Here is a 72089-nt window from a genome sequence, read left to right as displayed (position 1 = left end):
CGACATTGCAAGTCCTATAAAAATAACAGTGAATGATAAAAGCGGTTAAAAGATAAAATTGGCACATAAGTTCACATTTGTATAAAATCAGATAATCAAGCCGAATATAACAGTTGAGCGACCGTGCTAGAACCATGGAACTCGGGAATGCCTAACACCTTCTCCCGGGTTAACAGAATTCCTTATCTAGATTTCTGGTACGCAGACTGTAATATGGAGTCATTCTTTTCCTCGATTCGGGATTAAAATTGGTGACTTGGGACACCCTAAAATCTCCCAAGTGGCGACTCTGAAATAAATAAACCAATCCCGTTTCGATTGTCCTTTAATTGGAAAAAACTCCCTTGCACCCTAGCGGGTGCGGAAAAAGGAGGTGTGACAGCTCTGGCGATTCCGCTGGGGATCCGAGCACCCAGAACCACTGGTTCAGGGTTAAGAATTCGAGCTTAGAATAATTGTTATTATTTGGCTTTATTTATTATCTGATTTTTACATATTTGAGCCTAATGTGCTAAATGTTGCTTTTACCGCTTTGATATTATTTGAACTGTATATAAATTGTGCCGAAACCTTTCTCTTCTTACCTCCGGGGATGTGCTTACTGGTTGAGACTCCCTATTTTGTTAGTGTCATACCCTGAATAAAAGAGGCTCGGAAAGTTTCTAAGCCGCTGACCTTTTGGTTCCCGGAAAGGAGCTCCTTCCTCAGCTCGAGTTGTCCGCTCGGGTACACTGTCTAGAACACCGACCCAGGTTTTTGAACATAGAATAACGTGACTTCATGCCGGATCCCTAGTAGGAACGCTTATTTGCATCACGTTGCATTTGACTCAGCGGACTCAACACAGGGGTTGGGTCCGTCTAGGACTAGCGACCTGATATGAAAAGGCCATCCTGATGCATCCTATTTGTTTTCCGTGCATTTATTTGTCTCGTACCCGCATGCTGACCGGTGTTTGAATATTATGAATTTTGTGAAATTGAAAAAAGGGAAATAACGGTTAAGGAATTGATTGTTTATTTTTGAAAAAAACCAATACCCAAATACTGTCAAAACTCTGCCGAAATTTTGAGAAAATGAAAAAAAAACGTCTTATTAGTTTGTTTTATTAAAAGCAAAGGGGAAATAGAAAAAAGAATCGTTGTTCTGTTTTGTTTTTCAGAAAAAATATAGAAATACATAGTTCGTCTTGTTATAAAAATAAAAATCAAAAAGAGTTTTATTTTTAAAATGTTTTTTTTTATGAAAATTCAAAAAATAATAATAATAATAAAAAAGAGTCTTTCATTATTTGTCACAAATATATACATGTATATATATATATATATATATATATATATATATATATATATATATATATATATATATCCAAAAGTTTTTATTTCCAAAAAATATATATATGTCTTTATTTGTTACAAAAATGTTTGTCTTGCCAAAAAATCTAGAAAAGTTTTTAGACTCCCAATTTTAAAAAAAAAAACAAAAAAAATCCAAAAATAGTTTCCATTATTAACTTCTTTAGAAAGTCTTTAAATTAATTTTTTTTAAAAAAAATGTATAATAAGAAGAAAAAAAATCCGAAAATATTTTGATTCTTCTTTCAAAATTGAAAAGAAAATTCAAAATTCAAAAAAAAACATTTTTAGAAGCATTTCTTTTATTAAAGGTATAATTCCGAAAAATATTTTCTTCTTCCTTTAGAATGAGAAAAAAAAACAAATGGAAATGAGAGAAAAAAAATATCTTAGAAGTCTTTCTTTTAAAAAAAGGGAAAATCAATCAAAAATCCAAAAAAAAATAAAATACTTCATTTCTCCTTTTAAAGTAGTTCTTTCACAAATTCAAAAAAAAAAGAGAAGTTAGTTCATCTACTTATTCTTGATTACCCGAACTACGCGGGTTTGATTCTCACCGGATGTGAGATACGTAGGCAACCCTCATCGGGTCCAACCCCACCTTTTGCTAAAAAGCCAAAAATAAATATATATAAAAAAAAAACAACATGTCAATGATTTTAATTTTGTCGTAAATAAGTCAAGCGATGTAACTTCCCCCTTTTACAAAAAAAAAATAGCAAAAACAAATATGTCAAATTTTAATTGTCATAAAGAAGTCGGGTGCCGCTGTTTTATCAAGACATAGCCGAATGTTTCCGAAAGGGGCGCCGGAAGGCTGACTTTGCATAAACAGCCACCTTTTGGTCATTTTTAAGACTTGGTCCAGTCGACCCACATAGCCTTAAAAATCTTCGTCCCCGAGGCATTGAAAGGTCGTGTTTGCAATGTTGAATTTTCTATTTTTGAAAAATGATAAAAGAGTCATAAACAAGTCCGGGTGATGCCGCTTATGTCAAAAATAGCCAAATGTTCCCGAAAGGAACTCCGGAAGGCTGCCTTGGTGCAGACCGCCACCTCGTTTTTTTTCTCACACAACCTTAAATATCTTCGTTCATGAAGTGCTGAGAGGTCGTGTTCAGAAATCCTTTTGAGAAAAATCACATATTTTTGTTTTTATCAGAATAAGTTTCGTTTGTTAAAATCTTATTAATAAATGTGCAGAATGAGCACGACTCCAAATGAACCCTTTTCAATCATGAATAAAATCCCCCTCCAATTGCGGCTCTGGTGGAATGATTTAGGCAAAGAAGGACATGACGAAATCAAGAAGTATCTGAAAGGCCTCACGAGTTTGTTGGATATCAGGCCAAGGGGAGATATCATAAGGGCACTAGTCCCCCACTGGGATCCTGCGCACAATGTTTTCCATTTCTCGGACTTTGAACTTACCCCAACTTTAGAAGAAATAGCAGGGTATATCGGCAGCGCTGAGACTCCTTTGAGGCACAAATATCTGATTGCTCCAAGAGCTGTAGCAATACACCGGTTTCTGGACTCCTTAAAGATAGTCAGAATAATTCATAACCCTGACTTGGCAAAAGGTTTTTGCAGCATGAGTTTCATATATCAAAGATATGGTCACATAAGAGGATTCGACAAGCCAGAAAACCAGTTGTGCAGCAAAAGTAATCGTCAAAAGTGGGGAAGAACATCGACGGATTGCTTTCATGATAACTTTCTTAGGACTCTTAGTATTCCCAAGAAAAGACGGGAATATTGATATAAAGATAGCAGGGGTCGTCAGTACGTTGCTCACACAGAGAGATAGTACGTTGGCGCCCATGATAGTATCTGATATGTTCCGGGCTCTCACGTCTTGCAAAGCCGGAGGAAGCTTTTTCGAGGGTTGCAATTTGTTGTTACAAATGTGGATGACCGAACACCTATGTCACCGAGCCCAGTTTCTGAGCCATGGATCCGCTGAAAAGACCTGCATAGAGGAGTTCTATACCAGAGTTAATGAGACCTACCTACCGGAAGGAGTCACAGCATGGACCTCATATTTCCGTACCCTCGACGCCAGTCAAATACAGTGGGCGCTAGGATGGTTACCGATCGACGAAGTCATATACATGCCAGCAGCCAGGCCCCATTTTCTCTTAATGGGACTTAAGAGCATTCAACCATACGCGCCGCATCGGGTTTTAAGGCAACTTGGGAGGTGTCAGATAGTGCCGAAAGACGAGGATCTAAGCACCCAGGTGATTGAGATCAGTCCCGACGGCCAGTTTCCTGAAGCAAGGGTTCGCCAAATTTGGAGCCAATGTCAATACTTAGAAGCAAATACTTGTGTAATGAATCGGGCAAAAGGGGAAGTTTCGCCCGGGTATCAGGCCTGGTACAAAGGGGAGACATCATCTGGAAGGCCGACCAAAAGACCTCACCTGCAAGAATTTGCCAAATCTTCACAAGAGCAGTGGGGCTGATTGGCCAAAGAGCGGGAATATCTTGCCGAAACAGGCAAACTGAAGCAACAGGTTCAAGATATGAGGTTTGAATGCCAATTACAGTCTGCTGCCCACAAGGGAGAAAAGAACAGATTAATCAGAGAAGGCGAGATCCTCAAAGCTCAGATCCGGAGGATGAAAAAGGAGGCTGATAACCAGCTGAGAAGCCGGGCGGATAAAAGATTGATACCGGGGTTAAAGGATCAGGTTGCGGAATGCCAGGAAGATTTGGAAAGAGCCAAGGCTAGCACAGCAAGATTGCGGACCAAGTGGGCAAAGGGTACAATGGCCCGGAGGCAGCGCCTGCAACAAGTCATAAGGGATTATGAACTGAGCATCGGGACATTAAGGGAAACGAATTCCACTCTTCAAGAGAGGATCTTCAAGCAAACACGAGATGCCCAAGCCGACAGAAGGCGATGTTACGATGCAATGACCAGAATGGAAAGACAAATGGAGATGTTCCAGGATCAACTTGCCAACAATGCGCAAACACTAGGATTGAAGAACCGACATATAAGGCAGTTGTTCGCAGAAAGGGACAACATTCGAGGAAGGATCGACGAGATTGGGCATTACATCTACATGAGATGCCTGGCATGCGAGCAAATGCCTCGGAAGACCCTCCTTGTTTCCATCATGGGTTGCGTCCACCGAATCATGAATGAGTTGAAAAGCCTGCAGAGGGACCTCACACCAAGGGCCGCGGAAAGGCCGAATGATGCCTCGCGGGCCCCTAAGTTGGAAAATTAATCTTTGGTGGAGTCTTGTTTATTTGGCTTTGTTGCTTTTCCATATGTTGTTTTCTTTTCTTTTAGTCAAAACGGGTTAAGAACTGTGGAGTCTGTACTATTGCTATTCCTTGCTTGAAGTAATTTGTAATAGCAAAATTTTGAGAATGAATTTAATGATTTCACAAGAATTTTGTGTTTCTTTACTTTAAGGCAAAACTACGCCTGGTCTGATTCGCGCGGGGACGTGATACGTAGGCAATCCCCATAAGATTCGACCGCTTTTAATAAAGAAAGAAAAGAAAATATAAAAATAAAATAAAATAAAAACAAGAAAAGGGGATAAATGAGCAAACCGGGATGACGCATGTTGTTTAAAGCAAAGCATGTAGAAACGGTTAACTGCCTAGGAGCATTGCATCCTCTATGTGTTGAGATTAAATCCGTTAAACTCTAACGCTAACGAAGTTTGTTGTTGTCTGATAAAGACAGTTAGTTGTTAAAGAATTCTGGCAACACACCCTTACCAAACCAGATCCAAAGGACCGGTAGCAATAAGCATGACTACTTCAGAGAATAGTAACGAGGAAGAAAGGCCGATGAGTCAGTTGTTAAAAGAAGCGATGGAAAAGATTGAAAGGATGGGACTAGAGATGAATGCAATGCAGCTAGCTTTAGCCAAAGCACAAAGAGTCCTGAGCCATTGGGGCGCATGCCGGAATACCCTCATTCCGGCCCTTCCACAAGCCTCCCGAATCCCCGTTATCATCAAGAAAGAAGCCCTCATGATTCCCAAGCTCCACCACCCCATCAACCTCTCCCAACACCAAATATTCCCACTTTTGTGGGACCCCCATCAGCCACCTTGCAAAGAACGACCAGTGAGCCATTATTTCAGGCCCACGATACGCAGTACTACCCCCCTGAGCCTACATTCCATGCCCCCGAGCCCCAGACCTACAATCCGCACTTGGAGGTACCGGCAGAGATTGAAAAGCCGGTTAAAGCCCCTGAACAGGATGAGGTATTGAGAAAGTTCAAAAGCCTGGAGCAGTCCTTCAGGAACCTGCACGGTTTGGGCAACCAAGTCAGCGTAGCTTACAAAGATCTATGCCCTTTCCCGGACGTCCAACTCCCGGCTGGGTTCAAGATGCCTAAGTTTGATTTATATGAAGGGCACGGCGATCCCATGGCACATTTGCGGGGATTCTGTAGCAAAATGAGAGGGGCAGGCGTCAAAGATGAGCTGCTGATAGCTTATTTCGGCCAAAGTCTGAGCGGATCTGCACTAGAATGGTATACCAGGCAGGATTCCAGTAGGTGGTACACTTGGGATGATCTGGCGCAGGCTTTCGCAGGTCATTTCCAGTACAATCTCGAGATAGTCCCTGACCGTCTCACATTGTTGAGGACTGGGAAGAAACTCGGGGAAAGTTTTCGCGAGTTCGGTTTCCGCTGGAGAGAGCAAGCGGCCAGAGTCGATCCTCCCATGAGAGAGGGAGAGATGGTGGACTATTTCTTACAAACATTGGATCCAACCTACTTTGGTCACTTGGTGACAACGGTTGGAAAATCCTTCAACGAGGTGGTCAAGATAGGGGTCATGATAGAAGAGGGTCTGAGGTCTGACAAAATCCTGAACTACTCGGCACTCAAGGCAACGACCCAGGCTATCCAGAACGGCACGGGAGGTGCGCTGAGAAGAAAGAAAGAAAAAGTTGCCTCGATCGAGGCAGGCAGTTGGTCCGGATCTGGCAGGCCACACTACAACCAACCCAGACCTCACAGGACAAACTACCCATACAACCCACCACATCACTACTATCCACCCCAAGAACCGCATTTCACCGTCCATCAATCCCAGACATACGCCTAACCTCCGGTTCGCCCACAATGGCGTGCGCCGGCTCCCCACACTACATACCCAGCTCCACATAATACCTACCCACCACCACAAAATACTTACCCTCCACCCAAAGCACACAGGAACCCTCCAAGGACAGGTTTTCGAGGGAGTCAAGCGGCTAAAAATGATAGGCTACAGAAACATAGGGCTTTTACTGAGCTGGGAGAGTCCTATACTGCCGTATTCCACAAGTTGAAACGATTGGGTTTGGTAAGTCCTGTCGAACCTAGAGAGCAAAACCCCCCTTCTCAAAATGTGAACAGGACGATAAGTTGTGAATATTGCTCAGGGATGCTGGGACATGAAACTGAAAAATGTTGGAGATTGAAGCAGGCGATACAAGACCTTATTGATACTAACAAAATTGAGGTCCAGACACTGGAGGTTCCCAACATCAACCAGAACCCACTGCCAGCACACCACGAGACTCACATGATTGAGTTGGTGTATGAGGGAGGAGAGTTGAGAAAACCCTCACAGACAGTGATGATGATTCAAGCCGCCCCGAAAGAAGAATCAGCCAGTGGGGGAACGAGGGTACAGTCGCAGAGGGAAGGCGTCAAGCCAGTAGTGATATTGGGGAAGAGCCCGTCCGCCATAACAAGCAAACCCGAGCCAAACAAGTTGGCAATATTAGGGACTCCGCCCACACCTACGGTTGCGTTGAAGGGGGTATACAGAGAATTGGTCACTATAAAGCCTGTAGTCCAGCTGCCAATGATTTATAGCAAGGCTGTGCCTTGGAAATACGAGAAGGCGGTAGTGATGTACAAAGGAAAACAGGTGGAGGAAGTTAGTTGTGAAGCACAGGGGCTGACTCGATCAGGTCGGTGTTTTGCTCCGGCGGAGCTGAGAAGAACCAACCCGGCTGCAACCAAGAAACCTGTATCTGAAGAAGAGGCTGAGGAGTTCCTGAGAAAGATGAAGGTACAGGACTACTCCATGGTCGAACAGCTGAGGAAGACACCGGCCCAGATCTCGCTGCTGTCATTACTGATCCATTCTGAGGAGCATCGTCGGGCCCTGATGAAGATATTGAATGAAGCTCATGTGCCCAACGAGATTTCTATAAACCACCTGGAAACCATTGCCAACAAGATTTTCGAGGTGAACAGGGTAACATTCTCAGATGATGACCTGCCGATGGAAGGTACAGAGCATAATAAAGCTTTTTACCTAACTGTCAAATGTGAAAACTCGGTAGTTACTCGGGCATTGGTGGATAACGGTTCAAGTGCCAATATCTGCCCATTATCCACTCTGAACCAGTTAAAGGTCGATCACGGAAGAATTCACAAGAATAGCATCTGCGTCCGAGGATTCGACGGAAATGGAACAGCCACGGTAGGGGATGTTGTACTTGAATTGACCATCGGTCCAGTCCTATTCACCATGGAATTCCAGGTGCTAGATGCCACAGTATCTTATAACCTTCTGTTAGGACGACCATGGATTCATGCAGCCAAAGCAGTGCCCTCCACCCTACATCAGATGGTGAAGTTCGAGTGGGAAAGGCAAGAGGTCGTGCTACACGGCGAGGACACGGCGTGCACCATGGGTGGCGCCATTGTACCTTTCATAGAGACCGATGATGACAAAGGTCCTTGGGTCTACCAGATTTTCGATACAGTGTCGGCAAACAAAATTTTTGAAGGAGAAATCATCCCGCACCCTAGGGTAGCTGCCGCGACAGTCATGATGGTCTCGGAAATGCTGGGTAATGGATTTGTGCCGGGAAGAGGCCTGGGAGTCGAGCTTCAGGGGATTGTCCAACCTGTCACCCTGCCTAAAAATCTGGAAACTTTCGGATTGGGGTTCAAACCAACCGCAGCAGATAGGAAGCAAGCGCGAAAAATGAAGAAGAGGTTCTGGTTTCTGCCCAAACCGGTGCCACGTCTCTCAAGGTCCTTTGTCAGAGCCAGTGCCAAGGGGTCGCCAGTCCCGAAGATCCTAGGACCATTGATTGGTATGGATGGGGACCTGAATCAGAGTTTCGAGAGGCTATTCGCTGATGTCAGTATGGTAGAAGCTGGAGAAGGTTCCAGCAGAGCAGAGATACAGTTGGGCCTAAGGCCAAAACCAACAACTGGACGGTTACTCCTCTTCCTGTCCGAGGGGAGTCTTGGTAGTAGGCTTTGATTTATGTTTTGTTTGTTTTGTTTTGTTCGGATTATTCGAGGGTGTAATCCAAATTTTTACTTTTGTTTTGTAAAAGTGTGAACCCTTTTATCCCGCAAGTTTAATAAAGTTCTCTCCTTTTGCCCATTTTAATTTTGTTTGTTCTTTTTCTTTCTGAACAGTTCTCTTTTTACTGGTTCTAATGACACGGCATGCACAACGGATCGTCGACCTAGTCTAATAAATCAATCTGAATCCGACTTAATGACATAAGAGGTCGTTTGCGACGATGAATCTGAAAATGACGAAGATAAAGCCTTCGAAGAGATAAACCGAGAACTGCGCCAAATTGAAGAAAAACCCAAACCTAACCTAAATGACACTGAGGCTGTGAATCTAGGGGACGCTGATAATGTCCGAGAAACCAAAATCAGCATCCATATTGAGCCGAATGACAGGGAAGAATTGATCAAAACCCTCATGGAATTCAAAGATGTTTTTGCATGGTCATATGATGATATGCCAGGATTAAGCACCAACTTAGTGGTTCACAAATTGCCCACTGACCCGGCATACCCTCCGGTCAAGCAAAAGCTAAGGAAATTTAAAACATAAATGAGTGTAAAGATCAAAGAAGAGGTGATTAAGCAGTTGCAGGCGAAGGTCATTCGGGTCACTCGATATCCCGAGTGGTTGGCCAATGTGGTACCAGTTCCAAAGAAGGACGGGAAAATCAGGGTGTGCGTCGACTACCGCAACCTCAACAAAGCCAGTCCCAAGGACAACTTTCCATTACCCAACATCCATATCTTGATCGATAATTGCGCTGGGCGCGAGATCGGATCATTTGTGGATTGCTATGCGGGTTATCATCAGATCCTAATGGACGAAGGAGATGCGGAAAAGACAGCATTTATCACGCCATGGGGAACTTACTGCTATCGGGTAATGCCGTTCGGACTAAAAAATGCCGGGGCAACGTACATGCGAGCGATGACTGCTGTGTTTCACGACATAATACACAAAGAAATTGAGGTGTACGTCGATGATGTGATCATAAAGTCTTGGCGTCAGGAAGACCATATAGCAGACCTAAGGAGATTCTTCCAAAGACTCCGAAGGTATGATATCAAGCTTAACCCGGCCAAATGCGCATTCGGGGTTCCATCAGGAAAGTTGTTAGGATTCATCGTCAGTCGACGGGGGATTGAGTTAGACCCATCCAAAATCGAATCCATCCGAGATCTGCCACCGCCAAAGAACAAAACAGAGGTAATGAGTTTGCTGGGTAGACTCAATTACATCAGCAGGTTCATCACTCAACTCACGGCAACTTGTGAGCCCATATTTCGGTTGCTGAGAAAAGATGCTGCGGTAAGTTGGACGGCAGAGTGTCAAGGGGCTTTCGACCAAATCAAAGGGTATCTGTCTAATCCACCCATATTGGTCCCGCCTCAGCCAGGGAAGCCTTTAATTCTTTATCTGACGGTCCTGGAAAATTCTTTTGGTTGTGTACTGGGGCAACATGATGACACAGGAAGGAAGAAGCAGGCCATCTACTATCTTAGCAAGAAATTCACAGTATATGAAGTCAAGTACACTCAACTCGAGAAAACATGTTGCGCCCTAACTTGGGTAGCTCAGAAGTTGAAACACTACCTGTCCTCGTACCTACTTATCTAATATCCCGTTTGGACCCATTGAAGTATATCTTTCAGAAACCTATGCCCACATGGAGGTTGGCAAAATGGCAAATTTTGCTCACAGAGTTCGATATCGTCTATGTGACGAGGACAGCCATGAAAGCCTAGGCGCTGGCCGATCATTTGGCAGAGAATCCTGTTGATGAAAAATACGAGCCTTTAAGAACGTATTTCCCCGACGAAGAGGTAATGCATACAAATGAGCTGGAGTTACCCGAGGAACCGGGTTGGAAGCTTTTCTTTGATGGAGCTGCAAATGCGAAAGGGGTTGGAATAGGAGCAGTACTCATTTCTGAAACGGGACGCCATTATCCTGTTACGGCTCAACTACGCTTCTATTGCACCAATAATATGGCCGAGTATGAAGCTTGCATTTTAGGTCTACGATTGGCTGCGGACATGGATGTCCAAGACGTCTTGGTCTTGGGAGACTCGGACCTCTTGGTACATCAGATTCAGGGTGAATGGGAAACACGGGACTTGAAACTCATACCTTATCGACAATGCTTGCACGATCTGAGCAAGCAATTTCGATCGGTAAAATTCAAACATATCCCGAGAGTTCATAACGAGGTTGCGGATGCATTGGCCACCTTAGCATCAATGTTGCACCACCCTGACAAAATGTATGTTGATCCTCTGCACATCCAGGTCCGTGATCAGCACGCTTATTGCAACGCCGTAGAAGAGGAAGCAGATGGCGAGCCCTGGTTTCATGATATCAAAGAATACCTCCGAATGGGGATATATCCGGAACAGGCCACTGGAGACCAAAAAAGAGCCCTTCGGCGTTTGTCAAATGGTTTCTTCCTCAGCGCAGGAGTGCTATACAAAAGGACCCCAGATTTGGGATTGTTGAGATGTATAGATGTCGGTCAAGCCACGACGGTTATGGCAGAGGTACATGCTGGAGTTTGCGGGCCACATATGAGCGGATATGTATTGGCAAGGAAGATCCTTCGGGCAGGGTTTTATTGGCTCACCATGGAACATGACTGTATCACTTTCGTGAGGAAATGCCATCAGTGTTAGATACATGGAGATCGGATTCATTCTCCGCCAACAGAGTTACATACGATGTCAGCACCCTGGCCGTTTGTGGCATGAGGCATGGATGTCATTGGACCTATCGAGCCAGCAACATCCAATGGTCATAGGTTCATTCTAGTAACCATTGATTACTTCACCAAATGGGTTGAGGCTAAAACCTTCAAGTCGGTAACTAAAAAGGCAGTGGTGGATTTTGTGCACTCCCATATCATCTGCAGATTTGGGATCCCAAAAGTAATCATTACGGATAACGGTGCGAATCTTAACAGTAGCCTGATGAGAGAGGTATGCCAACAATTCAAGATTACACACCGCAATTCCACCCCATATCGTCCCAAGGCGAATGGAGCGGTCGAAGCAACCAATAAGAACATCAAGAAGATACTGCGAAAGATGGTGGAAGGGTCCAGATAATGGCACGAGAGATTACCCTTTGCTTTGTTGGGTTACCACACTGCAGTCCAGACTTCCATAGGTACAACTCCTTATTTGTTGGTGTACGGAACTGAGGCCGTAATACCGGCGGAGGTCGAAATTCCGTCCCTCCAGATTGTCGTTGAAGCCGAGATCGATGATGACGAATGGGTCAAAGCTCGATTGGAACAGTTGAGCTTGATAGACGAGAAAAGATTGGCAGCGGTGTGCCATGGTCAGCTGTATCAGAAGAGAATGGCAAGAACATATAATAAGAAGGTATGCCCCAGGAAGTTTGAAGTAGGGCAGCAGGTATTGAAGAAGATCCTCCCACACCAGGTCGAGGCAAAAGGCAAGTTCGCCCCAAATTGGCAAGGGCCTTATATCGTGACCAGAGTATTGTCCAATGGAGCTTTGTGTTTAACGGATATCGAGGGAAGATGTGTTGACATGGCTATCAATTCGGATGCAGTCAAGAGATATTATGCGTAATTTCTTTTGATTATGGCAGTTGTTGGTTCGTTCGTTTGTACTTTGTACTTATTGGATAATGAAATGACGGAGGCAATTCTTTCTTCTATCCAAACACTTTTACCCTTGTTTTCCCCTTTTGAGCTTTAAGTTATTCTTTCATACCCCTCTTTTGGAATCACTAACGGAAAAGATATGAAAAGAGAAAGAAGAAGAAGAGAAAATTTTAAGAGAAAATGAAAAAAAGAAAAAAAAAAGAAAAAGGAAAAGAAGAAGATAAAAAGCACAAAACAGCGGGAACTACGTTTGACCTGATTCCTCAAAAAGGATACGTAGGCGCCTCACGACTCGGTCATAGTGTGCATCATAGAGTACATAGTGTGCATAGTATACACAAGTATGCATGATAGGCACAGTGTGCGAACGCACATAATTCAACATAGAGTAAAAATAAAATCCCCCAAGCAAGAAAAACTGGGGCAGAGGTTATGTTTTATGGTTCCAACAAAGTTTTGATTCCAAAAGTTGTAGCGTATCACCCATCAAGTTATTTTATTTTGATAGCCTTTCTTTTAGCCCACACCGAAATCAACATCGACGTCCAAAAGACCTCCCGATCAATATCCAAGAGGCGCCAAGTCAGGCAAATAAAGCCGAGAGTAATACACTGATCCCCGGCAAAGAAGAGGAGCATAAAACGGGAAATGAATTGATCTCCAGAAGAGAGGGTCACATCGACAGCACTCCCATCCTCCGTTGAAAATATATAATAAAATGAGAGAGTCTTGGCGGTGAAAACCTTCGCAGGCACCACAAGGCGACGAAAGATGAGGGATATAAAACGAGAGAGTCTTATTGGTGAAAACCTTCACAGGCACCATAAGGCGCCGGGAGCTGAGAGAAAAGAGAGAGTCTCATTAGTGAAAACCCCTCGAAGGGCACTATGAGGCGACGCGACAGATCAACAAAAGGGATCCGCGTTCGCAGAGAAATGGACGCCCATTTATCTCCAGCAAGTAAGGTCATCTGGCAAGTTGATTGATACAAATAGACTGGGTCGGGAATCTATGGTGCACGTCATGATCACAAGGACCAGTCCTGTTGTCCAGATAAGTTTTTCTCTTTTCCTTTTTTCCACCAAGTATTGGTTCAGAAAGATTTTCTTCTTTTTTCTATTTCTTTCGTTTTTCTTTCTAAGAATTCGTGTTGAAAGAGATTTTTCAAAGTTTACTACCAGTCCAAAGTGGTCAGACGCCACAAGAAAGGGAAATCAATCCAGTGCAAGATATCCCCAGGAAATGCACTTCTATGCCTCACAATTCCGGGGGAAGTGAACTCCTGAAGGGGGGTAATTTCGGGATTAAAAGCAGACTCCCACGGCATGTCCTAAAAAGAGAAGCAGAAAGGGGGTTAAATGGAAAAACCACCCCAGCAAGCGACGTCGTCCACCAACCAGTTATTGGTGCACAGAGCAAGGAAAAGAAAAGGGAGAAATCATCCCCCAACGGAAAGATCACCGTTGCCCCACCATGATTAAAACTAATTAAGTCTTTCTGTCTGCTGCAGGAAAATAAAGGTCGATAAAGGCAGAGGAACGCGATACCAGAAAGGTCACCAAAACAGGGGCAGAAAATTTTCTGCCATTGTCAAAAATTTTCTCGGAGGAACGGGAAAACAAAATCAAATCTGTCTTAGTTTAAATAGGCGCCCACCTGTATAACGAGAGGAATAATTTTCAGTCTTAGTTTAAATAGGCGCCCACCTGTATAACGAGAGGAATAATTTTCAGTCTTAGTTTAAATAGGCGCCCACCTGTATAACGAGAGGAATAATTTTCAGTCTTAGTTTAAATAGGCGCCCACCTGTATAACGAGAGGAATATTTTCATGTCTTAGTTTAAATAGGCGCCCACCTGTATAACGAGAGGAATATTTTTCATGTCTTAGTTTAAATAGGCGCCCACCTGTATAACGAGAGGAATAATTTTCATGTCTTAGTTTAAATAGGCGCCCACCTGTATAACGAGAGGAATAAATTTCATGTCTTAGTTTAAATAGGCGCCCACCTGTATAACGAGAGGAATAATTTTCAGTCTTAGTTTAAATAGGCGCCCACCTGTATAACGAGAGGAATAATTTTCATGTCTTAGTTTAAATAGGCGCCCACCTGTATAACGAGAGGAATATTTTTATGTTTTAGTTTAAATATTTCAGGTTTTGAGAGCAGTAACCCCACTGGAAGGTAGAAGGTTACAACATGAATATCCAGCAGGGAACAATAAAAATCCCCAGTACCGGGAAGCAGAAAGCGGCAAACTCAGGCACACGAGTCAAAAGGACGCGCACCTGTATAACGAGAGGAATAATTTTCAGTCGTAGTTTAAATAGGCGCCCACCTGTATAACGAGAGGAATAATTTTCAGTCTTAGTTTAAATAGGCGCCCACCTGTATAATGAGAGGAATATTTTTCAGTCTTAGTTTAAATAGGCGCCCACCTGTATAACGAGAGGAATATTTTTCATGTCTTAGTTTAAATAGGCGCCCACCTGTATAACGAGAGGAATAATTTTCAGTCTTAGTTTAAATAGGCGCCCACCTGTATAACGAGAGGAATAATTTTCATGTCTTAGTTTAAATAGGCGCCCACCTGTATAACGAGAGGAATATTTTCATGTCTTAGTTTAAATAGGCGCCCACCTGTATAACGAGAGGAATAATTTTCATGTCTTAGTTTAAATAGGCGCCCACCTGTATAACGAGAGGAATAATTTTCAGGCGTAGTTTAAATTGGCGCCCACCTTTATAACGAGAGGAATAATTTTCATGTCTTAGTTTAAATAGGCACCCACCTGTATAACGAGAGGAATATTTTTATGTTTTAGTTTAAATATTTTAGGTTTTGAGAGCAGTAACCCCACCGGAAGGCAGAAGGTTACAACAGGAATATCCAGCAGGTAACAATAAAAATCCCCAGCGCCGGAAAGCAGAGGGCGGCAAACTCAGGCACACGAGTCAAAAGGACGCGTAAGGACGCATTTTGAAAGAAACAGCTTGTAAACATTGAGTCATGCCCAGCGTGGCAAATCTGATGAAGAGAGCCATACCGCCGAAGGAACCATTGAAAGGCTTGATGAAGAAGGTCATGTCCCCAGCGGATCAAGCAAAATGAAAACTGGTACTCAGAGGAGCAAAAGGCTCGTACCATCCCTCAAGTTCACAAAATAAAAGCATCGGAGGAAAACGCAAGCCGACAAGGAAGAAATCAGGCGTCCACCTGGAGAACAAGGATAAAGAAAAGAAATAGAAATCAGGCACCCACCTGGAGAATAAGGGAATACAATTGAAGTATTGAAGCCAAAAGCCCGCTCATATGAGAAGGGAGCACACTTAGAATCAATAAAGCAGAGGAATACAACAGGAATCCCCCGCAGGAAACAATAGGAATCCCCAGCACCGGGAAGCAGAAGGCTACAGCTAAAATCATCAGCATTCAACCAAGTTATAAATAGCAGAAGCTCGCCTCAAGAAGGCGAGTCAACATGCTGAGGTAGTCAACAAAAGCTGGACACAAAAAAGGTATCAAGGTATGCTCAAGGATATGTAGGCAGAACAAATATGGTCTGCTCAAGAACTAGCACCTACAACTAGCAAGTGGCAAGGTTCAAATCCAAAGTCTGTATGAAGCACCATTCAAGACTCAAGATCAAGTTTCAGAAGACTTAAAGATAGGAATCCTTGTAACTAGTAGCTGATAGGCTTAGTTAGTCTTTTTCAGTTTTCATTTTTGTTGTAATGACAGGACCGCGGACCGGAACCTCAACGGAACGGCACCTCGATCGGCTCTTCACCTCGGTACACTCTACCATCTCTCTCTCATTTTTCGAACTACACGTGGCCTGATTCCTGTATAACCAAGGATATGTAGGCAGCTCAGATACCAGGGCTCGGTCACATTCCCTCCATTTCCTTAGTGTAGTCCGTCCAAGTAATGGTCGGGTCAAAAACATGTCTAGTCGTTCTTTGTCGGAAAACTCTTCGTGTTTCCAGTCAAAGAGGGGCAGCTGTAGACACCGGATTTTTGACCCTCCCCGAGAATTTTCACATTTTTAGCATAAATATGTAATTTAGGTCTAATATAGCTATTTTAACTATTTTTACTTTATTTCGTTGCAAAAAGAAAAATTACAAAAAATATATATATAAATTTTAGTTTATGTATCTCTCATAAACTTGAAAAAATACAAAAATTGCACTTTATTTTTGTACTTTATATAATTTCGAAAATTACAAAAAATATAGTTCTATTAATGTTTTATTGTCATTTTAACTTTGAAAAATACAAAAATATTACTTCATATTTTATCTTAATATTTTAAAAACGAAAATTACAAAAAAATAGTTTTATTAATATTTTGTAGCTATTTTAAATCTTGAAAAAATATTTAAAAAGATATAGTTTTGTTTAAATACTAGTCTTATTTTTTGGTAGTTATTTTGCTTACATAGGACTAGTTAAGCAACGTGTTCCTATTTCTCGGGTCCGGGCAAAAGAATAATATTCGGGTTCAAATCACCCGCTTTTAGGCCTAATTTCGGACCTAGCCCATAATAATCCGAGTCCACCACACATGAGGGGACACGCGTGGGGAACACGGACGAAACACGATACACGGGGAACACCACCACGCGTGGGGGACACAAGTCTCGAACCCCACCACGCGTGGGGCTCATTTGTCTTGGCAAAAACTATACAAATGCACGGACAAACAAGCCAAGAGGGAGGGGACTTTGGAATTTTTTTTTAGAAAAAAAGGCTGCACTGTTCAACTTTCTTCTTCAGAAAGAAGAAGAAAACGAAAGCAAAGAAAAACCTAGCAACGAACAGCTCCCACCTCCATCGTCGTCACCACCCGCGCGACCACTCCTCCTCCTCCTAGCTCCATCCAACCAGTCCGGCGATCCTCCATTAAACCCGGCGATCATTGTTCATCTTCTTCCTCAAGAAAAGAAGAAGAACGAACGGAAACCACCCAAAACCACCCTCCACCCGACGGTCCAAACACCACCACCATCGTTCCACTTCAAAACCCTACTCCATAGTTGTTTCCTCCTCACATCCGAACGACCCCTTCCTGCTTCATCTTCCTCGTCGTAACCAACTCCACCCATCCCGTCCAGCTTCTCCGTCATTACTGTCCCCGACCCACTGTCCAAACGCCATAACCATCGACAAAACCACCTCCATCACAAACTAGACGCACCCCCGTCGCAACGAGCTCCCTCCGTCGACCAGTAGCCTCACCATCTTCACCAAACGACCCCTCATTTCAGGTCAAGCAGCAGTAACTGCCGCTGCGTTATCCAGCCACCCTCTCACGTCCAAACTCCAACCATCGCCACCACCTCACGTCCAAACACCACGTCCAAGCACCACCACCGGCAGTCCACCAACTGCTGCTTTACGTTCTTCTCCATCAGCAACCCACCAACCTCACGTCCAAGCACCATCACTGAACTCCGACGTTGCCAAATGACCCCCAGTCCAGCGACGCCTCCCGCCATGAACCACTGCCCAAACGACCCCTCGCAAGCTTGCAACCAGTAGCCGCGTCGACCACAGCCCCAAACGACCCTCTATAGCTGTTTCCTCCTCATATCCAGACAATCCTTGGTTGTTGACAGTTGTGGGTCCGAGCTTTCTATTTCCATCGAGGTCGTCTTTAGTTCATCGAGGTCCGGTACGTCGAGGCGTTTGTCCGAGGTTCCGTCGTTGTTCAGTGAGATCCGGCTTGAGTTCCGTCGGGGGCGCTATTTGTCGTTCTAGGTTTGTCGAGGTTCAAAGGTTAGTGTTCTTCGTCCTTTGTTTCATTTCGTTCGATTCGCATATTATGGTTTAAGATGAATGTCAACAATGCAATTTTTGTCGTTTTTGTTAAAAATGTTCATCTTATGATTAGTTACTGCATATGCTTAAAGTAAATGTGAGAACATATTGTGAACTTAAGTTTTTGTACGAGAATGTCTACTTCTATGCATATATTTGTGTTTATTAAGGGAACAATTTGACATCCAGTGATTTGTTGCGAACATATGTGCTCGCATATATTATGTACTCTCGTTGTAATAGGTATGTGAACGTCTGAATGAAAAATCATGACTACTAGCGTTTAAACCTTATTTCTCATTTGTTAGTAATAGAAGTTGGGTTTAATAACAATAACAATACGTTAGCAAAGTTAGGAATAATAGGAACCCTATTAAAATTCTTAGAATTCGGGACAGGCCGCTTAGCGAATTTCACGGCCTTTCCCAAAATAACAATACGCTAGTTGCTTTAAGCGCGTATTTAATAATGTTACCTTCTTAGCTCGGGTGCACATTTATGTGACCCAAATCCAAGTCTCAACGGAGTCGAAATGTGTTTCTAATCACGGGTACATTGATTGTGACGTGGTCTGAGATGCATTTCCATGACGTTGCAAATTCTTTTAAAAAATAATAATAATAAGATGAGGCGAGCCTCGCCATATAAAAGGGACAAATTGCGGGGCCCTCACAAAATATATGTATTAAATACTTAGATTCCGGGATGGGCCGTTTAGCAAATTTCACGGCCCTACCCCAAAATAATAATGCGCTAGTTGCTTTAGGCGCGACTTTAATAATGATATCTCCCTAAATTCGGGTGCACATTTATGTGACCCAAATCCAAATCTCAACCGAGTCGAGATATGTCAATAACCACGGGTGCATTGATGTAACGTGGTTCGAGATATGTTTTCACGACGTTGCAAGTCCTATAAAAATAACAGTAAATGATAAAAGCGGTTAAAAGATAAAATTGGCACATAAGTTCACATTTGTATAAAATCAGATAATCAAGCCGAATATAACAGTTGAGCGACCGTGCTAGAACCACGGAACTCGGGAATGCCTAACACCTTCTCCCGGGTTAACAGAATTCCTTATCTAGATTTCTGGTACGCAGACTGTAATATGGAGTCATTCTTTTCCTCGATTCGGGATTAAAATTGGTGACTTGGGACACCCTAAAATCTCCCAAGTGGCGACTCTGAAATAAATAAACCAATCACGTTTCGATTGTCCTTAATTGGAAAAAACTCCCTTGCACCCTAGCGGGTGCGGAAAAAGGAGGTGTGACAAACGTCTACGTTGAAAATTTAGACATAAGTGCTATAAGATCTCATGCATTCGAATCCATAGTTATAGGTCCAAATTCATTAATTTTTCAAGTAAGAACTTAATATATGAAAGATTGAACTGAAATTGGTAAGAAAGTAAATTGGGTAAAAAAGTTTTTGGCCAATTAATTTTTTCTTTTCAAATTCTTGGATTGAGAAACTTTTTGAAGTTAGTGTTCGTTTGATAGTTTTTGCGGAACTTGGAAAACATCAATTAGGAGTTTTTCTAAGTTTTCCAAAAATGTTAAAAAAATTCAAAGTTTTGAAGAAAAAATATTAACTTTTCTTGCAAAAATTATCATAAACACACTTTTGATTAAAATCTTTTTCACACACTTTTCCAGCCAAAAGGTAAAGTAACAAAAATTAGTTTGTAAAAATTGCACTAGACACTCTATTTGGTCGCTCCCATTTAACTTATACCTACTTTTTAAAAAAAATTTAATCTGTACCCACTGTTTAAACAATTTAAGGCATCTTTCTCCTCCTCCTTCTCCTCCTTCGTTTTCTAAATGTTGAAGCCCAATGATTCATATATATCTGCTTGTCCCATTATGTTCAGTTTGATCTTATTCACAATAATTTAACCTGTTAGATATTTTAGCTTTACAAGCACATTGATTTTTGGTTCTAATTTATTTGTAGTAACTTGTTTTCATGTCGAAAATATTTTTTATCTTTAATCTTTGAAATGAACAGCATCAATCGCTGCTAATCATGATTTATTAAATTCATTATTGTTTAGAACTTCAACTTTAAGAATGCTGAAGTTCAGCAAATACAAAACGAACTTCAGCCCTAGAATGCTGGAATTCATCACAAACAGAACAAAACTTCAGCTAAAACATGTTGAAGTTTAGCAAATACAGAATAAAGCTTCAACTGCTAGAATGTTGAAGTTTAACAATTACAAACAAAAATTTCAGCCAAAACATGCTGTAGTTTTATTGAACTGAAGTTTGCTATTTGCACTATGAACTGAAGTTTGCGTGATTGCCTTTGCAAGTCAGGCCAAATTTCATGCAAAAATATTTGAAGTTTTGCTTCACTTCAAGCAAAACATTCTGAAGTTCAAACTTCAGACATAAATTTTTGCTACTTCAGGGCCGTATGTCTGAAGTTACGCGAAAAATGGGTACATTTATAAAAATTTTTGTAAAGCGGGTATAAGTTAAAATGTGACCCAAAAAACAAGTATAGATACAAACGCCCCAACTAGTTTCGAGAAAATAGGTATCCGACCCAATGGAAGGCCCAAAGAAGCTAATTGGACCATTCCCAAGGCCCGACGGCGAGCCGCCTCCGAAAACATCACTTTCTTGATGGTCAAGCATAACTACTTTGGCACATTAGCATATACCCTCCTTTTCTTTATTTAAAAAGAAAAAAGAAAAACGTAATAAACATATTTTTTGTATAATAATTTTCTAAAATAACATCGTAATTCATCACCATTCACGCTTAACTCTTTCTTTTTAGCCTTTGACTTAAAACAATTATTCCTTTTTTATTATTTGTTTTCTCGAAAACAACATGAACCATAACTATTCATCCCTACCTTTTTCTTTTATTCCTTTTTTTATTTTCTTTTTCCTTCTTCATCCAAAATATTTTTTTTGTTCCCTTTTTACTTGTTTTTGTACTATTGGTGCACAAGTCATGCGTCTTTAGATCTTTCTCCTTAATTATTATTACAAAAACTAAAAGACTTAGAATTCATTTACATCAAATTATTTAAGAGAAAGTTACAAGTAATCATTCATAAAAAGTACACTTATAATTAGAGGAACCTACACGAGGAGTCACTTGTACTTGAAAACTTCGACAGAAACTCTATATATACTTGCAATTTTTTTTTAAAAAAATAGTCAGATATTAACATAGGCCCCTGTACTAATCTACATGCGCAGTAATAAATTTATATTGAATACTATAGTGCCACGCGACCACCCAGAGGCAGACCTACATTGCATGTAGAGGGGTCACGGGACCCCGTTAGTCTCGGCAAAAACCTTGTATACAAAGGCAGATCCAAGATTTAAATCATATGAGTTCAATTTTAATGTTTTTAACATTGAACCCATTATATTTTTAAAGTTATGGGTTCATATCTATCATTTTTGCAATTTTAGTGAATTTTTACATACAAATTTTAACTCCGCGTCTAAAGTTATGGGTTCAGTTGAACCCGTAAGTTATACACTATATCCGCCTCTGCTTGTATATATATGTTATATATATAGGACCCCTTAAATATTTTAGTTGTGTCCCTTGAAACAAAAAGGCGAACAGAAGAATTGGTTTTGCTGGGCGGCTTAAAGTCTCTTGTTTGCTGAATGATCCGAGTTCGAGTCCCTCCTTCAACGTTTTTAGCTCATTGAATGAATACAATGTAGCTTTATGTACTTAATAACAAATTGTTTTAGTTTATTCTTTTTTCGTTTGAATTCAATTATAGTTTAGTTCTAACTTCTAATACATAATAGTTAATTATTATTTTTTTCAAATTTATGCCTTAAAATTAAAAGCTTCAAATTGAAACTTATCACTCCACAAATAGAAAAATACAAATCCTTATGCCACAAATTTCTTCATCAATCACTTTGACTCCGACTTAGCAATGGAAACTACGAGTTTAAGACTCTTCTTTAGTTTAATTTACTATTAACAGACCCTTAATCTTGATTTCTTTAAAGTTTGAATGCCTTTTGATCATGACTCCTTTTTTATTAAAAATAAACTAGAAATTTTAAAGTGCCAAACATGCTTAATCAAACATATTTTCTTTCCATAACACCCACTTTGCGAAGATCTCTCTTTGTTTGGTGCTTTCTTTCTTTAGAACTTTTTGTTTATACTTGGATGATAAGTCATTATAATCATTAAGTTTTTAAAGAGTTGCACACCGAATTTTATTGCTAGTGATTAGCATATAGTGGTGCCCCGCCGTGCTCAAATCCTGGGTCCGCCTCTGACCACCGAATCCTAGGTCCACCTCTGCTTATGATACAAACAATAAGACAAATTATTACCTCTGTAATAACATGTAATAACATTTTAATAATGTAATTTTTTTTACATTACTCGTGGATATTAGCTAATCTCAAATAAAAATAAAAAAATATTTTCTTTCAAGATTCTCACGTGGAAAACCTAACTAATCTCACTTTTCTCGAGTTTTCCTTTTCTTTTTCTTGTGAAAATTTCTACAATATTCTTTTTTATTATTTGTTCAACAAGTGTAGGCTTCCGATTTTTCAGCTCAGCAATCCAATAAAAACCCCCTATCACTCGTTCATTAGTTTCTCCACTACAACGCTTTTTGCTCTCTCTTCTCCTCTACTATATCGCCTCATCTGTATTAAGGTAGTTCCTCTTTTACATAAATCTATGTTTATATCTTTTATGTTCTTAGATTTGACCCTACAGATCTGATTGATGTTCTAATTTTCTTGTTTTTTTTTGGGTGAAGAAAATTTTAAGATCTGAGATATGGGAAGTTCAGGAGATGCATGGAAATTGAAAGACCACCCTAAACTTCCAAAGGGAAAGACAGTAGCTGTGATTGTTTTGGATGGTTGGGGTGAGGCTAAACCTAATGAGTTTAATGCTATCCATGTTGCTGAAACTCCTGTTATGGACTCCCTCAAAAATGTAAGATTTTTTTTGGGATCTTTACACAAATAGCCAGCCATATTCAGTGTTTGCTTTTTTTTTTAGCCGTATACATAGATTATACATTAATGATACACAATTATACATATATAATACATAAATTATGCATATATTATACTTTCACCGGCTATTTTTAGTTTAAGCTGTTGGGTGTGCGGCTATTTGGATCAATTTTTTTTAATAACTTCTTTGGTTAAAGATTGTAACTTTATGGATTTATGATTTGTTTTTCTTATCTGGGTCTTTGCTAAAAATCTTTTATAGGGTGCTGCTGGAAAAGCTCATGTAAATGCTTTTTTTAGTTTCTTTGGTTAAAGATTGTTGCTTTATGGATTTATGATTTGTTTTCTTTATCTGGGTTTTTTGCTAAAAAAATATTTTATAGGGGCTCCTGAATAATGGAGATTGAATGAGGCCCATGCAACTGCTTTTTTATTTTTTTGGTTAAAGATTGTTGCTTTATGGATTCATGATTTGTTTTATTCATCTGGGTGTTTGCTAAATTTTGTTTCATACATTCTCTGAAAAATGGAGACTGATTAAGTATCCTGGAACTGTTTTTTTCTTTGTTGTTTTATGAATTTATGATTTGTTTTATTTATCTGGGTGTTTGATAAAATCTTTTTATAGGGTGCTCCTGAAAAATGGAGATTGATTAAGGCACATGGTAATGCTGTAGGACTGCCTACAGAGGATGATATGGGCAACAGTGAGGTTGGTCACAATGCTCTTGGTGCTGGAAGGATCTTTGCTCAAGGGTGAGCTCTTTGCTTCTCTTGTTAACCCATATACATATGAAAGACAATTCCTTTACATGTTATTCTTTTGTTGTCTTTTGAAAACATGTTTTTGCTGGATTATTCAGACTTCTTGTGTTATACTTTTTGTTTTTTGTTGGGGATTCTTATCTGTTAAATTCAGTTTGAGATTGGTTGTTTGTAGTTAATGTTATATGATTCATGCAACAAAGTTGTGATGTCCTTACTTTCAACCAATATGTTAGGGAAAAAAAAATCGTTACTTTAGAACTGAGTGGAGTTTAGTCCCAAACACTCAGTCTTAACTAATCAAACAAAAGAGAAAGAAAATAAACAGAAATGGGAAGCAAAGAAAGAGCTTTCGCCAATCTGTGGATTAATTGTTTTCTCTCCTTTATTGGCTTCGCCGTTGCTGTACCTCCGTACACGGCTCCACATTGCAGTACAAGCAGTTTTGTTTTTGAGCCTATTTCTAGCACCATTCGTGATTAAGGACTTGGTCATACTTGCCAGAGCCAGATTCCATATGATTTTATGCAATCACTGGGTTAGGGTAGCTATTCTTACGTTGGTATTTTTTCTTTTAAAAAATTTAGGTAGTTGCTTATTATTGTCTCTGATGTATTTCTTTGTAGTGCAAAGCTTGTTGATCTGGCCCTTGCCTCTGGTAAAATATATGAGGGAGAAGGTTTCAAGTACGTTAAAGAATGTTTTGAAAAAGGAACTTTGCACCTCATTGGACTCTTGAGTGATGGAGGTGTTCACTCCAGGCTTGATCAAGTGCAGGTAGGCCTATTATTTTTTTAAACAATACAGTGATGATTGATTTACGCTTTCCAGATACCTATTGGTTTCCACTCACTTCAAAGTCAGTATCAAGTACTCCCTCCATTCCACTCTATGTGAACCTTTTCGGAGTACGAGGGTCAAACAGACTAAATTTTGGTGTGAATTCGAGCATAGAATTCTCAATTTTTTTGAAATAATATGTTACCTTCTCAATTTTTTTTAAATAATATGTATAGAAACTATACAAACAGTACTATATCACAATAATTCATAATTAAATATTTAAAAGTATTTTCAAATGACGTGGTCAAACAAAATGTTGTTTGACTCCCCAAATAGCAATAGTGTCACATAAAGTGGAATAAAGGGAGTACTATTTTTCCTAAAGTCGGTATATTGATTGAATTTTCTAGTGCCAAAAGAGGTTGCTACATGTAATCTTGATTTTGGTTGCAGTTGTTGCTGAAAGGTGCTGCTAAGCATGGTGCCAAAAGAATTCGTGTCCATGCCCTCACTGATGGGCGTGATGTTCTAGATGGTTCTAGTGTGGGTTTCATGGAGACTCTTGAGAATTCTCTTGCACAATTACGTGAAAAAGGTATTGATGCCCAGGTTGCATCAGGCGGAGGTCGTATGTATGTTACCATGGATCGATATGAGGTAAATTTTTGGCTTTTAATATTGGTCGAAGCTTCTGATGTCCTGCGTAAAGCTAGAAGCACCCTTCATTTCAATAATCTGTTAAAGAGACTTTTAGTTAACATTGGCTTGATAGAATTTCATTTAATTTTATTACTTCAGCTTGTCTAGGTATATGATTGATGTTGAATAATATAATCAGATAAAATTTATTGTTGTTGCTCAGTGCTACTGCTTCCTTAACTGTCTTCTGTCTTAATTTGTTTGTTCAAGAAGCAAATCCGTTTCATTGCTCTCCAGTCTTAGTTTTAACTGTATATTGTTGTACCAACTCTTTTTGACATCAACATTTAATGTCTGTAGCTGTCTCATAAATAGAATGGGATGGGACCTAACTCAACTCCAAAAGCTAGTTCACGAGGTGAAGACTTTGTTCAAGACCATATAAAGAAACTAGAACCCATTCCTTCAACTAATGTGAGATATTCAAACACCTGTACGCCCAGAACTAAACAACTACAGCATGGCTAACATAACATAGAGGCTCAACATTGGATAACCAAACAATAGGGATATATCTGGCTATACCATGTAATGAATGAAGAGATGAAGAGATTTTGATAATTCTGAGCTTGAATATTCCCTCGAGCTATAGGGCTCAAAAAGTGTAGAGGAATGTGCTAAGCTAGGATAGAATCAGAATTTGCATCATAGAATCCTCTAGTATACTAACAATCTCACTCCCTAATTGGTCCTAACTGATATATACAATATTCTCCTCAATTACAGTTTATTTACCTTATAGTATTCCTAACAGACACCAATAACACATCACTGCTTATCAAAAAAGGGAAAAAAAACAGAGTTTGAAAATACAATACTTTTCGGGTACTACCATACTACCTTGACATTGACGTGTTCTGTTGTTTGTGATATAAACAGTTCTTCTGAACCTTCAAGATTACTTTTTCCTTCGGTTGCTTTTTTCTGCTGTTCTGAGCAGGCTGATTTGATCAAGTTGACCTGATGATTCAGGCTTGTAATGTCTTCTATTATCTTTCCTTCACAACTGTCATTAGTTGTCATACCAATTTCTATGCTTTAAACAAACTTTCTGGGATTTCATTCTTCGTGTCCTATTGTTACTTATCATTTATTCGTTTAATGCCAGAATGACTGGGATGTCGTTAAAAGAGGTTGGGATGCTCAAGTTCTTGGTGAGGCTCCACACAAGTTCAAGGATCCCGTTGAAGCAGTTAAAAAGTTGAGGCAGGAACCCAACGCCAATGACCAGTACTTAGCCCCTTTTGTTATTGTTGACGATAATGGAAAGCCCGTTGGGCCTATTTTAGACGGTGATGCTGTTGTGACTTTCAACTTCAGAGCAGATCGTATGGTCATGCTTGCAAAGGCCCTTGAATACGAGAACTTTGATAAATTTGATCGTGTACGAGTCCCTAAAATCCGTTATGCTGGTATGCTCCAATATGATGGTGAGTTGCAGCTTCCAAGCCACTACCTCGTTTCTCCTCCAGAAATTGACAGGACATCTGGGGAGTATCTAGTGCGCAATGGTGTTCGGACTTTTGCTTGCAGGTAAGTTGATGTGATATCTATTATTTGTTCAAAATGTCTGATTTTCGTGTAGGCTGCTGCTATTTTTATTAACATAAACCTGGAAGTAAAACAACCTTTATTGTTCGAAAAAAGGAATTAGAGATACAATTAAGAGTTTATTCGATAGATTGATATGCCATTTACATAATAAAATATTCCACATGAAGAAACATCTATACAAGAGTTTATAATTATTTTTGAGCTAGTATTAACAACTCTTACTCTTGTTTAAACAGTGAGACTGTTAAATTTGGTCATGTCACCTTCTTTTGGAATGGAAACCGCTCCGGGTATTTTAACGAGAAATTGGAAGAGTACGTGGAAATTCCAAGTGACAGTGGAATTACATTTAACGTTAAGCCAAAAATGAAGGCGCTGGAGATTGCTGAAAGGACTAGAGATGCCATCCTTAGCGGGAAATTTGACCAGGTAATATATGGAGTTGCTTTGTCAGTGTTTATGTTTTCAAAGAAGACTTTCCTTTTTTAAAATAGCAAGCTTACCGTGGTTTCCAAATTATTTATTAGGTACGTGTGAACCTACCTAACGGTGATATGGTTGGACATACTGGTGATATAAAAGCAACTATTGAAGCTTGCAAGTCTGCTGATGAGGCTGTCAAGGTAATGATGCTTCTTTGGATTCAATTGTTCCGAGTGTCATAAGATTTTTTTCTCACCTTTTTTGTGATATCTTTAATGTTTTGCGATGATAGCTGTCATTGTGCATCACTCATGGTTGTGACTTATCTTTCTTGCAGATGATCCTTGAAGCTATTGAACAAGTTGGTGGAATATATCTAGTTACTGCCGACCATGGAAATGCTGAAGATATGGTTAAGAGAAATAAGAAGGGGGAGCCAGCTCTTGACAAGAATGGGAATATTCAGATACTCACTTCTCACACTTGCGAACCTGTAAGTAATTCATTTATTTTTATTTATTTTGCAATGAAAACCTAACTTTTGTATCTGTTGTTTCTTTTTTCGCGTGGCGATCTGAGATATAGAAAACTGGAACAGCATGCATTATTCTAATACTTCCAGCAGTTCCTTACCCTAACATCAGATCCAGCTGTTTTAGAAGAATATTATTACGGAAAAAGGAGACATTTTAGTACAGAGAGGCAGAGACGGAGCCAGAATTTCAACTTTATGAGTTCTGGAATTTAGAACGATGACCTCGAGTGCTAATAACTGGGTTCTGAATTTAATATTTCTACATATTTAATGAATATTTTGACTCAAATGTATTGTTTGAGCAAAATCTACTTGGTTTGGCTGAACTCGTTGCCGGGCTTCTAGCTCTGCCCCAGTAGGGAGGAGGGTAAGGGGGACCTCCTGATTAGTAAATCTCAGGATTGTGTTCATTTATGAGGACAACGTCAAATACTAATCTTTGTCATCTTTCCAGAGATTTTGTAATATGAAAATCTATTGAAGCATATACTAAGAGTTATTGAAAACACTGGTTAGAAATTCGAAAGAAAGGTTTAACTTACCAATTGCATGTGTGCTCTCCTATTGTTGGTTTGGTTCGTGGAATCGATAATTCTTTTTTTCCTCCCTTATAGGTTCCTATTGCAATTGGTGGTCCTGGACTGGCACCCGGTGTGAGATTCCGCCAAGATCTCCCTACCGGTGGGCTTGCTAACGTCGCTGCAACCTTTATGAATCTGCATGGCTACGAGGCACCAAGCGATTACGAGCCAAGCTTGATTGAGGTTGTTGACAACTAGATATCTCAGAGAATTTAGGAGGGTTGAAATTTTGGCGCAAGTTGGAAAGTGATAATGACTACATTCTATACTCTTTCCAGTTTATTTGAATAAGACATTTTTTTGAGCTTATATTAACAGAAGTTGACATTCTACCACATGGCCTTTGTTAAGCTATGATGGAAGAATGCAGTATACTGTTCATGTTAAACCCTGTAATCTTTCAAGGCATCTCAAAGTGTCATATCATGAGATTAAGTTTTCGTTTGGTGGCTAAAAATTCTTAATCCTTTACTATATGTAGCAAGAAATGCATAATCTGTTTCTTCTTTTTACCCTGTATTTTTCCGTATGTTGTTGATATAAATTCGATAAATTTCTGTATCTTGGTCCTGTAACAATTAAGTCCAGTTCCTCTGGTAATATTCCTTATATTCTCAACAAGTTTATCCTTTAGAATTAGTCAACGAAAATATTTAGGGATAGAACTTAATTTTCACAAACTACTCACTTTTATTAAAAACAACAACAATTTGCAAGTGAGGTATGTGAAGGGTAGTGTATATGCATACCTTATTCCTACCTTAAGAAGGTAGATAGACTGTTTTGGGTAGACTCTCGACTCAAAGGAAAAATAGAAAAAGAAATTGTAGCAACAAACAATAATATTAACACTCCAATAAGAAAACTGAAACAAAAGAAAAATAAAAAGTAGTAGAAAACCACTTTCTATAAAAATACAACACTAACACTAATACTACTGTCCTTAGACCCGTCAACGCCAACCTCTCGTGCCTCATTATTGGAGCATTGCTGCCTCTCCTCTTTGTAAAAATAGCACGGGCTAGCCAGTTTACGGACTGGTCATTAAAAAATAGCTAGCGTTTGTAAAATAGCCACTAGTTTGCTACAATACGGAAAGTTCCATCATAATATACTGGAGATTGATGCACCTGTGTATGAACTTCCAGCATATTATGCTGGAACTCCAACACACGGAAAGTTCCAGCATAATATACTGGAGACTGGAGTACCTATGTATGAGCTTCCAGAATATTATACTGGAACTCCAGTGTATTATACTAGAACTCCAATACATTATGCTGGAATATTTTTCGGATTTTGAATAGTGTTTTCGTTCAGATTTATTTTTACATGAAAAGTGGCTAAATTTCGAATACTTTTGAAACTATGACTATTTTTCAATTACCACTTGTAAATATGACTTTTTGAATTTCACTCCTCATCTTTACATGCCCAAACCATCTAAGTCCGCTTCTTGCATCTTATCCTTTACAGAAGCCGCACTCACATTGTCCCGAATTCCTAATCTTATATATTCTGATATGCCTGTAAAATTTAATTTCCTTCTTTCTATTTACAGGTAGGTTGTTGTTGTTGTACTCGAAAACGTTAATGAAAAAAGAAGAAGGTAACGTATCAAACTTTGTAATGATTTGTGTGGTATCTTCCTGAAAGTACGATAACTCTATTTGTATTTGCGTTATTCCCAGTGTGGGTACTTTTGATTGTGATTCTAATGATTTGACATCATATATTTAATACTTATAATCTTCACAATCTCGTTTTTTTTTATTATATTAATTTAATTTCTTCTGTGCAACACTTCACTAAAGAGAGTAGTAGATGTTGATAACGCCAGTAAGATGTTATTTTATCATGTTTATCCCTAACCGTAATTCTATGTTCAAGTAAATGTATTCTTCGTGTTAAAAGTTCTTAGGAAATATCAAAGCACTTTAGCATAAAATCACACATTTCAGCACCCAAATTTGGACAAAAAAGCCTAAAATATGATTATTTTTTTAGGTAGGACTGCTAGCTGTTTCATATTAAGCATGTTGTTGGCATATGGATTAGCAAGATTCATGTGGGAACGAATTGGGTAACGCATATGTATTTAGGCTGTTGGATATAGAAAAATCAGATGTTGAAACAGAAATCCAAGACGCAAAAAGTCAAAGGTAAAAGACTGATCGATAACATCAATCAAGCACCAATACAAATAATACTATTCTTTTATATGATAATTCTACACCGTATCCTATTTTTTCTTAGTAATGTTTCAAGTTTATTTTTCATATTGTTGGTGCATGACATCATGAAACGACGACAAACGATATAATCTATCCAAACGTTGTATTCATCAAACAATACAATACAATATGATATATTATGAAATGATATGTAACAACAATCCAAAGTTGTAACTGATAAAGTTGTTGTCATGTGACCAAGAGGTTACGGGTTTGAGCCGTGAAAATAGCCTCTTACAGAAATGCTGGGTAAAGCTGCACATAATAGACCCTTGTGGTCCAACCCTTCCACGGACCCACACATAGTGGGAGCTTATGAACCGGGCTGACCTTTTTTTCTTGGAGTTGAGTTTCTATCGCAAACAACCTCTCTACCTTCATAAGATATAAGTAAAACTCTTCCTGACTTACTTATGGGATTACACTAGGTATATTATTATTTTCGTTGTAATAAGATCTGCGAAGACATGTTCTTTTTGTTAGAATAGATGATAGCATATAACTCTTCTTTAAATTTGAATTCATCAATTAAGGAAAATTAGCTAGAGTTTAATTTTTATGCACGTAAACAATCAAATCATTTAAAAGTTAATTGCAAATAACTCTATTGATAATTTAAAATAAGGCAAAATATCTTAAAATTCCCCTAAACTTAACACGAATTATTAGTTACAATCTTATACTATTTGTGGTCTTAATTACTACCCTCAACTTGGTTTTTTGAGAGCCATTACCTCCTGGACTCTGATATGGTAAAGAGTGTGGGTGCACTCGTCTACCACGTGAATTTTTCCTGTATATTTGGCATTTCTTTGAAAAATAAAATATATTTTTACCCTTTTAAGTATGTTACTTCTTTAGATATTTTTTTCCGAATACAATGTATAATAAAACTGTGATAGAACTACATTATTTAGGCTAAATTTTTTTATTTAGCTAAAAAAAATAAAGTTTTAATTAATCTTTTTTTTGAATTTGACCTGAAAATAAAGATTTATACAATTGAAAAAAATTGTCAAGGCATCTAAAAATTTATAAAAATACATAGTTTAAAATTAGTTATTTTGGCTATAGTTTTTATATATCTCTAAATTATGGTGCTCTAATTTTTTTTTTATACAAATTTTACTTGAAAAAGTAAAAATACACAGTTGAAATAAATAGTGATTGCATCAAAAGAAGAAATTAAAAGAGTGTGAGTACACTCTTTTTATAGTTGAAGAAATTATACACAGTTGAAGAAATTGTACACTCTTTTTATTTCTTCTTTTGATGTAATGATTATTTATTTCAACTGTGTATTTTTATTTTTTCAGGTAAAATATGTAAAAAAAATATTTTTAGAGCACCATAATTTAGAGCTATATAAAAAATTATAGCCAAAATAATTACTTTCAAACTATGTTTTTTATAACTTTTTAGATGCCTTGACAATTTTTTTCAATTGTATAATATTTATTTTCAGGTCAAATTAAAAAAAAATAACTAAAACTTTATTATTTTATCCAAATAAAAAAATTTAGCCTAAATAATGTAGTTTTATCCAAGTTTTATTATACATTGTATTAAAAAAATTATCTAAAGAAGTAACATACTTAAAAAGGTAAAAATATATTTTATTTTTCAAAAAAATGCCACATATATAGGAAAAATTCACGTGGCAGGCGACTGCACCCACACTCTTTGCCACATCAGTGTCCAGGGGGTAATGACTCTTAAAATGCCAAGTTGAGAGAGGTAATTAAGACCACGAATAGTTTAAGATTGTAACTAATAATCCGTGTTAAGTTTAGGGGAATTTTAAGATATTTTGCCTTAAAATAAATAATACTCCTTCTGTTCTAGTTTATGTGAACCTACTTCTTTTTTGATCTATTCCAAAAAGAATGACCCCTTTTTAAATTTGGTAACAATTTAGCTTAAACTTACAATTCTACCATTAATGAGAAGCTTTTATAATAATACAAATAATCTGGGCCCCTTTTTGACTTGTTTAGGACCACAAATTTTAAAAACCTTCATTTTTTTTAAATTCCATGGCTAGTCAAACAAGTTCACATAAATTGGAACGAAGGGAGCTATGTAGCTTATTATTACTTATAACAAAGAGGCATTGGGAGAGGTAATTCCTTAAACCACGCAAAAAAAAAACCCGGAAAGGTTCAAATATGTCCCTATACTATTGAAAAAGGTCTAATATTGCCCTCTGTTATACTATCAGTCCAAATATATCCCTAACGTCATACTATCAGTCCAAATATATCCCTGACATTATAAAAGTGGTACAAACCCCTCCTCCTCCGTTAACTTCCTCCCTATGACAACATTTCATTGCTACCTCACCATTATACTTCCATTTTCATCCCTTCCCCACAACCTTTCTTTCCCTTTCATTTGAAGAAAATCACAGATCATAGATATACAAACAAACTATATCAAAAGAAATGCTAACAACTAAAGATAATATGAAACAACGTGAACCGAGAAAATTATGATTTTGCTATTCAAAATTCATGTTTATACGAACGAAAATACATTTTGTTTTATATAAAAAACTAAGCAAAGATACAGACAAACTAGTTTAAGGTTTCAAAATTGACCATGGTGAGAAAGAAAAACAACCTAGACACGAGAGTTAATATTTTTTGTTTCTTTCTCTTCAACCACATTTCTGGAAGGCTACCATTTTTTCTCTCTTTACGTTTTATGTTAAAATAAATGTGCTACTAAATTTTCCCTAAATAGATCTTACAAATTCAGCGGCAACACAAGGAAATGCAAAATAAAACACAAAATTGTAAGAATAAGTGAAAGGTACGTACAATTCCAGGATCGGCCGGAGAAACATGTATTTTGAAAAGCAAGAGGAAGTAGAGGCAGTGAAGTCTTCAAAATAATGATAGAACTTTAAAATAATTGAATTTGGTAGCTGCAAACAAGGTAAAATGGTGAGGTAGCAATAAAATGTGTTCATAGGGGAGACAGTTAACGGAGGAAAGGTAGGTTTGCACCACTTTTATGATGTCAGAGATATATTTGGACCGATAGTATGACGATAGGAGTATATTTGGACTGATAGTATAACGAAGGGTAATATTAGACTTTTTCAATAGTATAAGGACATATTTGACCCCTTTTCGAGAAAAAAGATTAGTATAATACCTTACAAAGGTACCCTTAATAATATAAGTAAAAAGTAAAATAAAATGGCAAGCTACACTTTTCTCCATTTCTCTTCTCATAAAAACTCCATTAGCAAATACCCAATTCTCTCTCTCTTCTTACCACATTCTAACTTCCAACCCAACAATCAAATCATTTACCCTTCTTCAGCTCCTCTTTTGTTTTCCAATCAACTGTTTTTTTACCCACCTAAATCTACTACTCTTTCTTAGCTTGCCGACTACTTAAGGATACAATTTCCTGGGTTTTTCTCAATCAGTTTCTGTATCCATTTTGATCTGAATCTTCAAATTCCTTTCTGGATAATTGCAGATTCTCCCCCAATCGCACTTCTTTATTTTCTGGTAATCTTTCTTTCTTAGCTTCTACTTTGCTTTTCTTGTACGGAAATGCTTTTTCGCTTTCGTTCTTGATTTTGTTTGTCTATAATCTGATTTCTGCGAGTTGGTTTTTGGGTGATTATTTTTAGTATGCTTATTTTTACTAAAAAAAGATTATGGTTTGCATAAGTTAAGTTAGACTTCAGATGTATTTTGAGTTGAATTAGCTTTTGCAAGAAGTTTACTTTTATCGATTAAGACATTCACTATTTTACCTGCTTTACCTTAGTGACAGATTCTATAAAGTAGTGCCATTGTTGTTTTTGTGGTGTTGTAATGCACTAACTCTTTGTTTGTTATTGGATGCCTTTTAATTCCCATTGAATCTTTTCATCAAGATGCGTAGTTTGTGCTGTTGATGGAGTTGACTGGTTTAGATGTACTGTAAATGCAATTGCATATTGGAGTTCAATTGTCCATAATTAGTTCATTGTTGATCATAGATACTAGGTTTAAAAGGCTTAAGATTCATTACTACCTTGTGCATATATGTGTGTCCGTTGCTATCACTCTTGATCGAAACAGGTTTGAGGGGTTAGGTGGGTGCGCTCATATATTGCTTAGGAGAGGAATTAACTTTGTTGGCAAGATCTGATATAACAGGTCAAAGAATCTTGTTAAGAAATAGGGTAGACCTTGTTTGTCGTTTTGAGAGAATGATTACCTTGTGTAGCCAGCTCTTAAAAATATTTACACCGAATGAGTGAGAGATTGCGTTGATAACTCCAGTTTTTAGACTTTTCCCGTTAGTGGCTAAGCTATTCTGGATAGAGTTATCAAGTCAGTAGTTGTAACATATGTAGGATGTGTTTTCTTGTCTATTGAATTTGAACATCCAAGGGCAAACATCGAGAGGCAAATTTATTTATTCATTTTACAGTAACTACCTAGCTTGAGTGTTGATTAATGGAGGACTTGTGTGTTACCATGCACACTGGTAAAAACATCTGTACTAGTTTCTGTAATCTCCTTCTGGTGTTGCATCAGTTTTCATATTTTGGTATCTGTTTGATCTAGAGGTTGGTATTCAGAAGATTGAGTTGGTTATGCAAATAAAATGATAGCAAATGCTTTGTTTATGTTAATGTGGACTTCCCGGGAGCAATACTCTGGCAGGTTGTTCAGTGGTTGGGTAATTAGTAGTCCTTCTTTCTGGATGTCTATTTTAGGCTGTATGTTTGTTACGTTCTAATTTCAGTCTGGCCCTCCCTATTTTATGCACCGTGCCTTGTATATGGATCCAAATCTCTAGTAGCGGAGGAGCCATCTGTTTATTGAGTTTTCAAGTAAAGCAGGAAAGAAACAAAAAAAAGGAAAGGCAGAAGCAATTACTGGTATCTGGCATCACGTCCAATATTACTAGTTGCACTTGTGATGGCATTTTATCTTGTAATTCTCTTTAATTCTAAGTTGTCTGTTTAAGGTGTTAGTAGGGGATGGTTAAGAGCTCTTAACTGTTTGAAACTGGCAGCACTGTTCATTGAGAATCTCTCCAAACAATTTTCTTTCATATAACTTATTCGGCACGTTTGTTTGATATAGATATCAACCGATGCTTTTGCTTAATGCTGCTCAATCTTCATCAATAAAATGATTACATACTTGTAAAAAACATTAGCCTATACTTTTTAATTGCAGTTTTTTTCTTTCACCTCTGTGTTTTGCACTTTTGCGTGCTGTCTCATTACTATCGTTTTCTTTTTCTAATCTTTGATCATTCAAAGTTGCTCCTTTTTTTTGTTTCTATTTAATTAATTTTATGTTATTTCCTTTTCTGGTGTTACATAGGAGTCTCTTTCGTTAATTGAAGGATTTAGGCATACAATTTCAACTTTTCAGTTTTTTCTTCCCCCTGTTATTATATATGGGCTGAGGTGTTTGTTTCATGGGAGGTGGGGAGGATGAGGAACCGCCATTAAAACGTGTGAAGTTATCCTCCGGACAATTGGTAGATATTTCGGACGGGACATTTGTTAGAGATCGTGCAAGTCGTTCTTTGGGTGACTCGATGGCTCGGCCCCTGGATCTTCAAGGGGATGATGAGGTTGTTGGTACAAAAGGGGTTGTCAAGAAAGTTGAATTTGTTCGGATCATAACTGAGGCATTATATTCTCTTGGTTATAATAAGGCTGGGGCCCATCTTGAGGAAGAGTCAGGGATACCCTTGCACTCTTCTGGCATTAATTTGTTTATGCAGCAAATTCGTGATGGTAAATGGGATGAAAGTTTAACCACATTGAAAAAAATTGGTCTGGTGGATGAAAAAATTGTAAAGTTGGCATCTTTTGTGATTTTGGAGCAGAAGTTTTTTGAACTTCTGGACAAAGAAAAAGTCTTGGATGCCTTGCAGACACTGAGGACCGAGATTTCACCTCTTTCCATAGAAAATAATAGGGTCCATCAGCTTTCCTCCTTCATTATATCACCTTCTCAGCAGGTTCTTTCTGGGGTATCAGGTCAAGGTATAGTGAGAGTAAAGTCACGTACAAAGCTTTTAGAGGAATTGCAAAGATTGCTTCCCCCAACAGTTATGATTCCAGAAAAGAGATTGGTACATCTTGTTCAACAGGCTCTTGACTTGCAACTAGATGCTTGTAGATTTCACAATTCTGTGGTAGGTGAAATGTCACTGCTCACTGATCATAAGTGCGGAAGAGATCATATTCCATCTCAAACAGTGCAGGTTAGATCTCATCAATATTTGGGTGTTTTTTGTGCTACAAGCTCTTGCATTCCGCTGATTGTAAGACGTTCAATTTATCTCGCAATCACGCACTAGTTTGTCCTATCTTTATCTGAGTCAATGAATGGTGGTTAATGAATATGATGGCAAGTGTTATTCAAGTTTATTCCTTTGCATGTCATTGTGGTTAAAAGCCTTGCTGCTGCTATTTTATATCACTGTTTGAATTACATATGATGGTGTTCTGTTGAAAAGCATTCGCTGAATTCATGCTTGCTTTATTTAACTTTTTTGTGGTTGAAGGTTTTGCCTTTTTTGCATATGCTCTTTCAAAAGGCTTGTTTTAATAAGCATGGACGGGATGTTTCTTTGGTTGTTAAATTTTCTGTAAGACATGGTGGGGAGCAATAAAATTGTTACATCAATTTTTAAAATAATATAAGTCTTTTATCTTTTTGGATAAAAGGCAGCCCCGTGCATTAAGCTCCTCCTATGTGCGGAGTCTGAGAGAGGGCCAGACCACATGACAACCTTATCTTGATTTTTGCAAGATATTGTTTTCACGGCTTGAACCACTGAACTTCTGCTCGCACAGCAGCAACTCTTACCATTACGCTCCCTTAAAAAAAGAACTTCCATTAATATGTAACAAGTTAATATCCACACACAAAACGAAACCATTTAAACCGCTTCAGTGTATCTATAGTTCTATACACTAAAGTACATTTACAAACTATCTAGAAGCTAATGTAATCCTTCTTTCACCAAATAACAAAGGAAGAACAGTGATTTGACTCCAGTTTTCAGTGCTGCGGATCTCCAAAATATCGGTTCCTTTTCAGTAGTTATCTACCATGAAACTCTAACTAAAAGCATATTCATTTGTGAAATTAATATGAATAGTTCAGTCGTATACTCGTATCATAGCAATCTTAGTCGTGAATGCGGTTTTCTTTCTTCGGTGCTGGAGTTAATGGTAAGCACTATTGGTTTCTGGGAGCTTTGTGCTTTCCTGGTCTTTAATGAGCTTGTTTCCACCATTTAAGAGGCTTTTGTCACAAACTCACAATGATATGAATCAAATGATGGATAGTTGCCAAACTTTTAAATCATGAAATTTAGCTCCCTTTCCTTTGTTGCTGTATGTTCAACGTGTAAACAAGTAAGTGCTTTTTATTCTCTAGTTTTTGGCTTTGTTTGGGATGAAGGAGTAGCTAGTGTTGTTCATGTCGTTTATACCATTTGCTAGTTGACCTAGTTGGGGTGTTTAACCAGAAGATGTGGTTGGATCCACTGTGCGTGAACGCAGAAAGTGTGCCTTTGTTTTTTTTTTTGGGGGGGGGGGGGGGGTTGTTGTAAAAGTGCCTAGGAAATGTAAATGTGCTTGATAATTTTGAGCTTCACTGGCTTTCCACTTGATATTTTTACCAACTTTACATGTGTCAACTAGCTGTTTTTGTGTTCTAAGTCATTTTAGAACAATCGTTGGTACTGGAGTTTGATTTTTGAAGATCAAATTTGTTAGTCAACTTAAGCTCTAATTATTTCTTCGTTGCTTCTACTGCACCAGATATTACAAGAACACAGTGATGAAGTCTGGTTCTTGCAGTTTTCCCATAATGGAAATTACTTAGCCTCGTCATCTGCTGATTGTTCGGTCATTATATGGGAGGTATGTTTAAATCCTCTTGAATTGTCGTAACAATTGTTGTTTTTTCAACTTAGATCAATTTTCACTTTGCTTTTTGTTGAATTTCTTTTCTCCACTTTGTGCATCTTATGTTGCAGTTCCTTTCGTATGGTCTTTTACTTCTGCCTTAAAGAATTAATATCAGGAGAATGATGCCATTCTTGTATGCTTCAGAGTCTCATGGCGTGCCACGTATGGGTCCTCAAACAAACAATTTACATGGTTTCCCCAACCTCATATAGTAATACAACCAAAAGTTATTCATTTTGATTAAAATAGTGACCTATCTTGCCCCTTGGGGTTTTATATAAAGTAAAAGTTTGTGAATTAATGTATTACTCCCTCTGTTCCATTTTATGTGACACTGTTTCTTTTTTTTTTTTAGTCTCTTAAAAAAAGAATGTCATGACTCATGGGTTGTATTTTTGGGTCCACATGAATTGCAGTGAAGCCTATGTAGGCTGAGGTGTTAGTTGTCTGAAATTTATTTATTTAATGTCTCTTTTACTTGTCCAGAATAAATTAAAAAGAAAAAAGCAAAAATCAGTTGCAAGCTGATTTTATATATAGACTGAGGAGTTAGTTTCATGGGGCTTGGGCTCTGTGTAAAATATTTAGCCTCATAGATTGTCCATTATCACTGATTAGAATATTGCAAGCTATTTCATGGTTCAAGTTAGAAAATTATTATATTAGATGTCTCAATCCAGAACTGAACAAGGAAAGCTAAAATATATTTTTCTGCCTGCAATAATATATTTTTTTAGTTATTCATTATTATTCCATTGTTAAGAACAAAGTTATTATCTTGGAATGGCTAAAGGTGAATATGTTGCCAAATAGTTATGGATGGCATGTTAAAACATTGATACATGTCTATGTTAAATGTTGATGTGCATGTCTATGAATATTAGTTGAATGCAACATCAATTTTAAAGTATATTTTGGATTTAGTTCCATTATTATTACTCCTTTCCTTCCAATTTATATGTTGGACATCATTCTCTTCCTATACGATTTCCGCATCTTTCAAGCGTTTGAAGTCATTAAACAAATCATAGTTTAACTTTGATGTGATGTTCTCTTTTCAATTACTAATTTACTTTAATATACTCTTCCATCATCGCTAATGTATTGTATAAGTCAATATAACATCTTTAAACTTTGTGGCCAATCAAGCACCTTGACATAAAATGAGTCAGAGGGAATAGTTGTTTCATATCATGATTGATCCTTCCTTTTTAAGTTTCAAGAGAAATAAACACATGGAAGAGTTCCATGTACTTTTGAAAAAATGAAAGCTGAAGGCCAATATTACTTCACTATAAGGAGGAATTTTGAACAAACTGCCTAGAAAAGAAATGTTAAGGGTGTTCTAGAGGTGATGATGTGCTTTATTCAGCTAGCTTTGTAAGTTGGAAATCAGAGTTTTATGTTGTATTTATTCCTGAAATAATAGGTGGTACTTGTACCGCTTCTGTTTGCTTATCAACAGGATTAATATTGAACATGGGTCGTTATTGTTGTACTTGTACTGCTTCTGTTTGCTTATCAACAGGATTAATATTGAACATATTGGGTTCATGTCCTCTTCTTTTTGATGCTTGATTATATTTTTGAGAGATGTGATATGCAAGGTTCTTTCTCCTCCAAACTTTTAAGATGCTAATATTTGGTGCATTTCATTTTGGTAAAAGTAAAATAGAAAAAGTTGGTGTTTAAAGGTTAAATAGAAAAAAAATGGTCTTTATGTGGGAGGGAGTGGTGGGTATGAAAGAAAAGAGAGCTGTTGATCATGAAGATTTGAACTAATCAGACAGTTGATAGCATTTAAGTTCATCCCTTAATTTTCTGCTCTTTATAGGTCAAATTGGATGGCTGTGTCTTCTTAAAGCACCTATTTTCTGGTCATCAAAAACCTGTCTCCTATATATCATGGAGTCCTGATGACCATCAGCTTCTCACTTGTGGTGTAGAAGAAGTTGTCAGACAGTGGGATGTCAAGTCCGGTGAATGTATACGCATTTATGAGAAAAATGGACTTGGTTTGATCTCATGCGGATGGGCTCCTGATGGCAAGAGGATATTCTGTGGTGTAACTGACAAAAGCATTAGCATGTGGGATTTGGAAGGGAAAGAGCTGGAATGTTGGAAAGGCAACAGGACTATTAGAATGTCGGACTTGGGAATAACAAGTGATGGGAAGCATGTTGTCTCTGTTTGTAAAGAAAATACGATAGTATTATTTGAATGGGAATCAAGAACAGAGAAAGTAATTCAAGAGGATCAAGCAATAACTTCGTTTGTATTGTCCATGGACAATAAGTATGTATTGGTTAGTCTTTGCAACCAAGAAATTCATCTTTGGGATGTACAGGGAACTGTAAAACTCATAAGCAAATATAAGGGGCATAAACGTTCTCGTTTCGTTGTGAGGTCTTGCTTTGGAGGACTAGATCAAGCTTTCGTTGCCAGTGGAAGCGAGGACTCACAGGTACCTCTTCTCTTATTGATCTAGAAGCACACTGCCTTTTTATGTTGCAGAACTTTTTTTGTTGTTGGAGGTTTGCGTTGTATGCATATTAGCACATGAATAAATTGACAATTCTATTCCTCAAATCAGGTTTGCATATTGCAGATGGTCTGTCTTTTGACCATAAAAAGCTTCTTTCGTTTATTCATTCATACACCATGTTTTCCAGCATAAAAAAATCCTGTGAACAAGTTATGCTTTTCTAGAATATAATCATTTCATGTTTATGCTTCATATATGCAAGCAACATCAATATTTGTCTTGCATTTTCTAGGATTCTTGTAAATGATGCCCTAAAGAGTTAATTCTGTTGTATTCCTGTTGTTTGAGTATTTCAAAATTGCCTTTGCCAATCATGTTACCTTCTCATAAAAAAATTGCCTTTGCCAATCTGCTTAATTTTCTTTTTGAGTTTCTTCTATCATGAGTAAAGTGTATTTTCCTGTTTGGACCCACATCCTGCCTTTGTAATAACCACTGCTCTCAATAATCATGGTCTTCAAATGCTCTCTTCTTTCCATGTCATTGAGTGTCTCGTTATTGCAAAATTTCCAGTTTTTCAGAGATTTTTGGACCATTTATATATCCTTGCGCACGTTATCTTTATTATCTATAGAGAGTTGGATTCTGACCTTGTATTCTCTATAGAGACTTTGATCTTAGTCTATACCATAAACTTAGTGTTAGTCTTGTATCCTTGAGAGAGACTTGATCTTGGTCTATACATTACTTTCAGGTTTATATATGGCATAGAGGCTCGGGTGAACTTGTTGGGACATTGGCTGGACATTCTGGGACAGTGAATTGTGTTAGCTGGAACCCAGCAAATCCTCATATGCTGGCATCGGCAAGTGATGATCGTAGTATCCGTATATGGGGCTTGAATCGAGTAAATATGAAGCAGCATGGCACTGTTACTAATGGCGCGAGCTGCTGCAATGGGCGAAGTTGAAGTCTGAGATGCAAAAGGATAGTGTGTAATGTTTACAAGATTGATCTCTTATCCCTATTCACTGCTCTCTGTATATTCTTTACGTTCATGTCAAAGCAAACATTTATGACAAACAAGAATGTGAAATTTGCATTCAGTCCATCAATAATTCATGTACTTTCTCCATATCTCAGTTCTCAGTGATTGCTTGGTGTGTCTTACTGAATTTAAGCTGGGGGAGTAGTCAATGGTTTGAACAGGTTGGATGCATTGTCATTTGCCCTTGTCTCCCAAAAAAGTAGTGAAAAGAAGGGGAGTTTAACAGGGAGTTTAACTGTTATTCACGGGCATGTTATCGATACATAGTTATAAAACTTGCCTATGGTTTAGTAACTCAAAATTTGCATATGAGAAGTGAGTTTTGGTCCTCAAAATAACCTGAAAAAGAAGAGAAAACAGAAGCTGGAGTGATCAAACTCCTCTGTTTTCTCTTGCACTCAATTTGTGAACATTAAGTTTCCCGTTTTCTTTTTGAAGGGGAGCTTTGGCGTAACTAGTAAAGTTGCTGCCATGTGACCAGGAGGTCACGGGTTCGAGCCGTTTAAACAGCCTCATGTGGAAATGTAAGGTAAGGTTGCGTATAATAGACCCTTGCGGTCCGGCCTTTCCCTGGACCCCGCGCTATGCGCGAGAGCTTAGTGCACCGGGCTGCCCTCGTTTATTTTTTTTTTTTTGGAGATGATTGCATAATTTTTCCTCAAGATTTATATCTACTAAAGCCTTGTGAGTTGGTTGTTAAAAGACTTCTCTTCTTGAACTACACTTTCCCTTCCAAACAATATAGATTAAGACCTTTAACACAGTAAAAACACAGGGCTTTAAACATCTCTAAAAGGGTGTCAAATATATGCAAAGAAAATATTATATTATTAACATTAGCTTTCTCCAACAATACTTCAAACATCTCTACAAACTATTTTAGGGTGGCTTGAAAAGAGAAAAAAGGAAGTCCAATTAAGCAACTCATCTCAGCACCATATTTCTTTTTAAGAGGGGGGAGAACTAAGTACATACAAACTTAATACTAATGGTTTTACTTTTTTTTCATTCTTAATTAAGCAACACTGAAAGAAGTGGCAGCATTCTCCACAAACTTCCTAGCACCCTTAAACCATCTCTTGTCACCAGCTTGTGCTTTGCAGATGTAAAGTTTGCCATCATTTACTGTAGCTGAGATCAACTGGTGCTTACCACCTTCATCTCCATCTGCAGTTCTTGTCAATACTGACAAGATATAGTACTCTTTTCCTCCCACAGTTGTGTTTGATGCCTCCAATAGGTTTGCAGTTGCCACTGCACCAGATTCAAATCCACCCTGCAGTAACAAATTCCCTCTTCATTTATTGCAATTTTAATGAATTTTTACACAAATTTATGCTCTGCAACATAAGTACTGGGTTCAGATGAACCCGGCGGCCATACTCTACATCCGCTCCTGAATGTTGATAATTGCAGGGCATTTTGGCCGGCATAGTTATCCGGTATCTCTGCTAGTGGGAAATAGCTGATACCTAATGGAATTAGGGGCGGACCTAGCGCTTTGGCTACGAGCTCGGTTGAACCCAATAGCTTTGATCCAGACCCTGTATTTGTCTTAAAAAATCCGTTGAATATGTATAAAATGTTAATTTAGAACCGAATGACTTAAAAATATTAAAATCCTGAACCCATTAATTTCAAATCCTGGCTCTTCCTCTAAGTGGAATAGTCTAGGTGCGTGCAAGTTGGATCAGACACTATCGATATTAAAAAAACTATAGGGCATTTATTTCTAGGACTTACTTCACTTGTTCCATGTAAAAGTATTCCCACTCTACAAATAACCAGAACAACAAATCCTTTTTACAATCATTCACTGTAGTTATGACTACTTACCTCTGAATCAGTTTTACCAAAGTAAGCTTGCTTTCCTAGCAAAAAGTCCACCTGCTCAGACAAAAGGTCAAAACTCATCACTTTTTTGTGCAATTTTCAGTCTATAAAATGCATGCTTTTAGAGAGAGAGAGAGAGAGAAATGTAATTACTTGAGAGAGGAACTCTTCAGGGGAGCCATAGCCAGTGATGGATTTCTTGTCAGTTGGAGTGACAGTGACAATGAGATTGCTGGTGGAATCAAAGTTGTCTTCATATCTGAGAACTTGACCAGGGAACTCAACTTCTTTGCTGGGGTTCCATTTAGCTGGGACTTGCAACTTGAATCCATCTCCGTTGTATGCCAAGAAATCAGTGTTTTGCTTTGGCTTACCAAAAACATTTGCTGTATATATATATATATATCACAAAAACCATCGTTAAATTCCATCCAATGATCGTTTTAAGCATCATCATGTTATTCCGGGGAAGAAGGGGAGCCTTGGCGTAACTGGTAAGTTGCTGCCATGCAGTAACGCAGGGTAAGGCTACGTACGTACAATATACTCTTGTAGTCCGGCTGCCCTTTATGTTATTCCGTGGAAGCTGTTTTATGTAGGTGCGTCTGATCAATATTCAGATCATAATGTATGCGTACAACAAGATTTAATTTATATACACTAACCCAGTAAATAATGAATTTTTATACTGTCTAGCTTATTTACTCGTTATTACAGGTTGTTAATATGTTCTACTTTCCAAGTGGTTAATTTCACATATTACGGGCAGGTATGCGTAGTTATCTTTTAAGTGATCAGATAACGGCCTGATGCACTAAGCTCTTACTATGCACGGGGTTCGGAAAAGGCCGGACCACTAGGGTCTATTATATATAGATTTACCCAGCATTTTTGTAAGGGGCTATTTCGACGGCTGGAACGCGTGACCTCCTGGTCGTATGACAACAACTTCATCAATTACGTCAAGACTTTCCTTCTTTTAAGTAATCAGATCGTATACAAAAATTCTTTGAGACAATATGTCAAAATTGAACTTGACATACCAGCTTCTCCATAAGCAGCATCTGCAGGGGAAACTTTGGAACCAACGGCAGCAGCACCAATGAGGACAGTGAGAGCCAATCGTCGAGAGACGGCGACGCTGTTGCCATCATCTTCTTGAGCCGAGGACTGTTTTTGGGCACGGCAAACCAGTTGGTTAGGCTTAAGGGATGAAACGTACCTCTGTGATGACACTGAGGATGTTGTTCTAGCTGCAGAGCTAGAAAGTGCATGTTGGTGCAAGAAACATTGTGTTGAAGCCATTGCTTACTACTACACTCAATAACAATTAGCCTTTCTTTTCTTTGTTTTTTGGCTTGGTTTCCTCTTAATGGTGATGTGGTGAATATGTTTTAGATTTTGTGATCATGTGTATTTTTGGATGTGTGGGAAGTGGATATTGGGAAGATTAGATTTATGATGTGGGATAAGGTTCTTGCGGTTTTGATTGGTGCCAAATGGACATTGTTTGTTCTAGTTTCCACTGCAATCTCCATGTCATAGAGTTGTGGGGCTTAGTTTGGACCAAGGCTGTTTCCAACCACACTTCCTTTCACCATATATATTTATATACTAGTTTCTCGATCGCACGTGTATACTAAGCCATGTAGTACACAAATTAATAATATTGTTATTAGTAAAATAAAGTTGTAAGTGTATAATTATGCATAAATGAATAAACCACAAGTTTATGTGAATGATCCATGTGGATTTTTGTGCTGTGACTTATTTGTCAAGGTTAATATAGTTAGATATCTTTTAAACCTACGAAGATAAACAATCAAAGTTTAATTAGAAACACATGATTGTTTAATTTATTTCAATCTTATGAGGTATAAAATATAATATAGTGAATCTTACATAAACTTCCTTATAAATGATATTCTTAGTATATGTTCCTTTTATGTGTCTCAATTGCTTTGTCATTACCAAAACTTGTGTTGTCAAATTACAACATGCTTCATATTACATAATTATTAATATGAATAGATGATATTTAAATTTAGATCAGGTGGGACATGAGGTGGCTTCAGCTTTCCGAGAACATGACCCTTGATAGATAGGTGTGGAGGTTGAGCATTAGGGTTGAATGTTAGGAGATAGTTGAGTGTTTTCTACTCCGTACTGGGTGTAAGGCTAGTCTAATAGTATCTTGTCTTAGACTGCTAGTTGTTTATGTTGTGTTCATACTATTTTTCTGCTCCGTTTTTCAAGTACCTTGACATTGTTACTGGTTATTGATATTGTTTTTTCCATCTAATTTTCTGCTTCTTAGGTTGCTGGTATTCTGTTCCATTGTCTCTTTTTGTCTTCTTGAATTGAGGGTCTATGAAAACAACCTCTATATCCATCAACGGAGGGGTAAGGTCTGCGTACACACTACCCTCTCCAGATCACATTTGTGAGATTATACTCAGTTGTTATTGCTATTGTTAGTTGATATCTTAATTTATGAAAATCGTGAATCATTTAGCTAAACAGATAATAACATAGAATTCACTTATACCTATAGTATATATTGTGTAGAAATCCTTTTATTGAATAATTATTTTTGCGTAAATATAGATAGATAATTTGCGGAAACTAATAAGAATAAAAGCATTAGGAGAATTATCGGTTAAAGAATAATCAAATTTGGAATATTATACCAGCACAAATTTCTCTTTTATATGAGGAGAAATACTAAAATTGATACTTTGATGATGCACAAGCAATAATACTTTTTTGACAAATACATAGTGCTTCTAATCTTTGGATAACATTTGAACTTCCTTCTAAATGATCAAACTTCTTATGCTTCTGAAGATCTTTTTCTTTGAACTTGATAATTGTCTAGTTTTTTTTTTTTCCAGTAACATTTCTTCATCTTTCTTTCTAATGCGAAATGATTTGACAAAATCTATTCCCATTTTATCAAGTATAATGAGAACGTGAGAAAAAAAGCATAAATTGCTAGGCAACTTGCTTTGAATCATTACTAATAGAACAGATAGAGAAGTTGTTTTCTTGGGAAAGAGATATAACTAATGCATAACACATATATTTATATTATGTGATAATACATTTTCACCCTTTGAATTAATACGGTTTTTATCCCATGTAATTATTGCGGATGAAATCCAAAAGAGATAATTGTGCCTTGTAAATTTTTATCCCATGATAACAAGATCTTTGAAATAGAACATAGAAACTGTTCGGAACAATAGTAACCTATTACGAAGGTATGCGTCCCTTCAAACAAACTTGTTATTTTAATTTAATTTTGTTGTTGGCTAGTTTTTTAGGACAGAGAGCTTTTGGGACATTAGTATTTGTTCCGAAGGATCACATCCCTTCAAATAAATTTGCTATTTTTTTTATAGGTGGGGTACTTAGATTTTTAAAAGGGGTAAATATGTAATTTGACTTTTAATTTTAAAGGTTCATGCTTTTAATATTATATTAGCCTCTATACTCGTGCGTTGCACAAATATTTTATAATGTATATATATACAAAAAAATATATACATTTTTTTGACTATTATTTTGAGAGCAGTTATACAGTGTTATTTTCCCAATATAATAGGGGTAATACAAACACAACATAGTGTAGTGTACAAGTTTAAAATGGAAGATTGTAACACTCCTCAAATTTATAAAAGTTTCGAGACACGCTAATTATAGAATTAAATTATTATTATTATTATTATTATTATTATTATTATTATTATTATTATAATTTTTATCTTGCCTATAGTTCGTGCTTTTAATATAGTATAGATAATTGGATATATAATTAGAGGAATATTAATAATTTTAATATTATTAATTATTAAAAGTGGATATCATTAATTATTAGTTAAGTTAAAAAAAAGGAAAAAAGGGCCTAAAGCCCATAAAAGGGCTGATGGAACCAAAAAAGCTTCAAGCCTTAAGAAAAGAGTTGAATTAGAAGTTTAGACAAAAACAGAGAGAAACGAAACAGAGAGAAACTCACGAAACAGAGAGAAACTCATGCAGGCAACGGAAAATCTAGGGTTCATTAAAAATAACTAATTCTTGAACTCAGGTATGTAAAATTCCCTATTGTCAATTACCCTAAAGTAGTAGTATGTAAGAATTGGATAGTTAATTCCCTTCTTCCTCTATATCAACAATAAATTTTATTTTAAGGTGTGAAACTTTAAAATTGATTAAAATGCACTGGTTGTTGTAGAATCAATTGTTTGACTATTGTCAATTGGACTGGGGCCTACGTATTGGCTCGAGAAGTTTTGAGGTGAGTTGATATAACCCTTTACTAAAGTGGTTTAACTCACAAAATCACACATACAAGGTGTTTGATGAATTGCTTAAAAGAGTTTATATTTACTTAATTGGAGCGAGTGAATACCTATTAACTTAGAATTATTCTAGCAAAAGTTTAGATGATTTATTATGATATATGTGTATAATTTTTCAGATTTTTGTGTTATTTTTATATGCTATTTTCATGTTGAAAATTTATGAATAAGTAAGAATATTTAGAAACACTTTTACATGTTTATTTCATTCTTATGTCATGCTTTACATTTAAGGATACCAGCATGGGCATGTACGTAATGTTCTATAAAGAAAAGATTTAGACTTGAAAAGTCACAAGAAGAAGTTTTAGAAAGAAAAGATTTTTAGGAATATCCTTTATTCTGAGAAGGGGTCATCATCCAGGCCGAGGGTCCTGACCAAGGCGTTGACTTCCTGAAACTACTTGTGACAAAGTGGGGAACATACGAGCTGAGGGTCTCGTTGCTGAGAATTTACTTAGCCATGCTAAGGTATGATACATGAGCGCTGAGAACCATGAAGTGAGTGGCACCTCGTGGATTGGGCCTATTGAATCAGGTTGGGATCGAACCCGTGCCGATCACATGGTGACTGAGATAGAATTAAGTCAGGATAGTTGGAACTCACAAAATATAAAGTGAAATATTTTTTTTTATAAGAAAGAAAAAGAAAAGAATTTCTTTTAGAATATTCATAAACTGCTATTATGCAATTATTTAGAATTATTCTTATAAGCTTTATGTTTTATATGCATTTAGAACCTTTGCTCGTAATGTATATGTTATTAAAGTTTCGCCCTCTGTTGTTGAGACTCACTGAGTACAATGGATGGTACTGACGTTCTCTTTTGGGCACCTACGTTGGTGTGCGATACAACGTATGAACCGATTTTGCAGGCGAGCAGGCTACTGGTTAGGACTTCCTTCTCTTCAAGTGCTATTGGTGAGCTCTGCTTTTGTTCGTAGAGTATTCCTTAGAGACATCTTTATTTAGTTATTTTTTTGTTTACCTAGAGAACTGGATGTCCTGAGTAGTGCGTCAGTTTATCAGTAGAGGCTTCATAGACATAGTTGTTGGGTTAAGATTCAGTTATTTTTGATAATAACTTAGTAGTAATTCAGTAGTTACTACGAATAAAGTTTTGGAGTTGATTTATTTAAATATTTAAATTAATCAAAAGTATTTTGTTAGAGTATTTTCTTGTTGCATATAAAGTTTGGAGTTATAATAGATTTGATAAGCAGAGATGGTTCGCTCGGTCATGTTTAGTGATCGAGTGCTGGTCCCGGCTTGTTCAGAAAATGGGTCGTGACAAACATGGTATCAGAGCTTCGGTTTATGGAGTCCTAGAGGTCTATGAAGCCGTATTAGTAGAGTCTTGTTTATGGGTATGAAGCGCGCCATACTTATAAACATGAGGCTACCAATATTTAGGAAAAGTCTCATTTTTCTCATACTTTGGATCGTGCAGTAGATCCTACCTCTAAGAAATTATCTAATGTATTCGTTTCTCCAAAACTCACAGAAATCGCTCGTACTTGCAACTCTGACACCAACACTCAGGATGCTGCTCAAGAAACTATTGCTACTATTGTGGCTCAAGGCAGAACTAAGAAGGCTTTAACTCAGAAAAGGTAGGGTAGATCCACAAAAGAGGTCCAAGTACCCCGAGTTGAACGTGAAGAAGGGGTGGATAATGATGAGCAAGTACCTCAGGATCCAGTGCCGCCCCCAACAACAACTCCGACTCAGACAACTATATCCCCAGAGGTGGGTCATATGTTTAATGTAGTCAACAACGCTATGGAGATGTTTAAAGCCTTAATGGCCAACCAGAACGAGAGAAGAGATGAGATTCCACCTCAATTAAATAGACAGAACAATTCTGAGTCCTCAAGAGTGAATGAATTTTTGAAGTTGAATCCTCTAGTGTTCCATGGTTCTATAGTTGATGAAGATCCAATGTTGTGGCTGGAGGGTGTTAAGAAAGCCCTCCGAGTGATGAAAGCATTTGACGATGAAGCTGTGGAGCAGGCTGTTTACCAGCTTAGAGATGTGGCTGACACTTGGTTTGAGATGTGGGAAAAGGAAAGAGATGAAGATGATGGTCCACCTACTTGGGAAGAATTTGAAGAGGCTTTCATGGCTAACTTTATCCCAGAAGAGGATAGGGAAGCTAAGGCTACAGAGTTTGAAAAACTCAAGCAAGGGAATAGAAGTGTGCAAGAGTACTACACATAATTCATAAGATTGGCTAAGCATGCTCCTCACATGGTTAAGATAGAAAAAGCAAAGATTTACAGTTTTGTTGGTGGTTTAGCTTACCACATTAAGGATACGACATCAGTTGCAGTAGTAGGGATGTCAGCCTTCTCCTCTGTTATGGGATTTGCCAAGCACTTAGAAAAAGATAGATAACAAAGGAGAGAAAAAAGGAGCATAACAAGAAAGCACGGACGACAGACAGGTTTAATGGTACATCCAGCGGAGGTGGAAGGGATTCCTCTAATAAGGAGTCATTACCACCAGCTCAGTCTAGTCATCAGTCAGGTGGTGGGTCTTTCTTCAGACATACTCAGAGTTATGGAAATCAGTCTCACCAGAATCAGAATTTTAGGACATCATCCTCACATAGCCAGAGTTAGGCTGAGCAACATTCACACCAACAAGGTCTTTGTGGAACATGTAAGCGGTAACATTCAGGTTAGTGCAAGCTCGGGTTTCATGGTTGTTATCATTGTGGAGACATTGGTCATATAAAGGCCAACTGCCCAAAGTTGAGACGTAGTTTCAGTGGGGGATCAACTCATCCTTCTAGTTCCTCAGCTACTGCAGTTGTACCATCCAAGGCTCGTGGTTCTCATAATCAAGCCAGGCATGGGGTAGGCAGAGGTGTAGATCGAGTTACTTAGGGATGGGACAACCCCGTTTGTTTGCTACACTTGATCGTCAGAGTGCAGAGGCATCTGCAGAAGTTATTACAGGTATACTTTTAGTCTGCTCACATAATGCTTAATCCATAATGGATCTAGGTTCAACGTTTTCATATGTGACTCCATACCTTGCAATTAACCTCGGACTAGAATTTGAACAACTTAGTGAGTCATTCCTAGTATCTACTCCAGTTGGTGAGTCAGTGAAAGTCACAAGAGTCTATAGAGGTTGTATAGTTTCAGTCCAAGGTCTCAACACCAAAGCCGATCTCATAGAGTTAGAAATGGTGGATTTCGATGTGATCATGGGTATGGATTGGTTATCTTCTTGCTATGCCATGTTAGATTGTCATGCCAAGATAGCCAGGTTCCAATTTCCAAATGAAGAAGTCTTAGAGTGGAAGGGTAGTTCAACATCGCTTGTAGGTAAGTTTATTTCTTACCTTAAGGCACAATAAATGATCGGTAAGGGGTGTCTCGCCTATTTGGCTCACATCATTAATCTAGAATCAGAACCACCGACTCTTTAGTCTGTGCCAGTTGTTAGAGAATTTCTAGAAGTGTTCCCAGATGACCTTCCCGGACTTCCTCCTAAATGAATCATAGACTTTGGCAATTGATCTCATGCCATGCACTCAACCCATATCTATACCTCCTTATAGGATGGCGCCAACAAAACTTAATGAGTTGAGAGAATAGTTGAAAGACCTCCTTGACAAGGGCTCATCAGGCCGAGTGTTTCATCGTGGGGTGCCCCAGTCCTGTTTGTCAAGAAGAAAGATGGGTCTCTTAGAATGTGCGTCGACTATCGACAGTTGAATAAAGTTACCATTAAGAACAAGTACCCACTGCCAAGAATTGATGATTTATTTGATCAACTTCAGGGTGCAAAGTAATTTTCAAAAATAAACTTGAGGTCGGGGTGCCATCAGTTGAGAATCAGGGAAGAAGATATATCTAAAATAGTCTTTCGAACTCGCTATGGGCACTATGAATTTCTAGTAATGTCCTTCGGGTTGACAAATGCTCCAGCTGCATTCATGGACCTCATGAACAGAGTTTTCAATCCATTCCTGAATAACTTTATTATTGTGTTTATAGACAATATTTTGGTGTACTCTAAGAGCAAGGAAGATCATGCAGAACACCTCAGAATAGCCTTGCAGACCTTGAAGGAGAATGAGATTTATGCCAAGTTTTCAAAATGTGAGTTCTGGTTGCAGTCAGTGGCATTCTTAGGCCACATGGTATCTAGTGAAGGAATAAAAGTAGACCCTCAGAAGACAGAAGCAGTCAAGAACTGGCCTAGGCTGACAACACCAAACGAAATCAGGAGTTTCTTGGGGTTAGCTGGCTACTATAGAAGATTTGTAGAGGGGTTTTCCTCACTTCCAGCTCTATTAACTAAGTTGACTCAGAAAACAATTAAGTTCCAATGGTCAGACACTTGTGAGCAGAGTTTTCAAGAGTTAAAGAAGAAGTTGACCATTGCACCTATGTTAACCTTGCCGACAGGTTCGGATGGGTTCACAGTATATTGTGATGCCTCCAGAGTTGGTCTCGGTTGTGTTCTTATGCAAAATGGAAAAGTTATTGCTTATGCTTCCAGGTAGTTAAAGAATCATAAAAAGAACTATCCCACACACGACTTGGAACTTGCAGCAGTGGTGTTTGCATTAAAGATATGGCGAAACTACCTTTATGGCGAGCATTCTGAAGTGTTTACAGATCACAAAAGTCTCCAGTACATTTTCAAGCAAAAAGAATTAAATTTGAGACAGAGAAGGCGGATCGAGCTATTGAAAGATTATGACATCAATATCCTTTATCACTCGGGCAAAGCTAATGTGGTAGCAGACACACTTAGTAGGAAATCAATGGGTGTCTTGGCCCATCTTGCAGTACAAAGACGATCTTTGCGTCGAGAAATTAAAAAACTGGCAAATGATGGAATTAGATTGGATGAGACCGAAGAAGGAGGTATAACTGCTTATGCCTTAGCGCAATCCTCTCTTGTTGCGCATGTTAAGGCTAAGCAAGACGAAGATCCGTTCTTAGTGAAGTTAAAAGAAGGAGTCAGAAACAAAGAAATCATTGCTTTCACTCTAGGAAGTGACGGAGTTTTGAAGTTGAATGATCGGTTATGTGTGCTTGATGTAGATGGTCTTAGGAAGTCCAAAATGGAAGAAACTCACAGTTCGAAGTACTCTATCCACCCAGGTGCTGCCAAAATGTATCTAGATTTGAAAGAGTTATATTGGTGGAAAGGTATGAAGAAGCAAGTAGCAGATCATGTGCTTAAATGTTTGAATTGCCAGTAAGTCAAAGTCGAGCATCAGAGGCCTGGTGACCTAGCTCAATATATAGAGATACCACAGTGGAAATGAGAGATGATTAATATGGATTTCGTAGTAGGTCTACCTCGCACATACTGTAAGCGTGATTCAATTTGGGTTATTGTAGACCGACTAACAAAGTCCGCGCATTTCCTACTAGTAAAGACGACAGATTCTACAGAGCAATATACACAATTATACATCAAAGAAATAGTCCGATTGCATGGTATTCCAGTTTCAATCATATCTGACAGAGGCCCTCAGTTCATAGCGCATTTTTGGCAAGCATTTAAGAAAAGATTAGGTACCAAGGTCAATTTGAGCACCGCTTTCCATCCACAGATCGATGGTCAGGCAGAAATGACCATTCAGACTCTCGAAGATATGTTGCATGCGTGTGTTATAGATTTTGGAGGTAATTGGGATGATCACTTGCCACTTATAGAATTTGCTTACAATAACAGCTATCAGGCTAGCATTGGTATGGTTTCTTATGAGGCATTGTATGGGCGGAGATGTAGGTCTCTAGTGGGTTGGTTTGAACCAGCAGAGGTACCGTTGATTGGTCTAGAGTTTGTTTGTGAGGCCTTAGAGAAAGTTCAGCTAATCAGAGAAAGGCTAAAAGCGGCTCAGAGTCGTCAAAAGTCTTATTCTGACAAGAGGCATCGTGAGTTAGAGTTCATGGTTGGTGATAAGGTGTTTTTGAAAGTTTCACCAATGAAAGGAGTTGTGAGGTTTGGTAAGAAAGGGAAACTTAGCCCTAGATTATCCGACCTTATGAAATTCTAGAAAAGAAAGGAAATGTGGGTTATGAGCTAGCTCTACCCGTTGAGTTGTCCTCTATTCATCCTGCCTTTCATGTGTCTATGCTTAGAAAGTACATCCATGATGAGTCGCATATAATACCTGCCGATACTATAGAAATTAAAGAAGGCTTGACTTATGAAGAGGTACCTATAGAAATTCTTGATAGACAAGTAAGAAAGTTAAGAACAAAAGATTTAGAATCGGTAAAAGTTTTGTGGAGTAATCATGATTCAAAAGAGGCTACGTGGGAGGTTGAGGAAGATATGAGAAAGAAATATCCATATTTATTTGAGGAAAGGGTATGCGAACCTAAGTTTGGTTTGACATTTATATTTCATTTATTAAGTACAAGTTAGCAAGTGTTTCTGTCATCCCTAGATTATACTTAGTTGTTGTAGTAATTTAGTTTATGACGTAGTATATTTAATTCATTAAAGTGATTTACTTGTGCTAGAGTTGTTGTGCTTTAGATTCTTGTTAGTTATTGTGGTACCTCCTTGCCGAAGTGTGAGTAATTAATTTATGAGTTGCGTATGGTGCCTATGAATGGCCTGTTATGGTATATTTGGTTGTTGTTGATGTGGTTGTGGTATTTGTGACAGAGATATTTTTTTGGATAGTCCAATTTACAAGGAAAACTCTGCCGAAATTTTTGAAAATTTAGGGAGTTAGCCAAAACTTTGAGTCCCTTGGAAGAGTCAGTAGTGCTAAGAAAATTTAAGAGGTTCAAGGACCTAAGGATTGATTGTTAGCTTAAGAATAAGGCCCTAACAACATTCGAGGATGAATATTTTTAGGAAAAATGCATAAGTACCCCCTGACCTATACCCGAATTTTCAACTACACACTTTTTCTTTGCGGGAATTCTATTACCCCCCTAAACTTATTTTAAATGAAATTATTTGTACCCTTAACGCTGACAACCAAACTCTTGGCAAGTAGTGAGCTACACGCGGCCCTATATGTACTTTTAGTACTTTTTTTATTCTTTTTTTATCCTTTATTCTTATTTCTTATTATTCTCATTTTTTTGTTATTTCATTCTCTTTCTTTTTGTTTTGGTCACCGACAACATAAAATAGTCGGATTTTCACAAACACCATTTTTTCCGGCGACAGATTTTTATCCCGATCTAAGTGTGTTTTATTATATATATATAAATTTTTCTTGAAAGTATAATTTATGTGTGGGAGGAAGAGCTAGAGGTGGATCCAGGATTTAAATCTTATGGGTTCAATATTAATGTTTTTGACATTGAACCCATTATATTTTTAAAGTTATGGATTCATATCTATTATTTTTGTAATTTTGATGAATCTTTACTCCGCGTCGAAAGTTATGGGTTCAGTTGAACCGATAGTCATTACACTACATCCGCCTCTGGGAAGAGCAAAAGAAATAAAAGCGAATATAAACTGAGAAAACTTTTTCTAGTTAAAATTTTAATACATCATTTTTTTTGCGGCGTGAGAAGGTTTTTCGATGATGAATTCCCCCCCCCCAAATCTGAGTGTATTTTGCTTTGCTTATGAATAGATCTTTTTGAGAGTTTAATTTGTGTGTGAAAAGAAAAAATGGAAGAAAAACGGTTAGACAAAGTCGCCGGTGAATGAATATCCGCCTGAATTAGAGAAGAAACAAAAAAAAAAGTAAAAGAAAAAAGACAAAGGAAAAGGAAAAAGAGTAAGAAAAAATGGTAAAAAGAATAAAAAATAATCTGAAAATCGTTTTTTCCTTCTTCTCACTCTCCTTTGGGAGAGTGAAATACACACACTCTGTCGCGTCAGCATTAAGGGTGCAAATAATTCCATTTAAAATAAGTTTAGGGGGGTAATAGGATTCCCGCAAAGAAAAAGTGTGTAATTGGGAATCCGGGTATAGGTTGTCACACATCCTTTTTCCTACCCCCTAAAGGATATAAGGGAGTTTTTCCAATTAAAGGACAATCGAAACGGGATTTATTATTAAAAGATTCAGAGTCACCACTTGGGATATTTAGGGTGTCCCAAGTCACCGGTTCAAATCCCGAATCGAGGAAAAGATCGACTCCGTATTACAATCCGCTAACCAGAAATCCGGGTAAGGAATTCTGTTAACCCGGGAGAAGGTGTTAGGCATTCCCGAGTTTTGTAGTTCTAGCACGGTCGCTCAACTGTTATTATTGGCATAATTATCTGATTTAAAACATTTTGAACCTATGTGCAATTTTAACTCTATAACTGCTTTTAACCATTTTTAAGAAAATTTGCAACGTCATTTAAAATATGTTTCAAACCACGTCACATAAATGCACCCGCAGTCCGCAACACATTTTATCTAACGTTGAGATTTGGATTTGGGTCACACAAATGCGCACCCGAGTTTAGGAAGGTAAATTATTAAAATAACGCGCCTAAAACAACTACGCGTTTGCAACTTTGCGAGAGACATGGAAATTCCACTAGGTGGCACGCCTCAAATTCTAAGGATTAAATCAAAATCAATTAAAACGAGGGCCATGCAATTGTCATCTTTGTTTGGCATGGCGCACCTTAATTCCGAATTAAAAAGAAGAACTCAAATCAAACTCGGAGGGCCATAAACTATTGGCGTTGTCTAATATGGCTTACCTCCAATCTAATTAATGGGCTTAATTGATTACTTAACAAGGCTAAGAGAATTCCTATTTTTCTACTTTCAATTAAATGTTCAAACTGAGTTCTAGTAACCAATGGGTTGATAATGAACTCGAACTAAATACTATTGACGTTAAAGGGGGCTTAAATCCGTGTCAGGCCCCATTAAAAAGGGCAGACCTGCTTATGATGAGTCCACATGAGCAATTGGCCCAACAGAGGCCCAGATCGTGAACAAAGGGAAAATAGGCAAAGGATCGAGTCTTTGTGCTTGCAGAACATCATAATTATTTGCAGTGTTGATGTGGGTCTAGTTCCTATCTTAAATCTGGGCTCAAATAGAGCCCAACACCATATTGCAAGGGCTACCAATTTCCTGATTTCTAAATGACTTGAGCTGGGCCCAAAAGAAGGCCCAATTTTGCAACAGGGTACAACGGCAAACAAGGACTCAAGATCGAATCCCTATTGCCACAGAATCAGCAGACAAGCAAAGGACTAGATGGCTCCAAATCGATCCCAAACAAAATAAAAATAGGCTAAATCTGATTCAAAAATGACCATGATATCCATTTAGCTTCTGAACTTAATTGTTTCAAAAGGACAAAACAGATAACATTTGTGAAAAAACTTGGAACTATGTAATCATCCTATAATCATGCTGAACCCCATTAGACAATTCTGCTTTCTTGCATAACCATGTTAATCAAACAAATTCAAACCAGCTCCAAAACGACATTGATCCTTCACGGATATGAAACAAACATGCTTAGCATGAGCCTGAACTTCTATTATAGTAATTCCATGGCTCACATGTCAAAACAAAAAATTCATTAACCTGCAAGCTATATGATTGAACTTCAACTCAATTTAAACCATCTCCATGCTTGTACATTCCAAGAATTAAACTAACGAGCACACACACAGATTTTGCAAGACATTAACAACATAAGAGAGGGGGGAAGGGCTGCTCTACTAGGTAGAATATAAGATTATATCTAGGACATTACAAAAATAAATGAAATAGAAAAGTAGGCCCAAAATACAACTTGTATCCATGGTATTTCACACTCAAACACAAGTTTGCATTGCACATGTTGTATATGGTTCCAAGGGGTACCTAAATTTCAAAACAAAACAGAAATTGATGGTTCAACAGCAGAACAACAACAACAATGGAGTTAGCCCAGAAATAACCAAAGAAAACCAGCTTTGAACCAAGTTTGAACCAGCAGAAGTATCAAATGATGCCCAGTAATAAAAAAAAATAACCAAAACTTGAACCAAACTCTTGAAAACCAACCAAAATCAAATCATTTTAGCCTTTGATTGTTCAGAGATTATTTTAGAAGTGAGATCCCCAAGGATCACAAAATTCTTCAATGGAGCCGTAAATTTTTTATCTTTTTCCCAGCCGTTTCAGAAATTATGTATTTTTTATCTCTTGAGCTTGCCTTGAAATGCAAGAAAGCATGCCTTTATAGGCAAGGAAGTAGGGCAACCTTTAGGAATTAGTTTTTACCCCTTAGTCCCTTTCCAATTTTGTTTTTTAACTCAGAAATCCCTAGCTAATTTACCTTTTTGCTTAACTACCCTTAATGCATTTATCAAATTATCATGACAGCCTCCACCCTAGCTTCTAGGAAGCTTCCTAGTTAGTTAACAAAAGATTCTCCTACCCAATTACCCTAAATTACCCCTGAACCCCTGGTTATTTACCTAAGTAACCCAAACGGGTATGAGTCAAATTGACCCTGGGCTTAATTCACTCAAAACCCAACCCAAACCAAGATTCTGAAATCTAAAGGCATGACCCTAGGCCCAAATCAAAGCCATTACTGAAGAAAACAAAAACCAGAAGCAATTTGAACAACTTTACAAAAATTCAATTAACTGGCTGGGATTAAAGAAGTTAACAAATAGAAACTAACCTAATTAATTAGACTAGATGACCTAAGAGGTTTAAACTAACATGCATATCAAAACAAACCTTAAGAAGCTAAAATAAGAAAACAGATAAAGGCCAGAAAAGAATCAGAAGATAGGACGACAAATGTAAAAAGAAAACTGACTTAAAAGGAGAGGGAAGTACCCTGAAACTTCCAGGTAATTAGAGCACCAGAACGGGTCTTCAACTAACTACTCAAAAATAAAAATTTAAAACTAAAAAGTGCAAGTTAACTATTTTTATGATTTTCCTTTTTATAAAACAACTTAATTAATTAACTAATCCTAAAATGTTAAATTAAATTCTAAATGCAAATGCACATATTTTTTGTATTTTTCATTAATTAAATAAAGCAAACATGCACAGACAATACGCAAACAATAACAGAAAATGCCACAAAAGTCCACAAAATTGCAAACAATGAAAGAAATTGTTTTGTTTTGAATTTGTGGGAGTAATTCACGGTGGGCAAAAATCACGTGTTCACAGCTGCCCCTGTTTGCTCGGAAACACGAAGAGTTTTCGGGCAAAGATAAAATGAGCGGATACGAGCGATTTTTGCCCGTTTGAATACTCTGTGAGAAACATTTTTAAAATATTTGACCGCACCCTACTTCCGAGGTTGCCTACATATCCTTGGCTATAAAGGAATCACGTCAGTGTAGTTCGGGAAGGTTTGGTAGCTGGGACTACCATGAAGCTATGATTTCACTGTTGTTGTTGCTGCTGCTACTGCTGCTACTGCTTACTGAACCCCTTATTACACCATGTCAAAATAAAAAGAAACTAGACTAGACTATGATCTATGCATTACAAAAATCCTATTTACATCTTCAAACTTGCTCTTGTGGTTCTCGTTGCCTTGTTGACTTGTATTCTCCCGGTGAAATCCCTTTGTTGCCGACTTGAATTGTAATTTGAGATATTTTCCCTTTCTCCAGGTGGATGCCTGACTGCTGAACTTGAATTATATTCCTATGCTCTCCAGGTGGGCGCCTGACTGCTGAACTTGAATTGTATTCCCGTGCTCTCCAGGTGGGCGCCTAATTTCTGAACTTGAATTGTATTCCCGTGCTCTCTAGGTGGGCGCCTGACTGCTGAACTTGAATTGTATTCCCATGCTCTCCAGGTGGGTACCTGACTGCTAAACTTGAATTGTATTCCCGTTCTCTCCAGGTGGGCGCTTGATTGCTGAACTTGAATTGTATTCCCGTGCTCTCCATGTGGGCGCCTGATTGCTGAACTCGAATTGTACTCTAAGATGCTTTCCCTTTCTCCAGGTGAATGCATAACTGCTGAACTTGAATTATATTCCCGTACTCTCCAGGTAGGCGCCTGACTGCTGAACTTGAGTTGTATTCCCGTGCTCTCCAGGTGGACGCCTGATTGCTGAACTTGAAATGTATTCCCGTGCTCTCCAGGTGGGCGCCTGACTGCTGAATTTGAGTTGTTTCTCCCTATTCTCCAAGTGGGTACCTGATATAGACAAAATAAAGAAAATTTTCTGGCCCAGTTTGGTAGCTGGGCACATATGTGAGTGTTAAACTGAATCATATTACCAAATATTACTAAGAATTTGAAAGCTAGACCCCGTTATCCAGGAGGGTCCTAAGAGCTCCTAGTTAAACGACAGTTTTAAATCTAAATTATATCTCCTAAAGGTATTACTTTCGCTACATCTTGTTATCTAAGCCGATCTTAAAACTACACCCCATTATCCAGGAGGGTCTTGACAACTCTTAATCAAACGACAATTTTAAATCTAAGTTATATCTTCTGAAGGTATTACTTCCGCTACATCTTGTTATCTAAGAAAGTATTAAAGCTACATACCATTATCCAGGAGGGTCCTGAAAATCAAAAGTCAAGTTTTATCTTAAGAGTGACTATTTTCCGGCTAAATTATATTACCCTACACCAGAACTAACGCTAAATGTTGTTATCCAATGGAAATTTTAAAGCTGGGTCCATTATTTAGGAGGGTCCTGACAACTCTTAATTAAATCCTATCTTAAACATGCAAACTTTTAAACCAACTTATATTCCTTGGGGTACATTTATGCTAGATTTTGTTACTTATGATTGTTTCGATTTTTAAACTAGGTCCCATTTTCCAGGAGGGTCCTGAAAATCAAAATCAAAATCAAACCTGTTTGGTGCTTGCTTTTCCCTACAGAGGGTTTCCCCGAACAATTGAAAACTTTCTGCCCCTATTTCAATCAAAGAAAAATCTTGTCAGTTTAAAATGTGGTGGTTAGTTTGTGGCATTCTTGCTGAAAGTCTCCCCGCTGCCGTGCTTTGTTTTGACTGGCTTCCCCGAACTGGCTCTGAACCACTTGACTTTCTGACTGACTTTCAACCCACACGACCTCAGATGACCCTAGTGTTCTATACCCGAACCGTTGTTTTACATCTCTGACCCCTTTAACTGAACCTCTGCATCTCCCATGAAATTACTAATCATTCCGCAGATGGAACTTTTGCTGGCACTTTATATCCCACTTTACATCATGCTATCTTTGGTATGTTTTGGCCACACTGTGCTTTGCAATATTTGAAGTTGGTAGTGAGCTTTGAAATCCTTTCTTATTTGCTTGACCAAGACTGACATTGAAACCTCTTAGAGAAATGAAACCCAAAAGAACTGAAATGCAATGATCCTGAGAGTTAAGGATAAAGAAAATCCAAAACTGGATGACTTGCTAAAAAGGAAAAAGGAAAGAGACTTATCTGAGTGGAACAAATGGTACCAATGATCACGACATGTATTTCGGATTAATCGGCCCAATCTGTCCAACCAATCAACTTTCAGTTGCCATACTTTGTTGCCCCGGAGTTTCCATAACCTGACTTGTTTGCCAAAACCTTGACCTTGTTCGGCCTGCGGTGCCCTGAAGGGTTTTCACCAACACGTCTCTCTCATTTGTTCATCTCTCAACTCACTTTTGCCTTATGGTTCCCGTGAGGGTTTTCACCAATAAGACTCTCATTTTCATTATTTTTTCCTGCTTGGACTAGAGTGTTGCCCCTGATATGAATCACCTCCACTTGCTTGACTTGACATTTCTCGAAGACTGATCGAAGGGTCTTTGTTTGGACCGTAATATGGGCTTTTGGATAGGGTTAGAAGAAAAGGGTGTCAAAGGCTGAAAACAATTCAAATGGGTTCAAAATTACAACTTTTGGAATCAGATTTCTTGCAACAACCACAACTTCTGCCCCAGTTTCTTTGCTTGGGGACTTTTGGAATTTTATTTTGATGGGACCAAACCGTAAGGCTGTCTACGTATCCTTAAAAGGAATCAGATCGAATGTAGTTCATAACATAGAAGTTGCTTTGTTGTTGTGACTTTTCCTTTTCTTTTCTTTTCTTTTTCTTTTCTTTTTCTTTTTTCCTTTTTGTTGCTTTTTCTTCTTTTCTCTTTTTTTTTTCATTCTTTTCTTTCTCTTTTCATTCTTTTCTTTTACTTATATTTTGCTCTCGCGTTTCTAAGTTTTGCCACTGATTCCAAAAGAGGGGGATGAAAAGAAATAAATAAGGCTCAAAAAGGGGTAACAAAGGATAAAGTGTTTAGATAGCAGAACAAAATGCCTTCGTCATTTCAATCTTTAAAATATGCCAAGTACAAACAAATACAATTTAACCAAAGAAATCATACATAATATCTTTTGACTGCATCAGAATTGATAGCCATTTCTACACATTTGCCTTCTATATCTGTTAAATACAAAGCACCATTGGACAACACTCTTGTTACAACGAACGACCCCTGCCAGTTTGGGGAGAACTTGCCTTTTGCTTCAACCTGATGAGGAAGAATGCATTTCAATACTAACTGACCCACTTCAAACTTCTGTGGACGCACCTTCTTATTATATGCTTTTGCCATTCTCTGTTGATATAACTGGCCATGACACACTGCTGCTTATCTTTTCTCATCAATCAAACTCAGTTGCTCCATGCGGGTTACCCATTCATCATCATCAATTCCGGCCTCCGCAACAATTCGAAGGGATGAGATTTTAACTTCCGCGGGTATCACTGCTTCCGTGCCATATACCAATAAATAAGGAGTTGCCCCTACTGAAGTACGAACAGTAGTGCGATAACCCAACAATGCAAAAGGCAGCTTCTCATGCCATTGCCTATAACCTTCCACCATTTTCTGAAGTACCTTCTTTATGTTCTTGTTGGCTGCCTCGACTGCTCCATTCGCCTTGGGGCGATATAGGGTAGAATTGCTATGTGTAATCTTAAACTGTTGATACACCTCTTTAATCAAATGACTGTTGAGATTAGCACCGTTATCTATGATGATCACCTTTGGGATCCCGAACCGACAAATGATATTTGAGTGCACAAAATCGACCACTGCTTTTTTGGTCACAGACCTGAAAGTTTTAGCTTCAACCCACTTGGTGAAATAATCAATGGCCACCAAAATAAACCTGTGCCCATTGGACGCTGCTGGCTCGATTGGTCCAATGACATCCATGTCCCATGCAACAAAAGGCCATGGTGCAGACATTGTATGCAATTCAGATGGTGGAGAATGAATCAAATCTACGTGCACTTGGCATTGATGACACTTGCGCACAAAATTGATACAATCTCGCTCCATAGTGAGCCAATAATAACCTGCTTGGAGAATCTTCTTTGCCAGCACGTACCCACTCATATGTGGTCTACAGACTCTAGAATGTACTTCAGTCATGATAGCTGTGGCATGTCTAGCATCTATGCATCTCAAAAATCCAAGATCTGGAGTCCTTTTGTACAAAACCCCTCCGCTGAAGAAAAATCCACTTGCCAACCGCCGAATTGTCCTCTTTTAATCACCTGTGGCTTGTATTCGATACACCCCCATCCTGATATATTCCTTGATATCATGAAACCAAGGCTCACCATTAAGTTCTTCTTCCATCACATTACATAAGCATGCTGATCATGGACCTGAATATGCAAGGGGTCCACATAAGCCTTATCTGGATGATGTAACATTGATGCCAAGGTAGCCAAAGCATCAACAACCTCGTTATGGATCCTTGGAATATGCCTGAACTCTACTGATCGAAACCGTTGACAAAGATCATGTAAACATTGCCGGTACGGTATGAGTTTTAAATCCCGTGTTTCCCATTCCTCTTGGATCTGGTGTATGAGAAGGCCCGAGTCTCCCAAGACCAAGACTTCCTGGACACCCATGTCTGCAGCCAACCTCAAACCCAAAATGCATGCGTCGTACTCAGCCATGTTGTTAGTGCAATAGAAACAAGTCTTCAATGGCTCATATTCTTCATCCACTGGGTTCTCAGCCAAATGATCGGCCAATTCCTGGGCTTTCATCGTAGTCCTAGTCACATAGACGATGTCGAATTCTATGAGCAAGATTTGCCACTTTCCGAGCCTCCCTGTAGGCATAGGCTTCTGAAAGATATACTTTAGCGGATCCAAACAAGAGATGAGGTAAGTAGTGTAAGATGACAAATAGTGCTTCAACTTCTATGCTACCCAAGTTTGGGTGCAACATGTCCTCTCAAGGTGAGTGAATTTAACCTCATAAGATGTGAACTTCTTGCTGAGATAATAGATGGCTTGCTTCTTCCTGCCGGTGATGTCATGCTGACCTAACACACAACCAAACGAGTTGTCCAAAACCGTCAAATACAGAATCAAAGGTCTCCCTGGTTTAGGTGGTACCAACACATGTGGGTTCGACAAATACCCCTTTATCTTATCAAATGCTTCTTAACACTTGTCTGTCCACTTGACTGCAACATCCTTCTTCAACAGTTTGAAGATAGGCTCACAAGTTGTCTTAAGGTGAGCAATAAACTTGCTGATGTAATTCAACCTCCCTAATAAACTCACACCTCAGTTTTGTTCCTTGGGGTGGCAATTCTTGGATAGCTTTGATCTTTGATGGGTCCAATTCAATACCTCGATGGCTGACTATGAATCCCAACAATTTTCCAGATGGCACACCAAATGCACATTTTGTAGGATTGAGCTTAAGATTGTACCTGCGAAGCCTTTGGAAGAATTTTCTCAAATCTCTGACATGATCAGCCTGCTTTCTAGACTTTATGATTATATCATCCACATAGACCTCGATCTCCTTATGTATCATATCGTGGAATATGGTTGTCATTGCCCTCATGTAAGTTGCCCCAGCATTTTTCAAACCGAAAGGCATGACCCTGTAGCAGTATGTTCCCCATGGCGTGATGAATGCCGTCTTTTCTGCATACTCCTCATCCATTAGGATCTGATGATAGCCCGCATAGCAATCCACAAAAGACCCAATCTCATGTTTGGCATAATTATCAATCAAAATATGGATGTTTGGCAGTGGGAATTTGTCCTTTGGACTTGCCTTGTTGAGATCATGGTAATCAACACACACCCTGGTCTTACCATCCTTCTTTGGAACAGGCACAACATTGGCTAACCAAGTGGGATACCGCGTGACTCGAATGACCTTTGCCTCGAACTGCTTTGTGACCTCTTCTTTAATCTTTACACTCACGTCAGTTTTAAACTTCCTTAACTTCTATTTGACGGGAGGAAATGTCGGGTCAGTGGGCAATTTGTGAACCACCAAGGCAGTGCTTAGACCCGACATGTTATCATATGACCATGCAAAGACGTCTTTGTACTCAAACAATGCTTTGATTATCTCTTCCCTGAGTTGTGGTTCAAGATGGACACTTATATTAGTTTCTCTGATATTATCGGGGTCCCCTAAATTGATTGCTTATGTATCACTCAGGTTAGGCTTGGGTTTTTCTTCAAAATGGCTTAATTCTTTACTAATCTCTTCAAGGGACTCATTCTCATCATATTCTGATTCATCATCACACTCTATTTCTTGAATTATTATTTCAGAATTAGATTGGCTTTTAAGACTGGGCCGAAGATTCCTCATGCATGTCATGTCATTGAAACTAGCACGAAAAGAACTGTACAAGGAAGAAAAGAAAAACAAAAATAAAACTATCAGGAAGGAAGAAAAAGGGAAATTGCATTTCACTGAAATTAAAGATAAAAAGGTTTATACATCCAAACGGACGGAACATAGAATCTGAATTACAACCCTGGAATAATCCAGATAAACTGAAAGAAAATCAAAGCAAACTACCAAAACTCCCTCCGAGTAGGAAGAGGAGTAGCTTCCCAATTGTTAATCTTTGCACTAGGCCCAACAAACTGCACATCTGCTTTACTCGAACCCTCTCCAGCTTGCAACATGTTTACATCGGCGAATATCCTCTCGAACTTTTCAATCAAATCTCCATCCACATTAACCACTAAACTAGGAATCGTCATCACTGGTCACTTTCTGGTACCAGGCCTGACAAATGATCTGGAAAGACGCGGGACGGGTTTTGGAAGGGCCCATGCCCTCTGTTTCATTTTTAATGGCCCTTCTCACATCTGTGACTGTGGGCTTGAATCCCAAACCAAATGTATCCAAGTATTTAGGAAGAGAAATCGGCTGTACAATGCCTTGCAGAGATATACCCAAACCTTTACCAGGTACAAAACCATTATTCAACATTTCAAAAGCCACCATGACTGACGCGGCAGTTACCTTTGGAACTGGAACGCCCTTCCCCTCTGGAATTTCTCAACTGACACTGTGTTAAAAACCTGATAGACCCATGGCCCCTTGCCGTCTTCAACTTCAATGAATGGTACAATAGTATTGCTATGAGCACACAGATTATCCTCACCGTGCACCACAATTTCCTGTCTGTCCCATTCAAATTTAACCATTTGGTGCAGGGTGGATGGGACCGCTTTGGCAGCATGGATCCAAGGTCGACCCAATAACAGATTATAGGAAACGGCCACATCCAGCACTTGGAATTCCTTGGAAAATTCAACTGGCCCTATCATCAGCTCCAATATTATATCACTGACTGAATCTTTGCCTCTACCGTCAAACCCCCGAACGTAAATACTGTTCTTGTGAATTCTGTCACCATCCACTTTCAACTTGTTCAATGTGGAGAGAGGGCAAATATTCGCACTAGACCCATTGTCGACCAAGACCCGAGTAACCACGGAACTTTCACATTTCACTGTAAGATAGAGGGCTCTATTGTGCTCAATACCCTCCACGGGCAACTCATCATCAGAAAAAGTGACTTTGTTTACCTCAGATATCTTGTTAGCTATTTTTTCCAAGTGGTTTACTAGATTTTGTCAGGAACGTGGGCCTCATTCAAGATCTTCATCAAAGCCTGACTGTGCTCATTTGAATGGATCAATAATGACAACAGTGAAATCTGAACAGGTGTCCTCCTCAACTTCTCCACAATAGAATAGTCTTGCACTTTCATCTTTCTCAAAAATTCTTATTCCTCTTCTTCTGTCACAACTTTTTTACCAGCACTGGGCTATCTTTGGAGGTTTTGGCTTTTCTTAACTCCTCGGGGGCAAAGCATCTCCCCGATCGAGTTAAACCATGGGTTTCACAGACTTCCTCTCTAACCTCTTTCCCTTTGTAAGTCACTGTCACCCGCTCATAATTCCACGGGACAGCCTTGATGTTGACTATTGGTAGCTGAGTTACAGGTTTGATAATGACAGGCTCTGTGCAAGCACCCTCCACAACTACGACAGGCTTGTTTGCCACCCCTGGTACCACCACTTTTGCTTTTTCTTGTTTCACTGCAACCCTATTTGAGGACCTTTTCTCGACTACCACAGATGGTTTACTATTTGTTACCTTCAACTTGATCACTGACTCCTTACTTGTTGACTTGATCCGATGGGTATCAATGGGCTCTTGAATAGTTATTTTCAATTGCCAGTGTTTCTCTGTGTCGTGCTCTGGAGCACCAGAACAATATTCAAAACTCACGGAGTGATCAAGACTTCTCGGAGGAGGATTTGGTGGTTTTGGTTCAATCGGATTCAGCATACCCAATTGTCTCAGCCTATGGAATAGACTAGTATAGGATTCTCCCAATGAGAGTGAAGGTTTTCTTCTTTTGCAACCTCTCATTCTTGAATGCTTGATTAGGCCGAAAACCTGTTCCAGGGGGATTTCGGTAGGCTCTTGGGGGTGGATGGACATTTTGTGGAGCTGGGTAGGTATTCTGTGGGGTTGGCGCACGCCATTGCGCGTGGGCAGGAGGTTTAGTGTATGTTTGGGCATGATGGACGGAAAAATAGGGGTCTGGTGGTGGGTAGTAGTGTTGTGGTGGGCTATATGGGGTATGAGGGTAGGTTTGGTGGTGGGGCAGAGGCTGATGATAGTGGTGAGGTGAACCCCTGGGTCCGAACCAAGCTCTTGAATCGATCGTCGCTACATCCTCTTTCTTCTTCTTTCCAATTATCCCCTAGTTCCGCTTTGAATGGCCTGGGTGGTTGCCTTAATAGCCGAATAACTCATGATTTTTTTTTGTCTTGAGCCCTTCTTCTACCATACCACCCATCTTTACCACTTCATTGAAGGACTTGCCTATAGTTGATACCAGATGACCGTAATAAGTAGGTTTTATGGCCTGCAGAAAATAATCCACTATTTCACTTTCTTTTATTGGAGGGTCAACCCTTGCTGCCTGCTCTCTCCACCTAAAACCATACTCCCTGAAACTTTCATTCTACTTTTTCTCAAGTTTCATCAAAGACAGACGATCCGGAATAATTTCGAGATTGTACTGGAAGTGACAAGAAAATGCCTGGGCTAGATCATCCCATGTGTACCATCTTCTGTGATCCTGCCGAGTATACCATTCCAGCACTGATCCACTAAGACTCTGACTGAAATACGCCATTAGCAGCTTGTCTTTCCCACCAGCTCCCCTCATTTTTCTACAAAAACCTCTCAAATGCGCCACTAGATCACCGTGACCATCATACAAATCAAACTTGGGCATCTTAAACCCTGCCGATAATTGCACATCTGGAAACAGACATAGGTCTTTGTAGTCCACACTTACTTGACCTCCCAACCCCCGCATGTCTCTGAATGACTGTTCCAGGCTTTTAACTTTCCTAAACATCTCCTCATGTTCGGGATTTTTAGATGGTTTTTCAATTTTCGCAGGGAGGTCAAAATGAGGAGTGTAGGAATAGGGTTCGGGAACCTTGAAAGCGGGCTCCGGGGGGTAATACTGGTTGTCGTAAGTCTGGAATAGAGGCTCACTGGAGGATCAGTGTAATGTAGTAGGTGGGGGTGCCACAAAAACAAGAGTGACTGGTGGAGGAGGGTACACGACTTGTTTGGGTGGTGGAGCTTGTGATGTATGGGAAGTGGTGCCGTGGAATTGTTGGTAGAGGGGAAAGGCCGGAGATGAGGTCACAGTGGGAGGTTCCTGAGTCTGAACCAATAGCGGGATAAAAGCAGGGTTGGCGGGGTAAACTGGCGGTGGGTGCCCTTTTGCCCATGATTGGTACATTTTAGCCATCTGCTGCTTCAGCTTATACAACTCATCTTTCAGATTGACCTCCGATTCTTCCTTCTCTTTTGATGGATTGACAATACTTGCCTCATGTTCTTGGTTGGCCATGTTCAACTTGTTTTTGAACCGGCTTGTTGTAGGAGTGAGTTGCCAGAATGCCAATCAAACTAACCACCTGCCTGAATTGGAATTTTATCAATAACAAACTTGTTAGCGATTAGGGCTTTAACAGGTAGGCAACCGCACATTTGAGGAGTGAATGCACCTAAGCAGTTAACCGTTTCTATTATGCATTTGATCGGTTGCTTGCGTCATCCCGGCTTTTCCTTATTTCCATTTGCAACTTCTCTTTTCTCTCTTTTTTTTCTCTTTTTCATTCTTGCCTTTCCTTGATTGATCTCTCTTTGTTTTTATTATCTCATGTTTGTTTCTTGTTTTGCCATTGTTCCCTTCTCACGGATTCTTACTTTCTCTCTTTTCCTTTTATTTTTTCTCTTGTTTTTCCTCTCTCTCATTTTTTCTTCTTTTCTCTTTTTTTCCTCTTTTTTTTCTTTCTTTTGGTTATGGTCGAATCCTATGGAGATTGCCTATGTATCATGACCTTGCATGAATCAGACCGAGCGTAGTTCTTTGGGGGATAAGTGTAAAATTAAATGATAAACACATTTTGGGCTTTTCAAATTTTTCCATAAAATAAAACAGTTTTGATTACAACGACTCGTCCTAAAAACTAATAGACTTGATAAGGGAAATTGACAAACCCTGACTCAAAACAAGACCGACAGACTCTGACAGAAAGGTGAAAACAATAGATTCGAAAACCAACTAGCAGACTCCAACAAAAGAAAGTACAGACTCGCAAACAGACTAACAGACTCCAATGAAAATCATGAATACATTAATGCCTCAAATGCTCCTGGGGCCCGTGAGACATCATTCGGTCTCACCACGGGCCTATATACAAGATCCCTTTCAAGCCTTTCCAAGTCACTCATTATCTGTCGGACAAATGCCATCACTGCCACGAAGAAGGTGGTGCGAGTCATATCCTCACATGCTTGGCATTTCACAACAATGTAGTCGGTGATGGTTCTGATCCTCTCTCAGATTCTACCTTTTTCCTGAAGCAGATGCCCGACCTGCTGATTCCGGGCTTCCAACACTTGAGTGTCATGGAGATGTTGATTTTGAAGTTGTTGTATTTCTTCCTCCATCTAAGCCATCAAATCATAATAGTGTTCCCTATCAGCTTTAAAGTCCTTGGTCTACTTGGCTGCCTCATTCTCGAGGGTAGTCATTTTTCTCTTCAGGCTGACAATTGTCCCTTCATACTTTCTTTTCATTTGTTGCACAAACTGTGCTCGCTCTTCCGCCTTCTTTGCCCATCGTGGACAAACTTTTGCTAGGTTAGCCTCAGACTTTTCCAGGTCGTCTTGACACTCAAGGGCTTTCTTTTTTAGACTGCTTATAAGCCTTTCATCCGCTCGGCTTCTTTCCGGGTTTCTAGCAGCTATTCTCATTTTCTGAATTTGAAATTTGATGGCTTCATTTTCCTGAGTTAACTTTTTCTTCTCGCCTTCATCTGTGGTGACTTGCAACCCATTCTCAAACTGAAGGTCCATTACTTGCTTTTCCAGCCTGCTTATGGTGGCTCGGTACACATTTTCTTTGGCTAGCCAGTCCCATTGCTTTTGTGACGTCTCGACAAATTCTTGAAGATGGGACCTTTTGGATGGTCTTCCAAACTCAACTTCCCTTTTATACCAAGCAAGGTACCCTGGTGCAACTTCACCTCTGGATAGATCACGTACTCAAGTGTTTGCCGTCAAGTACTGACACTCGCTCCAAATCTGGCGAACCGCTGCTTCATGAAACTGACCATCGGGACCAAACTCGACCACATGGCGACTAATGTCTTCATCCCTGGTAACCATTTGACATCTCTCTAACTTTCTCAAAACCCGATATGTGGCATAAGGCTGGATACTCTTGAGACCCATCAAAAGGAAGTGAGGCCCGATAGCTGGCAAGTATATGATCTCATCTACGGAAAGCCACCCAATCATCCAGTCTATTTGACTTGCACTGATGGAACGGAGATGTGATACCCATTCTGTGACCCCCTCTAGTAAGCTAAACCCATCAACTCTTGTATGGAATTCCTCTATGTAGCTCTTCTCTGTCGACCCATAACTCATGAATTGAGGATGATGACATAGATGTTCAATCATCCACATCTGTAACAACAAGTTGCACCCTTCAAAGAAGTCTCCTCCGGCTTTGCAGGCTGTGAGAGCACGAAAGATCTTAGACACTATCATGGGTGCGAGGTTACTTTTAGCTTGAGTAAGCAAAGTGCTGACAACCCCAGCTATCCGTATATCGATATTCTCGTCTTTCCGGGGAAACACCAATTGGCCCAAGAAAACTACCATAAATGCAAAACACCTGTGTTCTTCCCATTTGAGGCGGTTTCCTTTGCTACAGATTTTGTTTTCTAGATTGTTAAACCCCCCTATATGACCATATCTCTTGTATATAAACTGAAGAGTACAAAAACCAGCTGCCAGATCTGGGTTGTAGACCCCCTACTTATCTTTAATGAATCTAGGAACCTGTGTACGGCTACGGCCCTTGGAGCAATTAAGTACTGGTGTCTCAGAGG

General features: G+C 38.7%; 3 protein-coding genes across 6 annotated transcripts; 2 read left to right on the top strand and 1 right to left on the bottom strand.

The window, feature by feature from the left end:
- The first annotated feature begins 22669 nt into the window (after window positions 1–22669).
- LOC107769473 (2,3-bisphosphoglycerate-independent phosphoglycerate mutase) lies at window positions 22670–29017 on the top strand. Of its 2 annotated transcripts, NM_001325031.1 has the most exon segments (11): window positions 22909–23093; window positions 23745–23872; window positions 24508–24658; window positions 25118–25321; window positions 26472–26839; window positions 26842–26848; window positions 26850–26896; window positions 27154–27346; window positions 27445–27540; window positions 27678–27833; window positions 28490–29017. In NM_001325031.1, coding segments are annotated over 11 exon segments (1677 nt in total). In that variant the 5' UTR covers window positions 22909–22931; the 3' UTR covers window positions 28655–29017.
- A 4860-nt stretch (window positions 29018–33877) lies between these two features.
- LOC107769474 (WD repeat-containing protein 26 homolog) lies at window positions 33878–42276 on the top strand. 2 transcript variants are annotated; one of them, XM_016588694.2, is made up of 5 exons: window positions 33878–34217; window positions 36042–36936; window positions 38507–38608; window positions 40491–41120; window positions 41896–42276. In XM_016588694.2, the coding sequence occupies exons 2-5, from the start codon at window positions 36139–36141 to the stop codon at window positions 42109–42111; spliced, it is 1746 nt and encodes a 581-aa protein (XP_016444180.1). In that variant the 5' UTR covers window positions 33878–34217; window positions 36042–36138; the 3' UTR covers window positions 42112–42276. The 2 variants fall into 2 exon arrangements, with proteins under 2 accessions (XP_016444180.1, XP_016444181.1); XM_016588695.2 differs by having other exon boundaries at window positions 33908–34217; window positions 36146–36936.
- A 720-nt stretch (window positions 42277–42996) lies between these two features.
- On the bottom strand, window positions 42997–45536 carry LOC107769475 (oxygen-evolving enhancer protein 2-1, chloroplastic-like). Of its 2 annotated transcripts, NM_001325033.1 has the most exon segments (5): window positions 42997–43149; window positions 43205–43465; window positions 44026–44076; window positions 44176–44408; window positions 45066–45387. In NM_001325033.1, coding segments are annotated over 4 exon segments (807 nt in total). In that variant the 5' UTR covers window positions 45328–45387; the 3' UTR covers window positions 42997–43149.
- Between the last annotated feature and the right edge of the window lie 26553 nt (window positions 45537–72089).

The sequence above is a fragment of the Nicotiana tabacum genome, chromosome 10, assembly GCF_000715075.1.
Source record: "Nicotiana tabacum cultivar K326 chromosome 10, ASM71507v2, whole genome shotgun sequence".
Taxonomy (NCBI): domain Eukaryota; kingdom Viridiplantae; phylum Streptophyta; class Magnoliopsida; order Solanales; family Solanaceae; genus Nicotiana; species Nicotiana tabacum.
This window is presented reverse-complemented; position numbering and strand designations above follow the sequence as displayed.

What these genes read in the sequence shown, in the direction of transcription:
- LOC107769473 (XM_016588693.2), top strand. Translation starts at nt 22,932, where the DNA reads ATGGGAAGTTCAGGAGATGCATGGAAATTGAAAGACCACCCTAAACTT. An exon ending in TTACCATGGATCGATATGAG is followed by an intron (nt 25,322 to 26,471) that starts GTAAATTTTTGG and finishes GTTTAATGCCAG; the next exon opens with AATGACTGGGATGTCGTTAA. An exon ending in GTTCGGACTTTTGCTTGCAG is followed by an intron (nt 26,897 to 27,153) that starts GTAAGTTGATGT and finishes TTGTTTAAACAG; the next exon opens with TGAGACTGTTAAATTTGGTC.
- LOC107769474 (XM_016588694.2), top strand. Translation starts at nt 36,139, where the DNA reads ATGGGAGGTGGGGAGGATGAGGAACCGCCATTAAAACGTGTGAAGTTA. An exon ending in TTCCATCTCAAACAGTGCAG is followed by an intron (nt 36,937 to 38,506) that starts GTTAGATCTCAT and finishes CTACTGCACCAG; the next exon opens with ATATTACAAGAACACAGTGA. An exon ending in GTGGAAGCGAGGACTCACAG is followed by an intron (nt 41,121 to 41,895) that starts GTACCTCTTCTC and finishes CATTACTTTCAG; the next exon opens with GTTTATATATGGCATAGAGG.
- LOC107769475 (XM_075222386.1), bottom strand. Translation starts at nt 45,327, where the DNA reads ATGGCTTCAACACAATGTTTCTTGCACCAACATGCACTTTCTAGCTCT. An exon ending in TGCTGCTTATGGAGAAGCTG is followed by an intron (nt 44,409 to 45,065) that starts GTATGTCAAGTT and finishes ATATATATACAG; the next exon opens with CAAATGTTTTTGGTAAGCCA. An exon ending in CTGAAGAGTTCCTCTCTCAA is followed by an intron (nt 44,077 to 44,175) that starts GTAATTACATTT and finishes TTGTCTGAGCAG; the next exon opens with GTGGACTTTTTGCTAGGAAA.